The sequence below is a fragment of the Amblyomma americanum genome, chromosome 2 (assembly GCF_052857255.1).
Source record: "Amblyomma americanum isolate KBUSLIRL-KWMA chromosome 2, ASM5285725v1, whole genome shotgun sequence".
NCBI classification, from domain to species: domain Eukaryota; kingdom Metazoa; phylum Arthropoda; class Arachnida; order Ixodida; family Ixodidae; genus Amblyomma; species Amblyomma americanum.
Genome location: NC_135498.1, coordinates 200154842 through 200226930, shown reverse-complemented (window position 1 = coordinate 200226930; position 72089 = coordinate 200154842). Strand labels below are relative to the sequence as shown.

The 72089-nt window shown below is 46.5% G+C and overlaps 1 protein-coding gene across 1 annotated transcript; it reads right to left on the bottom strand.

The window, feature by feature from the left end:
* Nucleotides 1-27520: 27520 nt before the first annotated feature.
* Nucleotides 27521-70023, bottom strand: LOC144120329 (uncharacterized). The gene is made up of 4 exons (XM_077652705.1): nt 69811-70023; nt 69236-69403; nt 62350-62484; nt 27521-27895 (listed from the first exon to the last, which is right to left on the bottom strand). Exons 1-4 carry the CDS (start codon nt 70021-70023, stop codon nt 27737-27739), a joined length of 675 nt encoding a protein of 224 aa, XP_077508831.1. The 3' UTR covers nt 27521-27736.
* Between the last annotated feature and the right edge of the window lie 2066 nt (nt 70024-72089).

Genomic DNA, 72089 nt, shown 5'->3' with positions numbered 1-72089 from the left:
CTTTTCTCTGTAGATTCCGGGCGCCACCACGACAAACCCTCCTTCCTTGTCTGATTGCAGTAACCGCAGATGTCTATCCTTGAAAAAAGTGACGACGGTGTTGATTCCGGACCGGTCGCTTGGGGATTTCTTCGATACTGTTCTTGACAAAGCATCCACTCCGTCCAGCAAGCAGCGCTCACGATTCTCCGGGGACGCTTTTCCAGCGATACACCTATTCAGTGACAGGTGCTCGTGTGCCCTAACCGTGGGCTCAAGGCTGAACTTCGGTCCTTTCAAAAGAACCCTGTTGACTTCGTCTGTGACTTGAACATGCCCCAGCACCTTCACGAATCCGCTTCTCTGTTTCATGCTAGAAGCCCTAGGTGTGTGGTTCAAGATGTGGCACCACCGGAACTCCACAGCCTGAGCTGCACGCCGTTTATATTCGCGAAAATTCTTCTCGGCGACCCAATCAGGATGTTGGCAGTAGCAGGCGACACGCAAACAGTCATAAAAGAGCCGTACTTGCCTCCAGAGCTCAGATCGTAGAATTCTACATATCCTCTTGACGTGGCCAAAAGAAGGCCGGACTGCACCGAAGAGGACATTGAGGTAAAAGGGTACCAATCCCTTCTTCAAACAGAACGTGATGTACCTGGCCCGGCATGTTGACCATGTGATGTTGTTGACAAGGGCATCCAGTTGTGCCGTATGAGAAGAAACACATAACGAATGGCCCACTGTATAAGAAAGGTAATCTAGCAGAACTTTTTGCTGGGCTAGTTGGTCCATTTCGACAATAGTGAAAACAGCGCTAAAGAAGCCGGAAGGCGAAACGAGGAAGTGACAGGAAAGAGCGCTGACTGACAACTGAATTTATTGAGCGAAACTCGCGCAATATATAAGAAGGCAGTGGCAAAGATAGTCAGATGCAGTCAACGTCACATGATGCAAAGAGCCAAAAAGCGATAAAAAACAAAACAAGGTGATCAAGCCAACAGTGAACTGAATCTCAAAAGGGGTGGTAACAAAAAGGAAAATACACTCAATGACTATACACAGTTAATGTCACATGGCGTAAAGAGCCATAAAAGCGATAAAACCACAACAGGGTGAAAAGGCTAAATGTCCGCGGAAACTCAAAGGGATGGTAACAAATACTGCATGTTGACTTAAACAGTTAATGTCACAAGGTGTAAAGAGCCATAAAAACCGATAAAACATCCATAGAAGATAATAAGGGTAAAACCGATAAAAACTGATGAAATGGAATTGTGGAAAGAATAAAAATTGGCAGAATGTAGCAACGTAAGGCTAAAAAATTCACAGACCTTAACACCATGTGATATTAACTGTGTATAGTCATTGAGTGTAGTTTCCTTTTTGTTACCACCCCTTTTGAGATTCAGTTCACTGTTGGCTTTATCACCTTGTTTTGTTTTTTATCGCTTTTTGGCTCTTTGCATCATGTGACGTTGACTGCATCTGACTATCTTTGCCACTGCCTTCCTATATATTGCGCGAGTTTCGCTCAATAAATTCAGTTGTCAGTCAGCGCTCTTTCCTGTCACTTCCTCGTTTCGCCTTCCGGCTTCTTCTTTAGCGCTGTTTTCACTATTGTCGAAATGGACCAACTAGCCCAGCAAAAAGTTCTGCTAATTATGTGCAGTTATTGTTTTTGCCTGAGAGGCAAGTATGGTTATACGCCTACTTTACAGTCCGCTGCTTAATTTCTAAGGTATAATGCCTTGCAAAGAACGCACTGCACAACTGGGATCCTTCTTGAAGCGGCGATTTGAACTAGCTCATTTACCATTAGCCTATAGCATCGCATTGCGAGGGCCTTTGCTGTGTTTTAAATTCTGTTCACTTCACCAGCTGCCCTGTGGTCCGCATTTCATATTCTAGTTGAGTTTTCTGTTAACGACATGTTGAAACGTTTTTATTCTGTTTAGTAACTTAAAAAATGTTGACTGTATTTATGGTGATACCACAATCCTAGCCAAGTGCACGTTAGTCTGCATTTAATCATTTGCCATGGAATTGCGCCGCTATATTTCCGAAATATTGTGATGAAACTGCTTACTGTATTCTGTTTGCAGATCAAAGACAAAGTTTCTACAATTAATCCTTCAGTTTTTTAAGAAACCACTTTTACGGAATATATAACCTTTTCTGTAAAATCAACCTTCGTGTAATTATTTGTTTTTAAATATCTGGAAAAGTTAACTTCGAACACTGTGTACGTCTTGCATTATTCAGATTTTTGGGTATAGCAGGATGCTTCTGCCAGTTTGTATCAATTTTCATTATAGTATCTTAATAAAAATTGTTCTAAAATGTGCTTGCGTTCTCTTAATGCCAGCAACAGGCTTATGTACATTTTGAAGGTTCTCGGCAACAGTATAAGTCTAAATATTATTCCTGTGTTGACCTCAACATGAACTTTTAATGTTGAAAAACAACGTCTCTCTTATGTTCCATCAGCGTACCTGAGCTCCAGAACAAGATCCAAATCATGTTGCAAACATCCAGCTGCAACATCTAAAGTATATCTCTGTTACCCTATCTGGAGGGGCAATTTGCAGTTGTGAGGATGTTGATTCTAAGTCGACCAGATATATATGGACGTCTGATAGAGGTTCAATACGTCTGGGCAGTACGTATATCTGACGTGTAGTCAACGGAAGTGGTTTACTGGGAGGTGACTTATGAAAGTTCAGAAATTCATCAAGCAGCTGCCACTTTCGTTTAGAATTGTTAGTATGTCTGGATAACTGGTTTCCATAATAACATCGTTTAGCTTTCCTTAGAAGCGATGTTAGTATACTGGTATACCTTTTATATGTCAATTTAAAACGAAGATTGAAGGGCTGGCGTTTAATTTTCTTATACAAGTTTTCTTTTTTCCTCAGAGAGTTTAACAGAGCCGTAGTGATCCATGACGAAATGGGGGTATCATATTTTCTCGTGGATGATTGGAGCGGTGTGCATTTATTGATTGCTGACGTAATTATTTTTGGACAGTTCATGTATAGCAACTTCTGGGTCCAAGAGACCCAAAATGTATGAAAGATCAGTATTATACATGATTTCAATATATTTTTCGCTATCAAAACCTGACTTCTTAGCAGACTTGTAGTTACTACAACGAGATGATAGCCCGTAAAGAAATGCTGGAAAATGATCCGTGACATCACACTCTATCACACCAACCGGAGGAGCAGTAGGAAAGTTGGAGAGAATATGATCTAGTAATGAATGCGAGTCATGATCAGTATAACGTATCAGTAATGATCAGTATCAGTATAAGCATGATCAGTATAATTAAGTTTAACCATAGCTGTAGAAACAGGTCGTGTAGTCGACGCAGATGAGATTAGTCATGTCAAGCATATTGATATTAAAATCGCCCATAATGAAGACATTTTTCTTTTCGAGTGATAGTTTATTGAGTGCTAGTTCAAAAGCCCCGGCAGAATTCAGACGCATCATTTGAAGGGGACCTATAAATAGCGCCGCATATAACCTTCTGCGGGTCACCAGTATATCGGCAATCAATTTCTATCCAAACCGATTCGGATTTATTCACATTAAAGCACTAATCAAGGCGTCTTTTGTAGGCAATGTGCTTTGAAATGTAGATAGCCGAACCGCCATACGGATTATCAACAACTTGGTCGTATTCGCATAGATAGCCAGGAAAAGCATACAAATTTTTATCAAGAGATGATAGCCAGGTTTCAGAAAAAGACATGATGGAAAAGTGATGCTGAAGGGGAGTAAGAAAAGCGGTTATGCTATCGTAATTCTTCCGTAGACTACTGGCATGACGTGAATGGCGGACAGACCTTTAGATTCGGATAAGATCTAATGAACATCTTCCGGAGAAAATGACGCCATGATGGTGGTTAGAAAGATGTGGAACATCAGCACCAGTATGTCTATTCACGGAAAATGTCAAGGTCGTCTACATTATTTATCCGAAAGACTATGCTGCTCTGCTTCTTCCTTTCCAGAATAAGAAAGTTTGATGTCGACAAGAAGGCCCATTTGTGTTCCTTCTTGAGCTTCTGCGCCTTCGAAAAAAGATCTTTGTTATCAGGTGAAAGATGCTCATTGATATAAACAGGAGCCTACTGCCTTTGAGGGAAACCCATGCATGTCGTTGTAGGATGAGTTTTACTAGCTGTTGCAAGGAATTCCGCTTTATTGTTTCGTGAGAGGAAACAAACAATTATGTTGTTGTTTTTCATTCTTTTGCAAGTTGGAACCGTGTGCATGGTATATAGATCTGAATTTACGGGGCAGTCAATCTCGCTGCCGAGATCCCCAACGATGCTGGTCCAATCTTCTCCCTGAGTCACAGGGATACCTCTTATTTCAAGATTGTTCAGACGTGAATATTGTTCCAGGCGGGCAACCCTGCGCACGATTGCCTCATTGCTCTCCAGCAGTTTCTTGTTCTCGGCAGCAAGACTGGTGTTCTGATTCTTAATGTCTTAATGGTTTCAAACTCGCTGCTCATGAACTCGAGATTTTTTCAGCTCATCAACCTCATTTTGTAGTTCCTTGACATTATTATCACGGCGCAAGACAACGGAACTTTTCACAGTGTCATATACAGAAGCGAGATTTCGCAGTTTTGCTTCAAAGGATAATTTAAGTTTCTCGAGTTCCTTAGCCACAACAGCAACAGTGGGAGCCATAACCCAAAGAGCGATCTGAGACTAGCTGCCCAAAATAAGTATTTTAAGAAAAGTGGGTACAAAGATTTGCCTTTACCTGGGCAAAACATGGGTCGCTAGTTAGCTCGGAAAGGTAGCCGGACCGTAGTCACAGATCGCTCCCCAGTGATTGACCCGCCGCATCGATGGCAGCCAGATTATATAGCAGCTAGACAGTGCTAGAGGAGGCGCTTCGTGGCAGCGGTGGATTTGCGTGTGCTGCCGCTAGCAGTCCGAATGCATGTGCCTTCGTTGCGCGCGTGCCAGCAGTCACGAACTCAGTTGACGATGCGCAAGATGCGTAGCGGACTGCAGGACAATCTGGACAAAAGATAGGTTGCTGGTTAGCTCGGGGAGGTAGCTGGACAGTAGTCACAGATCGTTCCCAAGGGAATGAAGTGTTAAAATGTGCAACTAAAAAAAGTACAAAAAGAACAGCTATTAAAAAGTTTATTTCCATTTTTCATAAATTAAAATGCAGCTAATTGTCTTATTCAGGAAGCGAAACAACAAAATGCTACTAAAAGTAATACTCGGCAAGTGCGGCGACCTATGGCGAGAGAGATTGCTTTTTCTTCTCGGCTTTGTTTTTAGTTTTCGTGCCCCTGACTGGGATATTGCAGCTATGGCCCTGGAAAATAAATCGGTTTTGACTTTACTTATAAGACTGCGCTTATAACATAGAACTTCAATTTCGAGCCAAGCTATCTGCTGCGTGCGGGGACCTTCACTGCCACGCCTCTCTGAAACATTACGATCCACAACAGGAAGAGGTGGAAAGACAAGATTGCTAAACGCGTGAAATAAACAGGAGTCAGACAACAAGACCGAACTTAAACATTAACATTAGGAAGAGCACCTAAACTGTTTAGATGCTTTGTATGCAAAAGCATATATTATATCTTCTTGGGTTTCGTTTGTTTGCTTTGTTTAATTTTTATATATCTGGACTTGATTTTAATTATTTGATTTCCTTACTTTTATCTTTTATTGTTTTATGTTTTGACTTTTTTCTCGATCTCTAAAGATCCCAGTACTGACTGCATCGCGCATTCACTGCATCCACGAGCCTTCGTGCCCTCTGAGTAGCGTGCCCGTATCCAAATTTCCTTTTGCGCTCAAATAATTTCCTTTGCGTACACAGAGCTTCCTGAGATTGCAGTTTCGCACCAGTTACTGATGGTCTCAGGGGGGGGGGGGGGGGGGGGGGATAGCATGACAGTCCTGCTTAGGCAGTCTTATTTTTCTAGACTTACGCTGGTCGACATGCACGCCGGTTTCCTTTGCTAATGAGACATACGAGGCCTTCAACTGAAAAACTCACTTGTCGAAAAGTTGGCTAGCAGCCTGAGATATTCCTTCAGCTTCTTATTTAAGTTTAAACTAGTCAAGCACGCATAATAAATTCAGCTCACTTTAGAATGCTTTAAGCAGAAATTATGCACCTCATTGAGATTTCAAAAGACTATCACTTTAAAGTAGTTTCAGTGCGTGGATTCTCCGGCCAGTGTGCTGTCTCACCATGTCCCAAACCACTAGATGCTTTGGTTGAAATACAGGCTTTCATTGCGCGCTCAGCATGGCACTATTATGCGGTCGTTTTTCAAAATCGAATTTTTTTATAATTAAAGCGCTTGAACTGTAATTCATATTTTAGCCACAATTCAGGAAGGCGGCTCAGGTCAGCACGACACAGTTTTTCTTCAAACAAGCAATCCTTCGCAAATTGTCAGAGAAAAAACAAGATATTCCAATGCTAAAAAAATAAGGTTCTGCTCGAACTTTACTTGGCTGTTTGGCATACTGGAAATCATGTGGAATAAAATGTGTCACTCTTCTTCCGCAAGTCAAATAAAAACTAATTGCAATCAAATAACATCAGCCTGCGTTTGGCCCGCTACAAGAATATTGCTCTTAATGGCGCGCTCTTCTTCAGCTAAGTGAATTGTTCCTGGGCAGATGCACACTGCTCTACAAAATAGGTGCTTCAATTCAGCTAAAGAACCCCAAGAAAGCTGTTGGCAAAACATTAGTCTGCTCTTACCTTTGAATGAAGTCCACGGTCAGGCTCGTATAGGATCTGTACTCATTGTTGAAGGCAAAGTGAACATATCGAAGGCCTTCGCCGGAGAGGACGCCTCGAAAACTGGCTGCCCGTTGACTGTGACGGTGGACTCCGCAGAGAGTAAGCTGCATCCTGCACAAGTTTGGTACTATTATGACGTGATTGTCGTTTCACAAATTAACAGCACTACCTTTAGCACAGGTGAATGGTGAGCAAGGTACGTCTCCCAGGTCATCCTCGGCAGCCTACTCCTGGATGGTAAGGCCATAGTATTTGTTAACAGCAGTAGCCTGTATAACGCAGATATTTTAAATTTATGGTAAAGGCAGTTTTAATATGGAAGTTAATGTTTGGATAGTAGTACTGAGAAAGCCTATAAAACTGGAAAACATCACGCAGTTCCAATACATAATTTTAACCTCTTACCTTTCTAACTACTAAGGTTGCATAACAAAATCCACTGTCAATTAGAAAAAGCGGCTCAAAACGCGTATATATTTTTACCATGACGTACAGAAAAGTTGAGGGGCCTGGCTGAAAAACGTGGACGGCAGCTCCAAAAGAAGCGTCCTCACATGCAACTTTGTGGCTTTATTCTGAAATTAATAGAGGCTTCTTAATTCAAGCATGAGTTCGACGAATCATAACACTTACCTCTGATTCATTGTAGAAGGGATATTCTTCTTCGTCTGGTAAAGCAAGTAACAAAAGCGGGGTACCTTCATATTCAGCTGCAGCCGACATTCTCTCAGCCTTGAAAGCCTCCATTGCCTTCAAGCAATTCTTGATGTTCCCCCTTTTTATCTGGCCATGAGCATACCAAAAAGGCTCCTATCCAACAGTTTACATGTTCTTGTCAAAAGCATCTAACATATTAAAGCCCAGCAGGACGTTTACATAACAATTCAGATGCCGCTCTTCAAACAGAAATGGCCAATTTTGTTTGATATCCAATACATTGTACGAGTTGTTGATTAGCCGTTGCTGCGCAGCGTAGGCAACCGACACCAGCCGTGTGACTAGCATTTCAATGCGACATGAAAGCCTCAACTGCTCGATTAAGGAAGCTCGCTTTTCTTCTTGCATTTCAGCAGTTTCACCACCAAGTAACTTGGGCTCCCAAGCCACGCATCCATACGAGTATCTGCACGTTCGTTTTCGTTGGTTGTGCTCCTTCCAAGTCATCTGGACTTGCTGAACGAGTTCGCCTGCCGCTTGTTCTCTTTTTATTATTTATACAATTTTTCATTTTCCCACAGTAAGCTTTCAAATCCGCTTGCCATAACTTTTCCGTTACGCGAATTCTGAAAGCTAATCGGGTATGTCCCAATAATTTCGCTTGCGACATTTCTTAGCACTTTTCGTTTACGTCTGGGTGTGATCTCAAGTATCCTGTTGGTCATGATTCCCACCATTTGATTTAAATCTCGCTTTTGTGGCCTTTTAGCTTCTTCGCACGACTTTATGAGCTGGGCTGCAAACAGATTCTGTGAAAGTATTATTTTTTTTCCAAAACAGCATCACTTCGAGCTTCAGTGTACGTTGATGAACTTGGAGCTTGTGGGGCAGACACAATTGCCTTCACCTCTAGAGCAGAACTCTCCTATTCACAGGGTTGAGAAACATCGTCATTTTCTTCGATGTACTGAAGATTCTCAAAACAATGCGCACCACATTCCCGCAGTTTTGCAACCAGTTGATGGACGTGTTCTTCGCCCAAAGCTGGCAACCACTCAGCAATAAGACTTTCAAGGTCCACTGCCTTTGACCTGCCAGTAACAAACTAACAGAGATGTAAAGACCAATCAATGTGAAGTTACAGTAGAGGCTATAAAGTAAAGCACATCCAGAGGAGCGTGTTTGCAAACGAAAACGACATGCTTGCTGCGTGCGGGCTTGTACGGGACTAGTGGCGCATAACTCAGGAGAGAATTCACGTTGCTACATTTTTTTTACCGTCGGTGCTTATAATATTGTAATATTTTGTCTCCTAAGATGTCCAGAGCGTTCTCAAAAGCACAAAATGTTATTTGCATTAAGAAAGCATCAGCACAGATTCATCGCAGAAAAGTACACCTTCCCTTCAAAATATTGTGACAAGCATTTTTGTGCCAATGAAGATGCACTATATCGATCTTTCAGAAAACTCTGGTTTCCACAAAATAACGTGAATCTTTCAAAAAACACCAGCATCGCTGGCAAGGTATATGTTGTCAGAAACAGTCACATTGCTTCAAGACAGTCTATTGAAAAAAGTGAATGATCTTTGTGCATATCGCATCTGTAAACATGAAAGAAATCGTTTCTTAGACACATATGGATTTATGTTTACCAGCTGCGCCATTTCGGACTGCCAGCAATATAGAAAACTGATAATTTAAAAGTTTATTGGTGCCTTTGTCTATCAGGAATAATAGCCCGGCCGAGCTGGTAAGTCAGAACTGGATTTTCTCAGTCATTAATGGTTCCTAATTAGTCATAAAAAAACTCGACATAGGTCTTTTTATTGCAGTCAGAGTTTTGTGAGAGAAATTTATTGATCTCAGTGAATAATTTTGTTTTCTACGCCTCTCACATTCTGTGGAAACGATGCTTTTTTGAGAAGAATGCACTCCAAGTATTAGAAAACTCTTTACCGTTCGAAATGCCCATGAAAATCGACAAAGGAAAGCGTTATTTTTTGTTGCAAATACGCAAGCGTAATATGGGCTTTGAAAGCTGAAGAAATTACCTTGCAGAACGTTGCCAATCCTGAAAATTGAATTTTCAAAACCAAGAGAAATGCGAATAAATCCTCTGCAATCTCTTACTTTTCCCCTCGATGTCATCAAAAAAAAAAAACAAATCAAGAAAGCAATTTTAAAATTTTCAGTGCGGAACTCTAATATATTTTCCGAAAGCTAAAGAAGTGTTCGAATAGAGTCTTTCAAAATAAAAGTCAAATGTTTTTTATAAAAAGTCCCATCTCTCCCACTTTGCCGTTGATTAGTCTGCGAAAGTAACGGCTGTAAACGACAAACAATTAAGAAAATAGATGATAACATAAGTTGGTGTGAATGTCCCCACCTGCTCATGTATCAACCGCCTCATCATGAAAGCCAATCCGCCCTTTCGAATTGCGCCACCAGCTGCACAAGTCCGCAATATGAATACAATCGAAGTAAAAGCAACAAAAATTTCTTCACAGTAAAAAACACAACGCTACTTACCAGTGAGCCACGGGGTTTCCAAAGCAGGGATTTCTGCATACCGACACACTTCCCTACTGCAACGGCACTTTCATGGGTACGTTGAGTAGTAGTTGGTAGAAGATTCAGTGTGCGTGGTGTGGCAGAAGAACACTGCGGAATATGTGGGCCCCGATAAGTGGAGAAAGTTGAAAATGCGCTACAGCACAAGAAAGGGGGCACAGGAAAGGAGACAAAGCACAGCGTCATGTTTTGGTTCCTTTTCCGAATCTTGTTTGATGTCATGCAGCTATGGATTAACATGAACCAACTCGGCCATCGTTTAGATGGGACTTCGAAACTGCCAAAAGCATGGTGCAAAAAAAAATCAATAGTAGTTTATCTGCTGTTAAGCCGATTAATGTGCGAAAACACTTTTTACGCTGTTAGGACTTTTTAGGCTATTGTTCTGTTTTGCTTACTTGTTTCCGTATGCTTGTATTTTAGGTAGAGATTATTTAGATATCAGTTTTGGTCCAGTACGGGCGGGGTCAATTTTCAGGGGTTGTCCGGGCTAAAATATTGGGAGTAGGCATAGGTCAATTTCGAGGCGACTGGGTGTAGGCCATTCTACCCAGATATCAAGTTCGGTCCACTTCGGGTGTGGCTGATTTTCGCGGGAGGCCCAGACCAAATTTTCGTAGTGGGCCAAGCCTATTTAATTCCTCAACATACTACTACTATCACCATTAAGCAATTTAAGTCTTTGAAACGAGGATTCCCTGGGCGTCACCACACTGCTCGGAGGGCTGTTGGGCTCTTGTGTGCCCTTGACGCTGACACGGTGGAAGCGGAAGCGGAGACGGTTTGCAAGGGAGAACAAGTGAGCTGACCGCGGTTGTGCTGAGAGGAGAAAGGACAGCAAACCCATAAGCCAAGAATATAAACGCTCAACGAGACTAGCTGCAACTGGTTCCGCAGTGCAAACATATTGGAGGAGGTTGGAGGAAAAATCACGCTAGCAGCTCCATCGCATCACACCGTCTGACTCCACTCGTGAGCAGCACTCAGCTGACGGAGTGTAGGCCTCCTCCTCCAAACCGCGGAGCTAGAAACCTTTGTCACCCAATCCAAAGGCACCACTTGTCGGCGGCCCGACAGATCCAACCAGCTGCCGCGCTGGACACCTGCTTCAAATTTGCCGCGCGCAGTGACCTCCAGGGTCAAAGGAAACTGGCGCCTGGGTGTCTCGCAGCTCGCGGCACATTTGGAAACGTCACTCGCGGATGCGTCTCCACAGGGCGCCAGCAGGGTAGAACAAAGGCTTGTCAAGGGCCGGAGACACTTGGCGTCCGGCAAAATTGGAATCGGGCAGGTTGCCCGGGCATAGCAATATCCCGCCATGAGATAAGGCGCCGGATAGAAGAGCTGCTTCCACGTGGCTCAGATGCCAGGCGCGCACGTTCGCCAGGCTCTTCCAAGTTCACGCCCAGTGTCCGGACGCCAAGTTGCTTCATGTGCCCAGGTACCACTCGCCGGGCCAGGATCTCTGCTGAAAGCGTTGTTGCCAAGGCACCTCGACCAGCTACGCTCGGGTCGTTACGATGCCCCTGCTTCTCGCCACTGGTCCTGGTTGGTTCTGCAGCATGCAAAACCGACCGGAAGAAGGCAACACCCAAAACAAGCAAGTGCCCTCTGTCTCCCGCCAAACACCAGACAAAGCCATAATACAGGCAACCTAAATTCAATTCAATTTCAATTCAATGTTTATTTTTTTTCAGAAAGTGGCTGGAGGGTCTCCTTGGCTAAAAGCTGCTCATACAGCTTGACTAAGACCAAGAAGACCGTTACATAGCACTATCAGTAAGATCATATTATGTTTAAAACAGACATGTTACTTCTAATTTGCAACAGAAAATATGTTTTATACAATATTAGGAGCCCTAAAGTTGTAGCAGGTAAATAACATAAGTCAGACATCATACAAAACAAACAAAAAACATTTCAAGAAATGTGGCAAAAACATTGTGCAGTTGATTTGCTGAAATGAAGCACAAGAACTGAAAGAAAAAAAAAATAAGGTTAAACAAAACAAAGTATAACAAAAGAAATTATTACCAGAGGATAGCAATTACAAAAAACAAGACCTCAAACCGCTTCTATTGAATACTAAAGTTAGTGTATTTTTGTTTAGTATAAGTGGGAGGTTATGTGATAACGCTTGATATATATAAAATTTCAGAACCTTGGGATTTCCCACAAATCTTTATTTCTTGTGGGTACGTTAGTGTTAAGGCGCTGAAGAGATGCTAATGACATTACTTGATTGATTGTTGTAAGAGAGGAAAAGTAAAATGTTTTCAATAGTCTAAATTCATAAATACCCTCAATACGAAGTATTTCAAATAATCTGAAGGTACTTCTTTTAGTGGCCATTGGTTCCATACTCGCAATATGACGAATTAATCGCTTTTGTATTGTTAGAAGCCTGTTTAAATTTCTCTTAGTTGTTGTGGCTCATACTAAAGTACAAAAATAAATGGATCTACCCTTTTTGCTCTCACTGCAACAAGAGAAAGGTGTACAGGTGGCCACAAAAGTTTTCAGAACGCAGCAGTCATGAAAAATGTTAATTTCCTCGCAAGCCAGAAGCGCAGCCAGGCACTGAAGGGTGTATTGAGCAGGTTGCACTGGAAACTGTAAAGAACACCTTTGAATTTATGGCTGCATGCTTGCGCTGCGCAGTAATTAGAATTTGTGACAATTTTTGTCTTCTGAAAACTTTTGTGGGCGCCTGTACGATTCTGTGCACAAAGTTCAAACAAACATTTTTTTTTAAAATTAACGACACATAAAAGTAACACAGACAATTAATAATTAGCGATAATAATGGTGAATAGAATAGTCCCCATGAAACCTCATCGACCGATAACACAATACTGAGGAAACAAATAAGATCATTCATTTTTTCCCACAGGCTACTTCCTATTCGCAACAAGCACAGTTTACCATGCGTTCTTCCTTTTCGTTCTGCGCAGCAGGAGACACTACGAAACCTGCTGTAAATGGGCAAAACTTGCACCACAAATAGTGCAGAGGCAGCAGCTAACTGCAATATTTAATGCAGGCGAAAAGGTAGTATCTCTAGGAGCTTACGACAGCCACGTAAGATACATTGACCAACTGTGGTTTCACTCGTGGTTCTCTGTCTGCGGACACTAGCACCTAAGAAATACTGCAAGTAACTCCAATTGAAAAACCGCATAACAAAGCTCACATAAGTAAACCCAAAGAATAGACGAGGCTTCCATGCGAGAGACTCTGCTACAATGGCCCATCACGTCACACCATCTTACTCCACTCGTGAGCAGCACGCGGCTGACGGAGTGTCGCTCTTTATCTCCATGCGGCAGCGCTGGCGCTTATAAGCCCGAGAAACCGTTGTCACTCAAACACTATATCCAAAGGCAACACTTGTCGGCAGCCCGACAGATCCAACCAGCGACCACGCCTGGCCACCCGCTTCAAATCTGTCGCGCCCGGTGACTTCCATGGGTGAGAGTAACTGGCGCCCCGGTGTCTTGCAGCTCGCTGCACGTTTGGACACTCGCTCGCCGATGCTTTTCCACAGAGCACTGCAGCACCTTGCTTGTCAAGGGGGCTTTCGTCGAAGAAATTTGGCGTCCGGCAGATTTGGAATCCGGGCGGTTTGCCCGGGCATAACAGCATGCACTCACTCTTGATTTTTTTTGTTCGAATAATCATTTCTGATGTTCATTTTTTCCATATGTAGCCAGAGTTTGGAATCAGTTGCTCCCATCAATTGCAGGTCAGCCAACCGTGGAAAAATTTATGAAGCTGGCCGAGAGCTCGGTTGTCACATTAACTACAGCTTGAATCTGATTTTTTTTTACTGCTGTGCTTTCTCAAAACGTATTGATGATATGCAAGTACCATTCTTGTTTTATGACTTAATTGATTCCCTCTTTGTCTCTGCCACATGAGTTGCCTATGTAGAATCCTCTTGTTAAGCTTGAAACTTTAGTCAGTGAAACTGCATTTGTATACCGTATGTTCTCACTCCTGTAAAAATAAAGAAAGGATTTAAATTGTTCTGAAAAAAATAATAAATAGTGTGGGTCCGGTGGCAACATGGCAGGCGGTAGCTACAGCTCGTTCTCATTCATTTTGCCGATAGTCGCTTGTGCCGGCAACCACTATCTTCAGGAGACAACCTATCTGGACGCTGGCCCCTTCGCAATCAAAGACCAGTCACTACCGACTCGGAATGTATCGGCCTAAAAGCCACAGCACTCGCCCAAGTGCAAGTGGTTCCTGTGAGCATGGTCACTGCATGGCAGTACAAGTGGTCCCTGTGAACTGTACACCACAGTGGGCCTCTACGATTTACCGTGCCAGGGCAGCCCGCTGGCTGCCAGCAAGTTCGCCCCTGACAGGAAGGCGCATCATGGTCACATGGGATGGCGGCCACCGGAACCAGCCGGCCTGCAATCACGGCGGCAAGCTTTACAGAATGACGGAGGGCAGATGCTCTCCATAGCTTTTCGTTCTGCTGCGTCTCGTTGCTACTCATGCGTACGGCACAAATGGGCTGCTTGAGATCGAAAACAACGTCCTGAAATTATTGAGAGCTGCCGCAGACTGTATAACAAACAGCTGATCGTGCTCGCGCCCGTACACATCGGCGACGACAACGCTAGCGTGTGCCATCAGTGCACAGTGTGCTGTGCAAGCTTCGAGAAATCCTCAAAAGCATGCGATGAGCAATCGCAATCTAACGTCTGTCAGTTGACACCACATCGGAGGGAAAAACTGCCCGTGCGTTGTTAATCAGACGACACGCCGTATTCTCGGATCATCGCATTTGTTTACTCCGCAATAAGTATATGACTGGTATGACCGACCCTGCAGGCTGATTGACAGTGCGTTGTGGTCGTTTCGATTTCTACGTTCGTGAATACCTGAGGGCGGTGATCAGGAAATAATCGGGATACGTTCCGTTCAACTCTAGCCTGTCAACCGCCGGTTTTTGCTCCCGGCAAGGAATTCACGCGTAATACGAAAGCGATCATCTGATTGCACGTTCATCTCGAACAAGCGGGTGTAATGAATAAATTTAGCTGCTTATCATATCTGTAATGCTAGAGCTTTACCGCCGAGGACTGGCACTAGAATGAAAGGCGCTACAATCCGGACTTGCGTGTCGGCGCCTCACGTACCACGTGTGCATGCATGATGATCCGCGCTGGGAAATTATTTTTATCTCTTTAATAAGCCAAAAGTGAGGATATGCGTGCGTACGGTTCTTCTCAGATATTTTAGGCGTTTGTGGCAAAAGGCCCAAGCATCAATCTGTTCGGCCGCAAGCGACGACAGTATCAGCACTCGCCTAGATCGGCTCCCGTAAGTGATAACTGTGTGGCCATATATATGCGCACGCAGAGATGAACCGAGCATTGTGCTCATGGAGGCTTTTAATAAAGGACACGTTTCAATCAATCAAGCGCTTCTCAAACCATATCCGCCTTTCCATTGTGCAGAACACAATCAAGACCATACGCTCTTGTATCGCACTCATCTAACACCTCTCCAAACACGTTCAGCACATGCATCTATGCGCGCGTTTGAGCGCGTACTCGGAGCTGGAATCTGCAGCCGCTCTCGTGAAAGGCCTCGAACACCATCGCAATATCAGCCGGGCGCAAGGAAATGACGACCGAAATATGTTGGAATCATAACTATATGTGACCGCAATATGAAGCGAGCATTTGTGCTTGCGAGGTGGTGAGACGATGAAACTGCGATCACACACACGCACGCAAAACAAATAGCTAAACAGCGAGAACTATTGCAGGCGACGCAGACGATATGCACCGTCTTATAGACGATATAAGCGCCTGCATCACGAGAAACATTACATGAAGAACCGCGGTTCTTCTAGCCCATACAAAAGTTGCTGTTCGCGCTTCCCGCTGCGATACGACCTCTCCGTCGTCTGCTGGTTGCCCGAGCGCTGCCAGCACAAAATCGTCCTGGCGAGACTGGCTGCCAGCTGGCAGCCCGAAACCGGCCAGCTAGAGGAAAACTAACGCGTTCCGGGCAGCCACCGGCAGTGCGCGGAGCAGCCCAAGAAAATCGAGCGCCTGGCTCCGCGCTCTTGCGGCCCGCAGATAACCCGCGGGCAGGTAGAGGCGGCTAATCGAAGAGGTATATGTCCTTTATCATCCTTTTGGGGGTCTTTATTAAGTTCACAGAAAAGGTCATTAAACGGTGAAAAGGGCGATAAAGTACATATAGTAGCCCATAGGGAAAACTCGTTCATGTCAACCAGAATTCTAACAATGCAAAGTCATAGGAGGCCACACAGATCGAGTAACCAGAGAAATGATCGAAGCCTTTATTATAAAATTCAATAAATACATCTGTATCAGTGCGCGTTTCATTCTGCAAAATAAAGATGCCTTCAGGAGGACAAGAGTTCTTTCATTACCTCCTTCCCCTTTTGTGTTCATGATGTATGTTTACTTGTTTTTCTGTTTATTGTACTGTGATCTTTACAAGAGCGCATATCAAAATAAACCGACAGTTCTCGTGTTGTGTGTTTCCTTCTCCGTCCGTGCCCTGTTCGCGCTGTTTTAGAATGAGTACTTACCAACTGGCCCAGGCTTCCACTTCTCCACTGACCCCGATCCTGTGCCAACTGCGGCCGCCTTGTCCCAGCAATCTTCTTTATCTAAGCCACCCACCTAACGTTCTGCCTCCGCGATGCCCTTGACGACCATCAGTTATCTTGCCTTTGCATTACATGCCCTGCTAAGCCCATTTCTTCTTGATTAATGACTGCAATATTCTTAACCCGCGTTGGTTCTCTGACAGACACTGCCATCTACCTGTCTCTTAATTTTACACGTCCTATCATTTCCCTTTCCATAGTTCGCTGTGTTGTCATCAATTTTAGTTGAATCCTTTTCGTCGTTAGCCTACAAATGTAGGCTAACTGCCCCGTAGGCGAGTTCTGCCCCGTAGGCGAGTTCTGGTAAAATGCAGCTGTTATATACGTTTTTCTTGAGGGATATTGGTAAACTGCCATTCATGATCTGAGAGAACCTGCCAAATGCGCACCATCAAATTCATATTATTCGAGTTATTTCAACCTCGTGATCCGGATCAGCGCTCACTACCTGCCCTAAGTAGACGTATTGCCTTGCTACTTCCAGCGCCTCGCTACAAATAGCCAGCCGCTGTTCCATTGCGTGTCTTTGCCACATTACTTTGGTTTCCTGCATAGCATAGACACACCGTTGTTTTGTACCTGTCTAATCGTTGATCAGGCTTTGCGTTTCATCCCCTGCCTTAATTTACTTTTGAGACCAGAAAAACTTTCTTATGTACCTGACTGGCAACTCAGAAGAAAGGAAAGTTGCCAAATGGCACGCAGGTTACGAAAATCAGACGTTGAATGTTCGACTACCAACATTGTTGAATAAATTAGCGAAGAATTATAATACAGATATCGACTGTATTTCAGTGAACAGCCTGCTAACTAAATGTGCTTGCTTTCCGTAATCTTTGACACTATTCTGCGCAGTTCCTTTTTTGCTGTGTTGTTTATGGCCGATGGCGTTCAACCATGTTGCATTGAGGTAAATCTTGAGTGCAGTTCTAAATTTTAGGTAATATTTCATTTACTGCAAGATGTACATGATAATTTATGCAAACGTCGAACTTATGTGCGTTTCACTGGCTGTTTTTTACGCACATCTTTCATTACCAATGCAGCATGCAACTGCACTTTGAGTCCAGAAATAATTCTCATTATCATCATTTTGTTGTCATCACTTCATGCGCTGTCTTTGCCATGCATTAGTATACACGCCTGCTTATGCCTTTTTTCTGAATTTTTTCCCGTACTCTCAGCACCAATGAAATGTTGTGTGACATTCCTTGTGTGCTACGAGGTACATTCCTTGTGTGTGCATCGAGTTGGGGCTTAAGGCCGCCCCTCTTTTCCAGCTGCATACCTTTGCAGAAAGCAGGACGCCGGCACACGCGGAAACCGAGAGCCCCCGAGTACATACGGGGAACGAAAATTGTCGCTTGACGCACGGACCCCCTCCCCCCCCCCCCTTTGTCGTGGGCTATCGCCGGGAAGGCACCCACAGCTTCCCGCCGTGCCTCGTGAACAAAAGCGCATTCCCAGGAGGGCCGTGACGGACACCTGTCATGGCGGACAGGCAAGACTCGCCAAGAATGTGGGAAGACAGGGGCGACCCTTAATCTGGTTTCCCGGAGCGACAGACGAACCCCTTCATGCTTATTAGCTGTGTCCCGCCGTCGGTAGCCCGGCAGCATCGTGGGCCCTTTCGCCCCCTCCTCTGTTGCTGACGGGCGACGCGGACCGATGGTGGGTGGCGGTATGCATGCATGGGGCAAGGATTAGCTCCGAAGGGAGAGCCTGTGGATACTCTCACTTGAGAGAGAGTTGTGGCGTTTTTGTTTATTTAGTTTGTGTTGTTAACAAGACTCTGGGTTCGAGGCTAAGCCCAACCCAAGGGGTTGTCCCCATCTCGCATGTTATTTTTGATTGGAGAATTGATGCTTTGGGCGGGCCACTGAAAATGACCGCCCTTAGTCCTTTGTTAATCAAGTGCTTAAAAGCGCATGTAAACGGATGCAGTCCAGTCTGAGCTGGGGCTCCATGCTTAGCATGTAATGTGATGCTACTTAGGCACTAACCTGCCCGGTCGATGAGTAAAGTAGTGCAAAGTTTGTTCTTTTGTAAATTCAGTTCTGCTTTTTCCAGTTTAACTCTCTGTATATGTATGTTGTAAAATTATGCTCTGCTGTCATCATCTACAAGCTCGCCTCCTGTTCATCTTCCAAGCCGAACGACACTAGAGGAAGGGTTTGTGAACCATCCTCGAAGAAACGGATGACTATTGAAATTCTACTGCCTACACTCTCAGGACGACATCGTTCGCCAAGAGGGCCTTCAGCGCCGAAGCCCGACGGCGTGCAGCTTCTGCCAGCAACCGCTCGAGCCCAACTCCGGAGCCACTCCATCGCCCCCATGAAGTCGTCGGCACGTAAGCTCGGACGCCCCAGCCTCTGATGTATAATCTTAATCATGTGTAATTATTGAATATACCTGTTTGTTTAAACTGAGTCATACGGTGTCTCTTTTCCTCTCCGTCCCGTGTGGACCTGCGCATTATGGGGGTCATCACACTGGTGTCAGAAGTGGGGTCTCAAAAGCAAATGTCCTCTGAATGCTGCGACATTCATGACTTCAAAATTGTAATCAAAAGGGAATCACGGGACTGATTGTGGGACTTTTACCCCCATTTGAGAGGCTTGAGGCACCGGAGGGCTTGAAAAAAAAATGTCTTTATCTGAGGGAGCTCCCACTCCACAGCCGTCGCTCGGAGCAAGCATGCTGGCATTAGGAAGCGTCATTCCGACGTTTACGGGAGATAAGACAGGGGTTCCAATCTGCGATTTCTTTTCCATGCTAGAAGAGATTGGGAAAATGGGGGGATGGTCCGATGCTCAAATGCTGGGAATGGCGAGGTGTAAGATGGCAGGAGCTGCTCATGATTTTGCATGGCGAGACGAAAAAGTAAAATCCACAAAATCATTTGCGGAATTTAAGAAGCTCGCGTTTGAGCATTTCGACACTGAACCACGTCACGTGCGGGTACAGAGGTTCCGTGACGCCGGACAGATGGTAGGGGAGGACGTGCGAACATTTGCGTCGCGGCTTCAGCGCCTAGCACGCGATACGTTAAGCAGGGAGGAGGAAGGAGACCAGCTAAGGAAGAAATACGCGGAGGATCTACTTAAAGAGGAAATGACCGCTTTGTTCGTGGCTGGTCTGCAAGACCCCGTGCGCCGGTTCGTGCTCTCGCGCAAGCCGAGCAATTTCGACCAAGCCGTGGAGGCCGCATTGGATGACGAACAAAATGAGGCGTTAACGACAGCCGCAGCGAGAGTACGCGTCATAGAGAGAGCGGTGCTCAACCCTGAGGTTGCTCTCTTGACAGAGCGGTTAGATCGCTTAGAACAGCTGCTATCTCAGCAGGTAGAATGCCAGGTTGAAGCGCGCGCTCAACAGCGCCCATTCGCTGGAAACCGGAGACCGCCACAAAGCTACAGGCGCGGTATGCGAGATTTTGAAGAAATCGTATGCTTCGCTTGCCAGGGTCGCGGACACATCGCCAGGTTCTGCCAAAACGTGCGCCGTGGGGAGCCACAAAGAGAAGCAGGCGAGACACGCCCTAAGCAAGCCTACAGCGGGGCTCCAGATACCGAGACAAAAAACTAGTTAGTCCTCCCCAGCCTGAGGAGCGTGGGGAGGGAGCAGTAGATGATGAGGTGGTGGTAGTTTGTGTGGCCGACGAGGCATGCCCTGTTGTGCGTTGCAAGTTAAATGGTTGTTGTATGGAATTGTTGATAGATACGGGGTCAAAGGTGACATTGCTTAAGGAGAGCAGTTTTAACACGCTTCGAAGGAAGGGGGACCGCGAGGTGTTGGAAGCGTCTGGTGGTATGGCAACCAAATTTGTAGGCATAACGGGGGATCCTCTTGGCATAAGTGGACTCTACCGGTTACACTTCTCTCTCGGCGGAATTGCATTGGAGCACCCCTGCTACGTATGCCCGGACACGGTGTCTCTGCCAAACGGAGTGTCAGGTATATTAGGGCAGGATTTTTTGAGAAAAGGGAAGGTAGTAGTCTCATTCTCTGAGGAAGAGGTTAATGCGGGCGGCTCAAAAGTTCCGTTTTTGAACAGGAGAGGGGCTGAGATTCGCATTACCGATATTGACACCCGTCAAACAGTGGGATCATTGGAGAAGGTATATTCGCGGGTTGCCGTCCGGCTGGTCGAGGAGGCGGTCGTCCTTCCTTGGTCGGAGCACATTTTGTACGCGTTTGTGCCTTCAGATGTAGAGAGCGGCGCCGTGGGAGTGCTTGAGCCGGTCGACTCTCTCAGCAATGGCCTGAAGGCAGCCGCGTGCCTCGTGACAGTTAATGACGCCCACAGAGTGCCCCTACGGGTGGTTAACTGTAGCCAGCAGCCACTGAGCCTTCCCAAGAACAAAACATTGGCTTTCTTGCGATAGAGCAACGTGAGCCCACCGATACGGTACTCGCAACTGTAGAGCATGCTAGTCCTTCGGCTGCTCCAAAGGTGTCGTTCGATCTTTCTCACGTAAAATCCAGGGAGAGGGAGGCTCTGGCTGGTTTGCTGAACGACTACTCGGAGGTATTCGCCGCGTCCAACCTGGATTTGGGCTGCTGTGGCGTTATAAAGCACAGGATAGAAACCGGCACTTCATCGCCCGTTTACCAGCGTGCGTACAGGATTCCTTACTCCCAACGTGAGGAGATGGAGCGGCAGGTGCAGGACCTGATTGATCGCGGCATTGTCGAACACTCAAAGTCACCCTGGGGAGCACCAGCACTATTGGTGGAAAAGCCAGATGGCTCAAATCGATTGGTAGTGGACTACCGCAAACTAAATGCCGTAACTCGCATCGATCCATACCCCATCCCCAATATACAGGAGACGCTTTCTCAGCTGGGCTCTGCCAGGTACTTCACGGTAGTGGACATGGCGGCGGGATTCTGGCAGATAGCAATGGATCCGGCAGATGCCGAGAAAACGGCATTCAACACGCCCTCAGGGCACTATGAATGGAAAAGAATGCCGATGGGTCTGGCCAACAGCCCTGCTGTCTGGCAGAGAACCGCTGATGTTATCCTGGCAGGTCTTCTGGGGAGGCTGTGCTTCGTGTATATGGATGACATTATCATATACAGTGACAGTTTTGAGAACCATTTGCGCGATATTGAGCAGGTTTTGGTGCGACTAAGAGGAGCGGGTCTCAAGCTGAAGCCCTCTAAGTGCCAATTCCTCAAAAACGAGGTGAAATACCTCGGGCACGTTGTTTCAGCTGACGGCGTGCGACCGGACCCTGAGAAACTAAGGTGTGTCTCGGATTTTCCATCCCCGACTAGCGTCCGCCAGGTCCGGCAGTTTCTCGGCCTGATCGGTTACTACCGAAGGCACATAGAGGAGTTCGCCAAGCTCGCTAAGCCGCTCACCGCCTTAACAGCCAAAAATGTCGCCTTTCGCTGGGACGAAAACGCGGAGAATGCTTTTGGGGCCCTGAAAGGGAAGCTAATGAGTGCACCGCTGTTGCGCCACCCGGATTTTAATTTGCCCTTCGTTATGGCCACAGATGCGTCAAAGTTCGCAGTTGGTACCGTGCTATCTCAGATTATCGAGGACAAAGAACATCCCGTTGCTTTTGCTAGCCGACAGCTGAGCCCCACAGAGCAAAAGTACGGAGCTACGGAAAGGGAGTGCCTCGCCGTTGTCTGGGCAGTAAAGCACTTCAGATGCTACCTTTACGGCCGCAAATTCAAGCTAGTCACAGACTGCCATCCTCTGAAATGGATCTTCTGTTCCAATACAGCATATCTAACGTTCCTCTCGATCTTGTCCAATCATACAAATACCTTGGTGTTCATATTTGTCATGATCTTACATGGAATACGCATATTTCAAACATCATATCATCCGCCAACAGAACACTAGGATTCTTAAAGCGTCACCTACGCTCTGCACCTCAGCATGTCAAGCTCCTCGCATACAAATCATTAGTCCGATCAAAACTAGAATACGCATCTCCCATCTGGTCTCCAAAGCAAGCATATCTCTGTAATTCAATTGAAGCAGTTCAAAACCGAGCAACTAGATTCATTCATTAATCGTATTCTTTTGATATCAGCATATCATCCCTCAAATCACAGTCCAGCCTACCTACCCTTGCTCATCGCCGCTACATTGCTAGTTTATGTTTGTTTCACAAGTTTTTTTACTCTGAGCTACGACAGGAACCCTACATCTGCGCACCACCACCACGCATCTCCCTCCGCACCGGCCATCAGCAGCAAGTGTCACGACCTCGCGCCCGCACCACTACATTTTCTTCATCATTCTTCCCCCGGACCGCGAACGACTGGAACGGCCTTCCCCGTGAACTTGCTGCTATCACATGCCAATCATTGTTCATCGAAGAAATCACGCGTGTACTTGCTTAGTGATAACCTTATATTTGTATAACTTTCAACTTATCTGTTTAGTCTTTCTGTTCTTCATTTCTGTGTGCCCCACCCCTTATGTAATACCCTCTAACGAAGGTTTTTAAGGTATTAAAGTGAAGTGAAGTGAAGGGTGATGAGTGTCAGGGACCCTAGCTCGCGACTCGCTAGATGGAATCTACACCTGCAGGAATACTGCTTTGAAGTTGAGCACAAGTCAGGAAAGACACATCTGAATGCTGATGCACTCAGCCGCACAGCTGCCGTGGCAGCTATAGAAGAGTTTGTCCCCGTAGTCGACCCCGCCGAATTACGCACAGAGGAGTGCAAAGATCCTGACCTGAAGCGAATAATCGAAAGCTTAGAGGGCGCACCGTCTCACCCCGAACAGCTAGGTTATTTCATTGACAAAGACGGCACCCTGTGTCGGCGCACGAGGCCAACCAGGAAAGGGAGACCAGAGAAACCGCTTGGGAGAGAGTCGTCATACCTCGGTCGTGGACAGAAAGGGTTCTTCGCGCGTTTCACGATGCGCCATGCGCCGGTCATTTTGGCGTAGCGAAGACACGCAGGCGTGTGGAGCGTTTGTACTTTTGGAGTGGCATGCGACAGGATGTTAGAGACTACTGTGCGAAGTGTCATTCCTGTCTCGAAAGAAAAACACCCAAGGGACGAAGACCAGCTCCAATTCAGCCGTTCTCTGAGGTTTCGGCTCCCTTCGAGCGGACAGGTATGGACATAATGGGCCCATTGCCCACGACCACTTCCGGAAACAAGTACATTTTAGTATTTGTCGATCACCTTTCAAAATACGCGGAAGCGGTAGCACTCCCAGATCAGAAGGCAGACACGGTTGCAAGAGCATTTGTCGAACAGATCGTGCTCCGACATGGACCCCCGAGGCAACTCTTGACAGATCGGGGAACGAACTTCGTGTCGCAGCTAATGAGGAGAGTTTGCGAGCTGCTTAAGATCGCTAAGGAGCAGACAACACCGTACCATCCGGATTGCAACGGCGCGGTGGAGCGACTGAACCAAACCGTGGCCGGGTTCCTGTCGCATTTTGTTTCGCGCGACCAGCGGGACTGGGACTTGTGGCTCCCGTATGCAATGTTTGCCTACAATTCCGCAGCACACGAGAGCACGGGCGAATCGCCATTCTTTCTTCTCTACGGCCGAGACCCGGACCAGCCTAGTGAAGTGCCAGAGGGCCCCCGTCGTGTCCCATACGCTTCACTGGACGACTATAAGGTGGAGCTAGAATCGCGCTTGCAAGTGGCGAGGGACATCGCAAAGGAGGCCTTAAAGAAAGCGGCGAAGCGCAGGAAGGAGGTGCACGATCGCAGTGCTAGAGACGCACCGTTTGATGTGGGGGACAGCGTGTACATTGAAAACTGCCAAAGGCAGATTGGGCTAGCTCGTAAGTTCCAGACGAAGTGGAGAGGACCGTGCGAGGTTGTCGAGAAGCTTTCTCCGGTAAACTTCAGAGTCCGAGACGTGAACCGGCGCTTGATAAGGATACACGCAAATCGCCTCAAGTCGGCACCGGTTCAGTATTCACGAAATGAGGAAAGGGAAAGCGTGGATTTTGATGGGGACAGAAGTGAAGCGGAGCGCGCAGATAGTTCGCAAGAAACGCCCTCTCCTGCATTTGTTCGGCAGGCGCCAGAGGTGACGGCCGGAATGCCACCGGATTTACTTCATGCATTGCTACAAGAAGAAGCGCGCGAGGTTGCCGCGCAGATAACGCCAGGAGAGGCTCCTGCCACGAGCCCTCGCGAGTCCCAAAGCAGACAAAGGGTCACAGACTTACTTAGTATGACTCATGAAGGCCGATATCCGCTGCGAAATCGGAAAGCTAAGTCGGACTAATGGCGTAAACAGAGCGGAGTTGTGAACTGGTCAGAATTGTGTATTGCCGCAGCTCATAACATTGCTATATGCGTATGTGTTAAGTTATCGGAGTTAGTAGTTAAACCTTTCTGTCATTAAGTAACACCTTCACAGGAGAGCATGCGGAGCGCATGCAGAACCTGCCCTACTTCCTTTCGTTATCTATATTTTTGTCTGTGCCGTGATCGTGCTAGAAGTGGGAGCTCCTTTGTAACTGTGGTAAATTTATTTCGTCCAGTTTGGACTAGAAAGGAGAGGCTTGGGTGCTGAGTTTCATGTTTATCTGTAAAAGAAGATCAGTGCTGCCCCTGGAGACGCCAGTTATGACAGCGGAGGCATATGGTGTTGTGCAGTGGTGTTGAGTGCAGCGAAAAGTGTTTTGTCGGACGCACTGTGCGAGGCGATTCAGAAAGACAAGGGGAGCTGCAGGGACTCAAATGTTCGGAGAACTTTCTTCTGGAGGGTGAGCGAGTGTGACATTCCTTGTGTGCTACGAGGTACATTCCTTGTGTGTGCATCGAGTTGGGGCTTAAGGCCGCCCCTCTTTTCCAGCTGCATACCTTTGCAGAAAGCAGGACGCCGGCACACGCGGAAACCGAGAGCCCCCGAGTACATACGGGGAACGAAAATTGTCGCTTGACGCACGGACCCCCTCCCCCCCCCCCTTTGTCGTGGGCTATCGCCGGGAAGGCACCCACAGCTTCCCGCCTTGCCTCGTGAACAAAAGCGCATTCCCAGGAGGGCCGTGACGGACACCTGTCATGGCGGACAGGCAAGACTCGCCAAGAATGTGGGAAGACAGGGGCGACCCTTAATCTGGTTTCCCGGAGCGACAGACGAACCCCTTCTTGCTTATTAGCTGTGTCCCGCCGTCGGTAGCCCGGCAGCATCGTGGGCCCTTTCGCCCCCTCCTCTGTTGCTGACGGGCGACGCGGACCGATGGTGGGTGGCGGTATGCATGCATGGGGCAAGGATTAGCTCCGAAGGGAGAGCCTGTGGATACTCTCACTTGAGAGAGAGTTGTGGCGTTTTTGTTTATTTAGTTTGTGTTGTTAACAAGACTCTGGGTTCGAGGCTAAGCCCAACCCAAGGGGTTGTCCCCATCTCGAATGTTATTTTTGATTGGAGAATTGATGCTTTGGGCGGGTCACTGAAAATGACCGCCCTTAGTCCTTTGTTAATCAAGTGCTTAAAAGCGCATGTAAACGAATGCAGTCCAGTCTGAGCTGGGGCTCCATGCTTAGCATGTAATGTGATGCTACTTAGGCACTAACCTGCCCGGTCGATGAGTAAAGTAGTGCAAAGTTTGTTCTTTTGTAAATTCAGTTCTGCTTTTTCCAGTTTAACTCTCTGTTTATGTATGTTGTAAAATTATGCTCTGCTGTCATCATCTACAAGCTCGCGTCCTGTTCATCTTCCAAGCCGAACGACACTAGAGGAAGGGTTTGTGAACCATCCTCGAAGAAACGGACGACTATTGAAATTCTACTGCATACACGCTCAGGACGACATCGTTCGCCAAGAGGGCCTTCAGCGCCGAAGCCCGACGGCGTGCAGCTTCTGCCAGCAACCGCTCGAGCCCAACTCCGGAGCCACTCCATCGCCCCCATGAAGTCGTCGGCACGTAAGCTCGGACGCCCCAGCCTCTGATGTATAATCTTAATCATGTGTAATTATTGAATATACCTGTTTGTTTAAACTGAGTCATACGGTGTCTCTTTGCCTCTCCGTCCCGTGTGGACCTGCGCATTATGGGGGTCATCACAGTTGAATAAAGAGTGTACAAATATGCATGCATCAGAGTCAATAGAATATAAAGAAGCAAAGAAGAGAAAAAAATATGTCCTATGGCACTTGAGAAAATCATAGGTATTTCTTTAATGATGACTCAGCGTTTGTGCTCTCTCTTCTCGTCCTCGTCTGTGCGCGTTAGTTCACGGTCTGAGGAACTCCCAGTAGACGCCGCAGAATGTCCGAGTGCCAGTGCACAAGTTAGAAGATGCCGGTTTTCACACTTTGAGAATTCCTAAGTTTTTCAAGTGTGTTAGTATTGTGACCTGTGCGAACGAGATTTCTTTAAAAGAATTAAATTACAGCTCTTTTAAATCGTCCAGCGAACGCTAGCGGAACCGATTTAAGGTTATAAAATCTGACCCGCCAGTAGACAAAGAAAGTGTAGGGAAGTTCAGGAGTGCTTGAAAATATCTCGAAGTAGCGTTCATGAATACGAAAAAAAAAATATAGCAGTGAAAGAAAGGCGGCTAGAAGTCGGGGAAACTAGAAGTGTGTGCCTGTTCAGTTATTCTCCTTAGCGTAGAGAACAAGAAGATTGACTGGCGACGTCCACCGTTCATTCTAAGCCTTTAAGCTGGAGTCGAACGGGTGTTTTGCGAAGTTTCTGACATAATCTCAAAAAAGCGTCTGAAAAGGAAACAAAGAAGAGGAAAAAAGATTCCCTCTGGCACTTGAGAAAATCGTTGGTATTTCTTTAATGGTGAGAGCTGCATTTGACATTTAAGACGCGGTTTTCAGATCACTTTTCTTGCGACGAGTCGGCGCAATAAATCACACGCTTCAGCAATAAAGCCGATAGATCAAAATCGGGATGACGAGAAGGAGTTTCAGGATAATGGTTGCACGGTTTAACAGTTTGCGCATGCGCAAATAGGTGCAGTGCGGCTGGGTATCAAACTGCGCTGGTTTGCGCCGCGCGTGTGGTGCTGAGGACACACCAGCGACGACTTGGGCGCCATGCTGTTAGCCAGCCGCGTCACTCCAGCATGGTGAAGCTCGCGTTCGGCGTGCTGTTTACAGGAGGCAGAACCACCTCGTGCGCTCCTTCTGCGCGAAATATGAAGCGCCCCACGGTGTTGGTGGACAACACCACGGTCACCACCAGCACGGCCTTCAGCGCCAGACCAAGCGCCACCTGCGAGCAAGCATCGCGAACACTGCGAGAGATGCCGGCGAACGCAGGTCCTCCACCATACCGCTTTCGAAATGTTGCACTATGGCGGCTGAAATCCCGCGACCTCGCAAAGTGAATTCTCGAGGGCGGCCACCCACCTGCAAAGGTTGCTAGTCTGCTATGACATGCTATGCCGTACGCGGCGTCCTTTAGACGGAACGAAGTTGTGCCGTTGTGGTCACAGTGGGCAGCAGTAGAATTCAATTCATTTTCTATCATGGTACAAATGATGGCGGGGGTCCGGAGTAAAAGCTGTCGTTTGACAGCTATACAAGGCCACGGGCCCCCGCTGTGGCAGCAATGCCTGGCACGTGAAAAAGAAATGTTTGCCGCCGTTGAAAAGCATCCACTTTTAGAATCGACGTTTTTGTCTAGTGGGTACGGTCGCCTTTTGAGCGTTCTCCTTGTCAGAGGCCAGCGCAGATATGTTTTAAAATTGCAGTTGTAACAGTGAAACCAACGGAGAGAATCGGCCATTAGAGAGACGCCGGAGATTTCGGATTTTTTTTTTTTTGTATCGCCGTCTGCACGCTTAACGCGAACGCTCGACAGCGTGGCTCGAACTGACGCCAGCGCCGCGAAGCGTTGGCCGCCGACACAATGTTTGCTGCTGACGATAGATGAAACAGTTTGATTTGACTTGTCTTCGTGTGACCGACAAGGAAAGGGCGCGTTTTTGACGAGCCTATCAAGTCGCGTCTCGCTGCGTATGCGGTCTCTCTTGCGCAGAGATAACGTGTTGCAGTTTTCTTATCTCAGCAACACTACATGAGTGCGGCAACTCGCGCGCGCCTTTCGAGTTTGACCTTGGAGTTGCTGCTTGAATGATTCCCAAAGCAGAGCTAACGCAGTTTGCATTTTCTTGCTCAGGAGAGCAGGTTTGTTTGCCCCCCCCCCCCCCCCCCCCAAGTCAGAAACCATGCACTCCCGAGCAGAACCTCACCAACTCTAACCAGCATAACATATTATCCAGACTTATGAATACCATGTACAGCGTTTGCGCTGCTTTTCCTAATATGTCAGAATTGTGGCGGAACGGGCTAGTTGGTGCACGTTTGTAATTTTTCGAAAGCGCTAAAACAACTGGGAAAAAGAAGGGGCCGCCGTGGTGGCGGAGTGGTTATGGCGCTCAGCTGCTGGCCCGAAAGACGCGGGTTCGATCCCGGCCGCGGCGGTCGAATTTCGATGGAGGCGAAATTCTAGAGGCCCGTGTGCTGTGCGATGTCAGTGCACGTTAAAGAACCCCAGGTGGTCGAACTTTCCGGAGCCCTTCACTACGGTGTCTAATAGCCTGAGTAACTTTGAGACATTAAACCCCGTAAACCATACACGGACAAAGAAGGAAGAGACATGAACGAGCGCTACTTCCAACTATTTATTTCATGATACCGTAAGGGTTTTATACAGTGGTCAAAGGCTACTATGACACGGCAGGAGACTGTACGTGCGCGATAAAAAGTGCAGCTGCCGAGATCGACAGAAACCAGAAAACATGTGCAAGATTACGTTCATACACTGAGGAACGCCAGTTCTTTTTTGACAATGAAATGGAAGGAGCACTGACACAAGTGCTTCCCAGTGATACTATTTGCGTTGTTTCGATCATCTCACCGGCAAGTTGATCATGACTACGTCGGATAATATGACACTTATTTAACTCTGCTTCATTAAGCAGAGTTCCGGCACTTACTGAAGGGAATGGCCAGGTTGCTTCCGGACGAATTTCTAACATTATTGCTGTGCTGGCGTAGCCGGTCATTATTGTTGCGCTGGCGTAGCCAACAGCCTGTTTGTTCAACTTACTTTTTGCCACAATATAGGGGGTACAGTAAACGACAAAATCAATGCAGTTCACGTACGCAGTTTGGTCCTTGATGCCACATGTTTGTTTGACTGAGGGGTAGGGCTTTGTCACCTTGCAAAGCTTGTTGACCTTATGAGGGGCCGTAAACACAACTGTCACGTCTGCTTTCTGTGCGATGTTTTTCAAGTTCTCAAAGACACTGTATACGTAAGGAAGCATCCCAACCTTTTTCTTATCGCTAGACTTCTGTGCGACATGCTCACTAGCGTTAAGGTTCTGCTACCGAAACCTGAACAGGAAATGGGTAATCAGCGGCGGATAACTGGTTGACTTCTTTGTGGAAGCTGCGGGTCATGCAGTCGTGGCACGATTTTGTTAAGGCGTTTCTAAAACAAAGCGCACTGATTCCACGCTTTACAAATTTAAGTGGCCGTAGCGAAAAGCTAAGAGGGGCTTATTGCCGCGAGGTTCGCAGCTCCACCTAACAGGGTTATCGGTGAGAGAAAAGTGGCGGCGTAACGCGGCGGCGTAACGCGGCTAAACTGCATTACCTGGCAGTCGGCAAGCCTTGAGCCATCTCGTGGCTAGATGTTTTTTCGTCTTCATCTCTCGAGCTGCCTGCTGCCTTGCGCGTCCCACCAGTGTCTTGCGCGTATAAGTAAACCAAGTAAACCAGCCCTGCATACATCAACCATTTCTCGTTGGCATATTTGGTGGAGGTGCTGGGTGACAGCCCATGAACCCTGACCGCGAGTACATCCTTTACGTCAGTTCTCAACGCTTGGCTACAACACCGGTCCACAAGGCGAGCCGACGCCTGTGAGGCCTACAACCAGAGTTCGGCCAACTGTCAACGTTGGTAAGGGTCATGACGTACACTACGTCTAGCCAGATAAGTCAGCGTTCCGGGAATGCCCCGCCGTTCGTCCTTCACACAACTCGGTCGCCCCCATCATTCCACGGTGAGAGGTTTGAGGGCGTAGAAGACTGGTTGGCGAGCTTTGACCATGTGGCGGGCTTCAACGAGTGCGACGGCGAGTGCAAATTACGGAACGTCGACTTCGCACTACAGGACTCTGCCAAGACATGGTATGAGAACCACGAAGCTTCCTTCACTAACTGGGAGGTTTTTCGCCGAGAGCTCTTAGCCGCGTTCAACACCAGCGAAAGAAAGGAGAAGGCTGAAATCGCTTAGCAATCGAGGTCGCAGCAGCTGAACGACAGAGTCGCCATGTTCATCGAGAACATGATGCGGCTCTTCAATCGCGCCGACCCTGTTATGCCCGAGGCCAAGAAGGTACGCCACCTAATGCGCGACATAAAAGAGCAATTGTTTGCCGAACTGGTACGTGACCTGCCAAAAACGGTGGCCGACTTTGTCAAGGAGGCAACAAGCATGGAGCGTTCTCTGCAAGAACGGCGCGCGCACTACGGCCGTCAAGATAGTATAGCAGCCGCTCACCACTGCACGCCCACGTCGCTACCCACTGAGGAGCTTCGAGAGCTTGTGAGGAGCCTGCTGCGCGAATAACTCGAGAAACTTCGCTTCGAAGCTCCACATGCCAGCGTAGCTGCCATACCGGACGTGGTCCGAGATGAAGTCCGGCGAGTTGTTCAGTCGCCACCAGCTCCGCAGCCGCCACCCTTTTGTGATGACATTCAGTGAATCACTACAAAGCTGTCCTGGGCCAGTGATGCAAGCCTTTTTCCCCGTTGATCATGTGCCTTCACTGCGGTACCCAATTGCAGCTGTACCCGCCGAACCGCAGGAGTCCTGCTCCACCATGAGCAAAGCGCACGTTTGGCCTACTCCAAACAATAGAGCGCTATGCTACCACTGCCGGGAACCAGGCCACATCCTCCTCCACTGCCCCTACAGCCGAATAGGCTTAAGGGGGTTTTCACCTAACGCACCTCGACCGTGCTACGGAGAACGGCTGCGGGATATCGAGCAATACCTGTCCGATAACGTGCAGCTAACGACCTCGCAGCGACGCCAGTACCGGCCGCCATCCACAAGATGAATTTTCTTCGCCAAGCCGCCCGTCTTCTTCTGGCTAGTTCAGAGGCACGTCCTCACACCGAGAAAACTGAAGACGGCGTCCTCCGGGGGTAGGGCCGCCGCTATTGAACCATGTGAAGAGCCTCCTCCCGACGATCTGCGGCTACGATCCGACCGACGACTACTCGACCTCACGACCTCAACGACGACACGTTGTGACCGACTGGTTTCTGCCGCAATCCCAGTAAACGCTCATAATCGCGATGTGACCGCACTTGTGGATACCGGCGCTGATTTTTTCTCTAATGAGCAGTCGTTTAGCCACGGCCCTCAGAAGGATCTGACCGCTTGGTCTGGACCACAGATCCGCACATCCGACGATCATTTGGTTACGCCGATGGGTGTCTGCACGTCACGAATACAGATCCCGGTGCTTCTTTTCCTGGTTGCTTTGTTGTGCTGCCCGAGTGCTCCAAAGACCTGACACTCGGTTCGGATTTCCTTCCAGAGTACGGCGCCGTCATCAACCTTCAGGAGCTCGTCGTGTCATTTTCCACTCAACCCCCGCTAACGGCGATCCCGACCCACGCGGGACTAAGATACGCGTCTGTGACGACCACGTATTGATCCCGTAAAGAGCCAGCATGTTCGTTACTGTAGATTGCGATAACAGCACCTTAACTTGTGGCAATGCAGAAACCAACATATCGCTGCTCCTTGGTCGGCTAGTCTGTGTTGCTCTCGGAATTGAGCTGAACTATAGCCGAACCGAACTCTTGGTGACCAATTTTATCTGTGAACCTCAGTGTTTGCCTGGCAAAACAGCTGTTGCGTATTTCAAAGAACTCAGCGAATTCGCGGGACAGCACGCTTTGTCCGAAGCCCCGGCATCCGTGGAGGCACCGACCATTCCCATAAAAACTTACGTGAACCCGAACCTCTCGTCTAATCAGAAACGCTGCCTCGAAAGCGTTATCCAGTCTTTCTGCGAGTGTTTTGCCTCGACCTTTAGGGTTAGGCAGACACCGCTCACAAAGCACCGGCTTATAGTTGAGGCCAAACAGCGGCCGTTATGCCAGTCGCCTTACCGGATCTCTTCAAATGAGCGTGATGCCATTTGCCGCCAAGTTCAACAAATGCTCCAGGACGACGTGATACAGCCGTCGACAAGCCCGCTTGCGTCGCCTGTTGTTCTAGTAGCAAAGAAAGATGGAACCCTACGGTTCTGCGTTGATTACAGCCGTTTACACAAAGTGACAAAAATGATATTTATCCTCTGCCGCGCATTGATGACTCCCTGGATCGGCTGCGCCACGCCAAGTACTTCTCATCGCTAGATTTACGCAGCGGCTATTGGAAAATCGAGGTGGACGAACGCGACCTGGAAAGAATCGCCTTTATTACACCGGACGGTCTGTACGAATTCCTGGTGATCCCTTTCGGTATTTTCTCGGCTCCTGCAACCTTCCAGCGGATGATGGACACCGTTCTTGCCGATCTAAAATGGCAGTTCTGTCTCGTGTACTTGGATGACATTGTCATCTAATCTGATACGTTCAAAGAGCACCTGAGACGCCTGCGCGCTGTGTTCAAGGCAATCCGGTCGGGCGGTCTTTCCCTGAAGCCCGAAAAGTGTCACTTCGCTTTCGAAGAGTTGAAGTTTTTGGGCCGCATCGTGAGTGCTAAAGGGCTTAGCCCCGACCCCGATAAGACAGCCGCCGTGGCTGCTTTTCCTGTGCCCATTGATCAGCGAAGCGTGCGCCGCTTCCTGGGTCTCTGCGCCTATTATCGGTGTTTTGTGCACAAATTCTTCCAAATCGCTGAGCCCTCAACCGACTCACGAAAGATTCCAAACTTGGCAGTGCTGGCGACCACAGAGCACCATCAAAGCGCCTGCTGCCTTTTTTGCTGCAGATCACCGATCAGCGCAGCTGCATCTGGCGCCCCTAACCGGTTGGGCTCCTACGCGCCATAGCTGAGCACTGTCATCACCAGGAGGCGTATCTGTCAGCTGTGCATGTAATCTGCGGCATCTCGGCAAGCAGCTGGCTATAAAAGAAGACATCGTTCACTGTCCGGCTCACTTGGCAGTGGTGGCGACAACATAGCATCATATAAGCGCCTGCTGCCTTTTTTTGCTGCAGGTTAGTACGGTACACACGTAACTTTCTTTTTTTTGTGTCGGTCGCCGCTACTGCCAAGTTGTCAAGTTGTCGTGCTTTCTTTGTTGGTTGCCTCGCGAAGCATGTCGAAAGATGTGAATAAAATGAAAGATTTTGTTAGGCTAAAAGACGAGCTCAAACAAGAGCTAAAGACATTCAAAGAATCGATGGAAAGGGAACTTCGGAATGAAGTCAGGGACTCACGCCTTGAACAACATAATCTTACTCAGAGTCTTGAGTACGCTCATGCTGAAATCCTGATTTGAAAAAAGAACTGCAAGACGAAAAATCAAAAAGCGCAAAGCAGGCAAGTGAAAACGATGTGCTTAAGGATAAATGCTCTACTCTTGAAATGACTGCCTCAGAGCTAGAAAAACGAGTTGTTCATTCAGAGAAATACTTGCGGAAAGCAAATCTTGAGATTTGTGGGGTCATAGAGAAGGAAAGCGAAGATGTGGCCATTTTTTTCGAAATTGGTAACGCCATCAAAGAACCTATCATTGAATCTGACATCGAAACATGTCATCGAGTGCCCACCCGCAAGCCTGACATAACATAGTGGTTCAATTTAAGTCAAAAACAAAGCGTGACGCTGCCCTCAGGAAAGCAAAGAAGACACGGCTCACTAACGAAGACATAGGACTAGTGCACGAGACACCGGTATATGTGAACGAACACCTTTGTCCGGCACAGAAAAAACTGCTAGGAATGGCAGTGAAAATGAAGCATGACTGTAAATGGAAATCACTTTGGACAAGCAAAGGTAAGATTTTTGCAAGGCGGGCTGATGGCTCTGAAGTTGTACATATATCTTGTGAAGCGGACATTGCAAAGATAGGCCCCGTTCCTGAAGCTGCAGGCGCTCCTTTATCTGGTGAAGCGGACTCGGCCAAGGCAGGCCCTGAACCAAATTCCGGTATTGATAGGTCTTCATAAACGGTCAAAATAGAATATCACGAATTAATTTTAACTTCTTGCTCTCAGCTTCCACACCAGCCTCTTAGTTCAATTTTACATATCAACGCTCGCTCCGCTAACAATAAAAACCAGATAACAGAACTGCTGAGCTAATTCAGTTTTCATTTTAGTATTATTATGCTAACCGAAATATGTTTCAATAGCGATAACAGCGCACTACGCCTAAAAGGGTACAGAAATTATTTCATTAATCGGCTTAACAGGCGTGGTGGCGGTGTTGCCGCACACATTGAAACACAACGCCGTTGCGTTCCTGTTCCGTAGTTCTGCATTTCAAAGAGTGATTATGAGATGTTAACCTTGAAATGCAACTTGTAAATTATAACCGTATCATTCCGGCCTCCGAATGGCATTATTTCAAGCTTCATAGACTTCTTTGAAACATTGTTAGACTACGTTAGCGCAGACAATTTTCGCCTCATCTGCGGAGGTTATTTCAGTGTAGATATCGCAGGGGATAACCCTTAACCCAACGTTTTCTGATTACCCTTCAGTCGACTAGTTTATGAATTTAATCAACACACCTACACGTGTTACACAGACTACTTCATCCTGTATTGATCTGCTCATTACCAATATTTAAACTATCGTTAACCAAGCTGGTAGCATTACCTCAGATGTCAGTGATCACTGTCCTGTGTTTATGTTCTTTTACACAAATCTGGAAAGTTGCAGGAGCCCTGAAATGCCAATTTACGTCCAATACATATCTCTGGAAACATTCAAGCATGACATCAGTATTCACGATTGGTCCCATTTATACAAGATAAAAGGCGCAGATGTTACGTACACAAAGTTTATTTCCGAGTTTATACAAATATACACCTCACATTTTCCTCTCAAAGAAATTAAACACTCAAAAAATTAAGAAAACCGTGGGTCACACCCGCAAAGATTAAAATGATAAAAAAACAAGAATAAGTTTCACCACGCTTTTCTACGTACTCGGTCGCCAGAAATTTTGATTACATTCAAAAGCGCACGAAACAAACTAAACGCTGAGCTTAGACACGCCAAGCGAACATATTATCAGCAACTATTTTCTGAACTTACAAGGAAACAGTCCAACGTAGTTTGGAAGCTGACAAATGACGTTATGGGCCGTGGCAGTAAGAACGCGTCAGTCGGAAGAATAAAGCATAAAGGAAGTGAGCTGTTAGGGAACGCGCTTGCTGAACAGTTCAATAGTCATTTCACGAATGTTGGAATACCTGTGAATCATATACCCAATTCAGAAACGCCGATAAAGACATGCGCCGACAGTCTTTTTTCATAAGCCTACCGACGAATTAGAGGTTTACAGGACATTCCTGAACTTAAACAATAGCAAGGCCTTAGACACAGGTAACCTTCAAATAAAACCAGCTAAGTATCTGATGGAATTCATAGCTCCTGTGTTTGCTCATATTTTTAACCTGATTCTAGAAACAGGCGTCTATCCTGTTGAAATGAAGAAAAGTAGGGTGAGCGTCATATTCAAGGGCGTTGACAGAAACGACACAAGCAATTATAGGACAGTCTCTGTCATTCCTGTCTTTTCTAAAGGATTAGAGAAGGTGATATTCACTCGCATGTCTAAATTTTTTCATTGTAAGAATATTATATGTGACGCCCAATTCGGCTTCCGGAAAGGGCGATCAACAGAAATCGCCCTGCTAACGCTTAAGGAAATTATTGTGCAAAATATTCAAGAAAACCTTTTCTCTCTCAGCCTGTTTATCCATTTTAGTAAGGCGTTTGACTGTCTCAATCATAATATTTTAATTTACAAGCTTTCACTTAGTCGAATCTGGGGAACACCTCTTGCTTTAATAAAGTCGTACTTAGAAAACAGGAAGCAGGCAGCGTACATAGATAATCAGAAATCCCGTTTTTTACCAGTGCAAACCGGTGTACCACAAGACAGTGTATTAGGGCCTTTGCTTTTTAATATATATATAAATGATATCGTGAACATTGATTCAAACGTAAAATTTATCATATATGCAGACGACAGCAGCATAATAATTTCGGGTCCTAATGTAGATAATTTAAATATCAAATGTAATCAAATACTTGACATATTACACCTCTGGTCCAATTTAAATTGCATTAGGATAAATCCTAAGAAGACGAAAGTAGTAATATTTAGAGCTACCAATAAGATAGTCAAAACATGCCATGCTGTCAGATGCCAGGGCCAAGAACTTCAAGTAGTGAATGAACATAGAATTCTCGGGGTTACGATTTCTTCAAGCTTAAGTTGGGATAAACACATAGAAGGTGTTTGTAGAAAACTGGCCGCAGAGACGGGAACCTTATCTCGCCGCCGACATCTTCTTCCAACACATCCGCTTCTTTGGTGTGTTCTGCAATCTTGGTCTTCAGCTTGCGATTTAACTTTAACCACAGGTCGGTCTCCTTTGCACCTAAGGCGGATCCACCGGCACAGGAGACGCCACGCCCCCGAGAACGCGGACCGTCTTTTGAGAAACAAGAAGACTCAAGACACATCGTAAAGGTGGGCTATGCTGGGCTGCCTCCATCCCTCCCCGGAAACGCGATATCTAAGGAGTTTAACGACGAGAAAGCAGAAATTATTCAGCTAAAAAAACAGAACGAGGCGTTGCGAGCTGAACTTAAATTGGTCAGGCTGCAGTCACAAACAACTCCCGACAAAACACCCGAAGCCCGGCCAAACTCACAGTCAGTTTATGAGCGCGTCATTGCAGAGTTGAGGGCTGACAGAGAGGAGCAGGATAAAAAGTTCCTACAAGTTATTCAGATGGTGAAAAACGAGCTCGCAAACGAGTCCGCCAACACTAGGAAATACATAAAACCGCAATTGCCACAGCCCGAGACGAATTCAAATCTAAACTCAACGAGTGCAACTTCCGAAATAGGAAATCCAAATATGCCGACAGGCACCCCCTTCCAGAAGAGGACGAATAAGGACCACGGCACATAGAGGACAGGAAACAATAATTTTCCAATGGAATTGTCGGGGATTCAAAAAGAAAAAAGCAAGCCTTCAATTTTTCATAGACACGTCGGAGACGCCACCTGCTGTAATAGTACTTCAGGAAGCAAATACGGTCATCAGCATGAAGGGGTACAAAACTTTCCAAGACGATCATAGCCTAGGAATACTTGTTCACAACGAGTTTACCGCAACGCTGCAAGAACCGCTAGGCGAAAATATCGAACATGCTTACATGGAAATTCTTCCCAAACACAGGGGAAAACGCAGTTTGCATATACTGAACGTGTACAGTCGGCCAAGGGACTCATGTCGTCAGATAGCCACGCTATTTAATAATTTTATCAAGAGGGCAGGTAAGGACCCTCTCGTTATATCCGGTGATTTAAATGCGCCCCATCAAGCATGGGGATATCACTTTAACAGCCCGAAAGGTAGGAGGATCCTTATGATTGCTAACAGAGAAGGGCTCACATTCTTAACGGATCCCCTGCAACCCACCAGAGCGGGTAATAGCGTCAGCAGAGACACCTGTCCAGATCTCACGCTGGTGAAAACTGCCGGCAGGCCACATGGTCTAACACTGGCGAGTCCCTGTGCAGTGATCACTTCATCGTCTCCTGCACTGTTCAGGGAGTTAAATGTCGGAAACCATTTGGCAAAGCTAAGATTGTGAACTGGGACAATTGGAGAGAGGAATCGCACGTCTCCCGGACGAAGATATCACAGATATTGAGGCATAGACAGCGCTGCAGATGAAAATCGTCGCCAGGCACTCTACGACCGCGAACACCACGGAGGAAACTCCGGCAGTTGACCCGCACCTGTTACATCTGTGGGAAGCCAGGAGATCTCTGACAAGGAGGTGGAAAAGGCAAAAGTTAAATCGCAAGCTGAAGACCAAGATTGCAGAACTCACCAAAGAAGCGGATGACTACGCACATAACCTCGCTAACCAAAACTGGCTCAAGCTGTGCGATGAGCTAAATGGTAGAATGGGCACGGCTAGAGCATGGGGACTCCTCAGATCCCTTATTGAGCCGAACTCAAACCGGAAAGAGCAAACAGACACGCTCTGTAACGCCTTCCACAGCTATAAAGGGGACAACGAAGCCCTCATTGCAAAACATGCACGGAAATTCCTCTATATGGGATCCTCGTACCCTCTCCCTGCGTACACCGGTGCACCCCATGAAGAGATGGACCAAGACGTAACAGTTGAGGAATTGAGGGCGGAGCTCGACGTCATGCGAAAGAACACAGCTCCTGGACCAGACCAGATAAACACCAAGATGTTCTTTAATATAGATGACATCTCCTCAAGAAAAAATGAAATACTTCAACACGCAGTGCTGGAACAAGGGCCAGATCCCCGACTCCTGGAAAATGGCTTTAGTGCGATTTATTCGCAAACCCAAAGAGCCATGCGATATTGATCATTTACGACCAATCTCCCTGACATCGTGTGTGGGTAAACTGTTCGAGAAGGTCGTGAACGCCCGACTGAAGCGACTCCTGAGGAAGACTGATATCCTCCCTGACACGCTGTACAGGTTTAGGGAAAAGCTGTCTACACAGGATATTCTCCTCCGTATCAGCGAGGATATTCTGGACAACCCCGGCAGATGTCAGGTCAAGGCCATCTTTGCGCTCGATTCAAAAGGGGCATTTGACAATGTCAATCACCAGGGAATACTGGATGAGCTTAACAGCATCAACTGTGGTGACCGCACATATAATTACGTGAGGGACTTTCTCTCCAATAGAAAAGCGTCAATAAGTATTGGTGATCGGACCTCCTTTCCGTTCAATCAAGGTTCCAAGGGCACCCCACAGCGAGCGGTCTTTTCTCCGCTTCTCTTCAACCTGGCCATGCGTGGGCTACCAGAGAAGCTAGATCGCATCCAAGGCAATGAGCACGCTATATACGCCGAACGACATTACGATCTGGTGTTGCAGCGGTAATGAAGGGGAAATTCAAGACCGGCTTCAGGAAGCAGTGATTTTCGTGTGCCAGCATGCGGCCAGGCTTGGGTTAACGTGCTCTCCCGAGAATTCAGAGTTACTCCTGATCGACCGCGGCAAGAAGCAGAATACAGGGCTTTTGCCGTCCACTCCCTCTGTCGCCATTACGGTCCAGGGTATGAGCATTCCGATCAAAAAAGAGATCAAGATCCTGGGACCCATCATACCCAGTAGCAACACTAACATCACTACAATCAGACAGCTCCAAGCCTATTCCGAGCAAGTCTCTAGAATGCTACGCCGGGTAATCAAGAAAAGAAATGGGCTAAGAGAGAAGGAGGCCCTAAGATTAGTTCAGGCTTTCATTCTCTCTGAACTAACATACGCCACCCCGTACTTACGGCTTAGCAAAAAGGAGAAAGACCAACTAGATGTTATTATTCGAAAGGCAGTTAAGACGGCACTGGGACTCCCTTTATGCACATCCACTAAGCGCTTACTACAGCTGGGGATCCATAACACCATCGACGAACTAATAGAGGCCCACTGTGTAAATCAAACTGTCAGGCTCTCAACATCTAAGCCTGGCAGAAAAATATTACAGAAGCTGAGAATCAGTCCACCCCGGGAAGTCGCTGACAAGATCGACATGCCCATGCAGATGAGATCACACATCACGACTCACCCCATACCAAAACGCATGGATGAGAACTACAACAGAGGACGGAGGCTAGCCAGAGCTAGACACCTCTCTAAGCGCTGGGCTGAAAACAAGGACACGATCTACGTCGATGCGGCTGGACCCGTTAACGGAGTCGCGGCAATTGCAGCAGTTTCACCCCGGGGGGATATCATTGCAAGCAGCCTTATCCAAGCGGTGGATACCACATCGGCTGAAGCAGCAGCTATCGCACTAGCGATATCAAAGAACAGCGAGGCAACGGTTATGTCCGACTCACAAGCAGCGGTACGAAATTACCTCAGAGGCCGCGTTGGCGCTCCGTGTTGGAAAATTTTGGAAAGGTCTAATCCTTCTAACATCCAGATCTTCTGGACGCCAGGGCACCTCTCAACGACGGGCAATGAGGCGGCCAACACAGCTGCTCGAGCTCTTCTCCTCCGAGCATCTGGCACGCAGCCTCTCTCTGACACAGTTGACAACCCCTCACCCTTACTAAGCTACGCAGAAATTACGGAGTACTATAAGATCACAAGAAGGAAATATCCTCTTCCTCACAAAACCCTAAGTAAATATGAGGAGCACATAATCAGGCGACTGCAAACTAATACTCTGCCCAATCCTTACCTAATGAGTAAATGGTACCCAGACACTTACGATTCGTCCTGCCCCTTCTGTGGAGCAGTTGGTGTACTCTTTCACGCGGGTCGAGAATGTCAAGAAAACCCAGACTTGGACAGCAATCCCGATCCGACTTATGAGCGCTGGGAAGCAACCCTTCATAGCCACAGCCCCCTCGACCAGAAATTGCTGATTGAGAGGGGCCGGAATATGATGGCGACCAATGGGTTCTCGTACTGAACCCACCCAGTTTTTATGCTCTGAATAAATGTTTTTCCTCCTCCTCCTCTTCCGACACAGGCCAAAATCCAAATTTATCACGCACTGTTTGCTTCACATATCGACTACTGTGGTCTAGTATGGGCTACAACGACAAAAGGAAACGTTGCAAAGATAGTTGTACTTCAAAAGAGGATCATGCGACATATTGCAAACCTTGACTACCTGTCTCCCACGCGAAGTGCTTTTATAAGCTAAAACATCATTAGTGCTGAATATATGTATCCGTATCGCCTGCTCCACTGTTTTTACTTTTCCACTGTAGCTTTCCAAGATTTTTAATGAATCTAGGATCTCTAGAAAGAAGACATGTGACACTATCCACACGTATTGATGATGTCTGGGTCCGCCCGAAATTTCGAAATATTTATAAATTTCAGTCACTACTGCATAATGTGCCATTTATTCTAAATGAGCATAAATGTGTGATGTGTTGCCGCGTAAAAGAACTGAGAATGTATTTTCTAATCAAGGAATGAATGGCTATGCGTGTTTACCTTTTCATTTCCAAGTGCTGTTTTTCATGAACATGTATGTGTTCTATTTTTCTTTATATTTCTGTCTGCTTAACTTCTCTTGTTGTTATTGCGCTGTGTTGCAATCTATAAGTACAATTATTGTAGACACATTTTGAAATCATATGCTGTTTAGTTAATAATTTAATTGCATATCTGCTATTGTATAATTCAATTTTCTTTGCATTTCTTGATGTCAATTAATATGGACACTACCTGTTGCTATAAACTACTACTGCCTTGTAGAAGGGTTCATGGGCCTAGTCAAGCCGTCGAGACAGCTTTTAGCTCTTGACCCTTTCCAGGATCCATTATTTCTGGAAAAATAAAGAATTGAATTGAATTGAATTCTTCTGGGGCCTGGAGCAACAGCAAGCCTTTGAAGGCCTCCGAACTCGTCTCCAATGTACGCCCATCCATGGACACGTCGACGAGTCAGTTGACAATGAACCGCACACAGACGCCAGCAACATCGGCCTCGGTGCGGGCTTTGTGCAGTGGCAGGGTGGTCTAGGAAGCGTATTTCTCCGTCAGATGGTAGTTGATTGGTTAGTTTTAGAAGGCTGAGATTATTCTGGAAGGCTGCTAAAGTTTTGCTAGCTTCGTGCTGAAGGCAGTTCCTGTCACAGTCCATAAATACTAAAAAATCATCAACAAATCTAAAAACCTTAAAAACTTTTGAACCCTTAATGTGGCTCTGAAGGATTCTGTCATGGTAGCTTAGAAACAGATCACTGAGCACCGGTGCTATACAGGAGCCAATGCAGATACCTTCTTTTCGTAGGAAGGGTTCGTTATTCCACGATATAAGGGCATTTTAGATAAAACAGCAAAAGTTCCAGAAAGTGGCCGCACGAAACGCCGGCATCATTTTGAAAGGAGACAACACCGAAGCGATCGATGCAGTTTTGAACATAATCTAACAGAGCGGCGTGCGGAAATGAGTAGTAAAAGTTTTTGTAGTAAAAGGCTCTTGTGATGATGGGACGAAATAAAGACCAGCACTTCTGAGTTTTTAACTACAAAGGGGTTGCCAATGCTGAGCACATTCAGCCTTTCCTGAATGAACAAGGCAACGCACTTCTGCCAAGCCCGATTCTTTGAAATAATCACCCTTATGGGAACGTCAATCTTGTGGGTTTTAGCACTGAAAAATCCTTCCAGGTGGTTCTGCACCATAGGAATTGAAGGTGGCGGATATAGCCTCTAGCGCTGTGGCGTTGAAACTATTGGGGGAGAAGACAGCAAAGTCGCCTTTTTTTTCTACCGGTATAACACACTAGCAATGTTCTAACAGAAAGGCTAAAACGCGTTTCAGGGGAAGTTTGGACGGATTCGGTCTGCACCGTTTGAAGACGTCGACGCCGCAGTAAGTGCCGGAACTGTGCTCCATTGTTAAATTAGTGTCACATTATCGGAAGTAGCTGTGATCAACTCACCCGAGAGGTTATTGAAGCACAGAAAACAGTATCACTGGGAAGCACTTGTGTCAACGCTGCTTGCATTTTATTGTTAAAAAAGAAACTCGCATTTTTCAGTGTATATGAACGTAATCTTGCACATGTTTTCTGATTCTGTCAATCTCGGCAGCTGGGATTTTTATCGCGCACGTACAGTGTTCTGCAATGCCATAGTAGCCTTTGACTACTGTAGCCTTTGACTACTGAACGTTACGGTTCCAGGAAATAAATAGTTGGAAGTAGCACTCGTCCATGTCGGTTTCGTCTTTGTCTGTGTTGTTTTAACGCTTTAGAAAAATTACAAACGTGCACCAACAAGTCCGGTCCGCCAATCTTCTGAACTTCATTTCTAATTCAACGGGCCCAAGCGCGATGCTCTTGTTTCAGTAGATAAGTTTCACAGTCCATTTACTTTGTCATTCCTTTTGTTTTTTCGTCAAGGGCGTGAACTGAAACCGTTGAGCTATTAACATGAGTTGTACAGGGAACAATGAAAAAATTTATTCCGCGGTTTCGTCCGAGAGGGTCTAGATTCCCTTACTGGTTTTCGTGTGGTGTGAAACATTATTCAAAGAAAAAGCAGCGGTATCAGAAACGGTGCGTTAAATTAGAAAGTAAGTATTGTTACTAAAGATATTCACTGCGCAGAAAAATTGTGAAAAGCTTATTGCACGCAATGAAGCTCAATACCACAAGCATCTTGAAGCGATCTGTAAGAAAGAACAAACCTCTTTTTGGCTTTTGTGCGGAAGCAAAGTAAAGAGTAACTTACTGCTGTTGTGGTAAAGATACGTGACAGTATCTGTTTCAAGGTGCAAGATGTATGCCAAGCTTACGCTGAGCACTTTAGCTCTTGCTTTTCGCGCCCTGACAATACAACCAGTTTTATCACCCTCGACGACAGCCCTGACTGCTTAGCGCTTGAAAGTGTCGCGGAGTATGAAGTTTTATCGGCGATTCTGAAGCTGAAGCCGAAACGTTCTACAGGAGTCGACGAAATTTTATAATCAAATTATGCAGTTACATTTTTGGTCCTGCTCTTACGTATTTTTTCAACTTATCTTTGCGCACTGGTGTTTTTCCTTGTCTTTGGAAACTGTCAGTAGCTGTTCCTGTATAAAACCCTGGCGATGCTTGTGATGTGAAAAATTTTCGACCAGTGTCACTTATTCCTTGTCTTCCAATGGTTTTGAATGGTAATGTACGAACGCATGAGTTCATATATCAAACAAAAGAGAACATATCTGCAGCACGGTTTTTTAAAAGAACGATCCGTTGAATCGAATCCATGCAACTTTCTCGGGTATAGTGGGCCTCACGTGTTTAATCGCAGTCAAATGAACACAGTCTACTTTGACATGACTAAAGCTTTCGACACTGTTTCCCATGAAATATTTCTGACGAAGATGGAAAAATACGGAGTCTGTCCCATATACTCCAAATTGATCAAAAGCTACCTTGGAAGCCGCCGTAATGTGGTCAGATTTTCCGGCTGTGTGTCTGACGAGTTCGTTTCAACGTCAGCAGTGCCTCAGGGTTCCAACTTGGGACCAGTGTTGTTTTTAAAATTTTTTTATTGATTTTCCACTATACGTAAACTCAAGGGTTTTGTTATTTGCTGATTATTAACATTATTCCGAAAGATTGAGACCTTGGAAGACTGTCGTCGTTTGCAAGCTGACATTAGCAACATCGAGAAATGGTGCTTGATGAATAGGCTTAAGCTGAACATTAAGAAAACTTTCGTTTTGTCTCTTACACCAAAACGCGAAACAAATATATTTAATTATAGTCTTCTTTGCAGACAAATATATAGTGCTGCCCATGTACGAGACCTCGATGTTATTGTTTACTCAAGGCTCGATTTACGGTTACATGTCTCGTCGATTGTCTCTCAGGCACTGAGACATATTGGTGTTATTTCTCGTTTGACAAGAAAATTTCGTAGATACGAATGTCTGCGCACTCTTTACTGTGCTCTCGTGAGGCCACGCCTTGAGTTCGCATCAGTACCTTGCAATAGTTTCTCCGTTACATCTGGCAATGAAATCGAAAATGTTCAGTGGAAGTTAGTGCGCAGTCTTTATGATAGATATATTGGGAGCCGTCGTTTCTACGAATACGATTCTCTTCTAGCAGACCTTGGTATGTCTACTCTTCATGACAGGTGACTCGCGCGTGACATGCACTTTCTACATAAAGTTGGGCTCGGCTCTATTAACTGATCAGTTATTGATGTCACTGCGATTTCATGTGCCTCAGGGAAAAACCACGAAATGCCGCGATACATTTTATCCTGACATGAAAGCCATTTCACCAATGACTCCTTTGCAACTTTCTGTGACACAAATGTATTTGCCTGATTTGTTTTTTTTTTCAGTTTTCAATTTATTATGCTTATTTTTCTTTATTATTATTATTATGATTATTATTATTGCATTTGTGATCATTGTTCTGTATTATGTCTGTTCACGTCATGGTGTTTGTATTGACTTAGAGTGCGCTCGTTTAGGCCAATTGGCCGTTGAGGCCCACTTAAAATTATTTATCTATCAATAGTATAAGGAAGGAAAGCAAGTATGACACTCTCGGCAGTGATCAACTAAATTAGTGGAGTGGGTAGAATCTAATGAGTTAAGATGTTCTCCGAGTCGTGTGGTAATACACTGTCCGGTTTGAAATATGTAAATTTGAAAACAGGACAGAGGTATTTTCTACACTACGCCCTCAGAGCACGGAAAAATTTCCTATCATCCTTAATGCCACAAGACGCTACAGAATTATTAGGAGAGCGAGCCTTATTTTCACCATCGAACAAATTTTATTGAGCCTATTTGGTGCCGAAAAAGCATCAACTTCATGCCTATGGGCCACATTTTAAGACCATGTGACAAGCGCTGTACATAGGGAAGTACTGCGAAATTTTTTCCGTTTCTGTTCATTCTATGAAGAAGGCGGCAAAGCCGAGGTTTTCTGCTTTTTAACTATTTTATTGCAACACAAAGTGATGAGCTCATCTAGATAACCTGGATCCCTAAGCCTCTTAGCCTGATCGTCGAAGCATTGTTTCATAGCATGGTGACAGGATTTTGACAATCCTGTCAATAGGATTTTGATTTTGACCCCGTTTTTCGCGTTGTTATTTTTAGAAATCCTAGCATTATGGTTACGTGCCAACAGTTTAGAATTAAACATCACGACGACGGAGTATGTAATATTAAGAAAAAAATAAAGTGACAGAAGATGACCTGATCATGATATACAACTCAAAAATTATACAAAGCTTACTGTCAATAACATTCCTTGGAGATATATGTAATGAATGCCTGTTGTGGACCAACCAGCTATATCAAGTAAAAATATTTCACGATCACTGGATCTCATAAGAAAATTTAGACTATTATTATCAGTATGACTTAAAAACACTTCATTTCAGTTTAATTCAATCGCGGTGGTGCTGTAAATATACAGGTGGGATTAGCATTAAGAGGCCTGTCAGCAATTGCTCCGCCTGAGTCACTGTTTTAAGAGATTAAGCCCCTACCACTGACACATAAGGCCAATGTCCTCAAAAACTTCAGTATTGATCGTGACACTAACCATCACTCAGTTCCGGAGCGCTCAGGATACACGATGCGTGAGACGACTTCCATGGGAACGTTCAGCCTCGTTAGGCTTAACAAGAGTGTCTCACGCTCGTCACAAAAACGCGGGCACACTAAAACGAAATGGTTCACATCACCGACAAGATCACAGTGCACACACATAGGTGAGGCGGCGCGGTGGATGTTGTGCAACCATACCGGCTTATAGGCAGATTTTAAAGAATCCCATTGTGCATTCAAAATAGACAAACGCAGGAAAAGGCCAAGGAGACCGAAAGAGCGCATATTATCAACTGAGTTTATTTGTGGGAAGGTGCCTTATATATGTAGAATCACAGCAAAATGACAAGGGGAATGAGAGAGGGGGTAAAGCCGGTCATCTCCTGATCAACAACGGGTGCGCAGAAAATTCTTCTCCTCCATGTACAAGTTTACAGAAGTGTCGCTTATACATTTATCGCCGTTTTCTTTTATGTGGTAGGCCCCCAAAAGCTCACGTGCGGTATTGTTTTTACTTTTTTTCAGGAATTTTTGTCTTCTTAAGCAGAGGCTCGCATCCACTGCAAGCAAAGCAATGAGCGGGCAGATTCGCTCCTTCCTTATTTCTAATTTATCGGGCATGTTCCCCTCGGCGTTCATTCACGCAACAGCCTGTTCGTCCCGCGTAGGTGCCTCAACACTTGAGCGGGATTTCATAAACCACGCCCGTGGCATACTTCACAAACGTTTCAGCATGTTTTATGCCGCATCCAGTGCCTCTAGCTCCTTGGTTACCGATTCTCGGGCACAAGCCTGTGAGTTTCTGTGGGGCGGAAAATACGACAGGGACACCATGCCTCTTGGCCACTTTTTTTACATTCTGTGCCACATTTTGTATATATGGCAGCACCACTATCTTCTTTTTTGGCAGCGTCTCAATCGCGCTACCTTGATTTCTTCTTATTATCTTCCTAAGAACATTCTCGGCCACAGCTCTTATGACGTCAGAGGGGAAGCCGGCAGAAAGCAACCTTTCAATTTGATTATTAAAGCTTATATGCATTGCATGCGGGCATGACTTGGGTAAGAGCAAATTCCAGGTACGAGTTTGCAACTGCTCTCTTCACTACCTTCAAATGCGCGGAATCATAAGGCAGTAGCTCTTTGGTCGTGGAGCGTAGTGCCTCTAGGCATGTTGTAAGCCGCAGTTCAGATTAATATCTAAAAACTGCCACGACCCATTAGAAGGAAGTTCACGCCTAAATTCAAGCCTCACCCATACTGTCTAAAGACAGTTAAAATTCTACTCACTGAATCAATGTGGGTCAATGTTATTTTTTTGGATAAAAGAATAAAAATCGTCAACATATCTAAAGCACTTCAGTACCCCCAGATTAGCAAACTCGTCATTTAGTGAGCGCTCAATGGCGGCTAAAGATATGTTTCTAAGAACAGGGGCGACGCAAGGACCAATACAAATTCCTTGTCTTTGAAGTAAAAGTTGTCTTTAAAAGATATGAAGGTGACTTTCAAATAAAATTCGTGCAAAGACATGAAGCCATCTGCTGATACCCATGGTGAGTTTTGAAAGCCTATTAACCCACTTCTTTCAATGCAATCTCGAACAGCTACAAACAACCCTTGATGCGGCAATGAATAAAACAAATCAACATCTACAGAAGAGCCGCAGCCGATGTGGTCATTGGAATTGAAGAAGGTTACAACATCAGTCGAGTTCTTAGTATAAAAAGGGTCTTCAAGTTGTAAAGCATTGAGGTGCTTCAGTAAATACTGGCTTAATAGGAGCTGCCATGATCCCTTCTCACTAACGATTGTTCTAAACCGCATTGAGTGCTTGTGCGTTTTTGCAGCGAAGAATACAAACAGCGCTTTCGTTTTACATGCAGTTATTGAGCTTGCGAGTCTGTACAATTCAAGGTCGCTGCACAAAGCAGCAGCTCTGCTCTTGATCCTTGTAGTTCTTTACGATGGCTTGGCCCGCCTTCTCGTTGAAAACTTTATCATGTAGTACGACAATTTTTACTGCTTTTTACTGATTTTAGAAAAGCCGACGTCCTTCACCTGCCCCCCTACACTAGGTGAAGTTTTAAATGCTTTTGACAAACAAGGTCTCGGGCTAACTTTTACGCATGAACTACCGGACACTAATGTTTTATAGTTTTTAGACTTGAAACTTACATTCCGGAAAGGACGCGTCTGCTGGGGCTATTACCCGCATGCAAAAAAAAACATCTTTTATTTTACGAATCCAAGCATTCCAAGACTATAAACAGAGCAATAGCGTCGCATTGCCTGAGTCTTCTCTCAAGAAATCTTGCCCGCATCAGTTGCAGTTGCAAGATAGTTTTCACAATCAGATGAGCCGACTTTCGGTGGCTGGGTTCCCCTGCTCTGTGTTGTTGCTATTTGCGAGACCCTCCTTCAAAAACTTAAGCACGGAAACCGTAGAAATAGCGGAGAAGATCGTTTCAGGACACAGAAGCCGCTATTTGTGCCTTACGTGCACAATACCTCGCACAACTTGAGGGAAGTGGCCAACAGGTATGGCGTGAGTGTCGTTTTTTCGGCTCCTAACAAGCTAGAAAAGTTGTGCCCCCAAATCTGCAACTCTAGGTAGCGGGGTTGCCAGATAAAGCACGACGCTCCGTTTATAAAGTGTTCTGCGCTATCCCCTTAACTTGAGGGAAGTTTTGTGTCGGTCAGACAGGCTGCTGCATAAACGAGCGTTTGGAGGACAGTGCCCGAAATTTGTCAGATTGAAAAGATAAGTACGCACATTTGGTTGCGCATGTAATGAGCAGCGACGGGTGCGAGGCGCGTTTGAATGGGTCGAAGATTCTTGGCAAGAGCATAGATAAGACAGCGCGTGTTAGCCTGAAGGCTTTCTGCATAAAGAAATTTGGCTTCAAGTGCATCAGTGCTCTTTCTTTATCCCTTTTTGCCTCAGAGTTTAACTTTGTAGATTCAGTTATCATCTAATTTTTCTTTTTTCTTGTGTGATTTTTGGCTGCCTGCCCGTTTCTGCGAAGCGATGCTGCCTTTGTTCACCTTTTCATCCATGTCACCCTTCGCTCCCCTTGAAGCTTCACCCTATATAAGCTTCATCCTGGCTTCAATAAAGCTCTGTTGTGAGTATAGCGCTTGTGTCTCGTCGTCGTTCGTCCTTGTGGCTTGCATGGTTTAGGCGCTAGGTTTTCTCTAATTCAAACACTAGCAGCCAAGCGAAGTTCTCGTCTTTTGGGACAGCCACTAATAACGAATACGACCGGGATTCTTGAAGCACAAGGTCTACCGCCGTGTTACCAGCGACTCCAGCGTGAGGTGGTAGCTACTAGAAGCAAACTTGAAATATTTTGAACTGTAACTTCTTCAGCCACGTGAGAACACACAGGCTAAATTTATCATCGGCTTTCCCTCGTAGCAGGCAATGCAATGCAGACTTTGGGTCAGACAGAATGACGACTCTCTGTGGTCTGCAGAAATAGAGACGTTTAAGCAACCTTGCAATGACCAATGATTCAGCCGAAGTGGACGACACTACCCTTTCTAAGCGCCCAGCCCAAGATAGTACCGTCAGGCACCACAAATGCGGCTGAGCAGGACTGTTCATGCCTGCTCACAGAGCCATCAGTGTAAACTTGTAGGTGGGCATCGTAGACGCTGTTCAGATATTAAGAACCAAGGGTACTACCACCAGAGGTGGCGACCTTTTTGCGCGTAAGCCTGGGATGTCGAGGCGGCAGTGGGTGTCATCATAAAACAAGGGGGGGTTCTGATGATACCTGTGTCACCTGGGTGAAAAGCCCACTGTGGTTAGAGGGCGAAAGGCTGCAGAGAAGTTACTTTGGATCCTAGCTCGTAGATGACGAAGCGGCACCTGACCTGTCCGGGTCTCTCCAAGGCAAACTAAATGTAGAAGCAGCTTTTTGGAGACCTGCAAGCACAACGGAAGTCAACGGGCTGAAGAAGCCCGTTGCCTTCCGTTACGTTGTGAGGTGTCAGCACCGCCCATTTCGCCAGCGTCACGACAGATGGCGAAACCTTGCCAGCATCGCCTCCCTCGTGGTTTCCGCTGTTCCAGCTTTGCGTCAGTGGCTTGACGGAGCAGTTGTGAGCCTTCCGCCATGCCGCGAACTTGTAGAAACCTTTTCGAGCCGTGCTGTCGCGCTCTAGCCCAGTGTTTTTGTGTTGACCATGTGTCGAGAGCAATAAAAGCTGTCGTTAAACGCATGAAGTCTCGCCTTCAGTCTTCTCGGCCCCTAACACCCTCACATAGGCGCAGTCGACCGAGAACCTAGCCTCGCCGTTCGAACACGCCGTGCCGCCGTACCCGCCATGCCCGCCTAGCCGCCGCTTTCGTCTACTTCGTTGCTCCCACCAAGTAAGCGCCATGCCGGCAATCAACTGGGCCGAAGTTGACGCCGCCACCGCAGCGTGCTTCAGCTCCAGAGTTCATTCAGACAGAGCTCATTTGCCGCAGCGTCGACGCTACCGGGTCAAGAGAAAAATTAATTCAGTGCTTCACAGCATGCCTGGAAGATGCTCGCCCATCCTTGCCCATGCAAGCACCCAGACCTGCCTAGGCGCCAGTTGCTTCAAACAGTTTGACTTCTGAACATTTCATGTGCGCTTCGACTGGAGTGCAGTTCCGTGGCTCGCCTGCTACTGCGAAAGTTCAAGCAGACGCAGATGCAGCCTCGTGCGTCCTAACTCAGCCATTGGACTTTCCCGCGCAGCCGCTCGTTGGCAGCGCCACATCCATGCCAGCGCACGAACTTTTCTCGCCGCCACGGCAACCGCAGCCTTTTGTAACAACACCTGGCCTTGTAACGGGGCCACAATACTCCCAAGACGCCATTTGGAGTGCAATTTTCTCCAACGTCATCGCCGCAATTCCAGGTCCCTTACATGCCGCAGATACACATGACAACCATGCCTGACGTGTCGGCTGCCTTGCCATTGTTCGAGAACTGCCAAACAAAAACGCGCGTATGATGATTGAAGAAATTCAACGAACGCAGCAGCTAGCTTCATGGCCGCTAGAAACAACCCGCGTCATCGCCGCAAGAAAGTTGAGAGGGACTGCAAGAAACGGGCACCTGACTCTTGGCCCGCATTTTCCGACTTGGGATGCGTGGCGTAAAACTTTTATCGACGCATCTGCAGGCGAGCTGACGTTACTCCAATAGCAGCAGTAAATCACGTCTCTGATGCACCCCAGCCCTCAGTTTCTCAGCGACTATGCCTACGCAAAGCTTCGCGCCATCGAGAAATGTCCAGCGCCACTGACTGAGGCCCCAAAAAATTGAATATCTCTTGCAAGGCCGTTTGTGCCCAGGCACAGCGACAAGCATTGCAGCGCAACGTCCGTCGTCAGTAGCGAACTTGATTGATATATGCACACAGCTTGACAGGGCAATACAACATATGGCGACTGCAAGGAACCCGGCTCATCGTCCCGAGTGGAAGTGTTGCTTGTTGGGCGAGTTGGTGATCCATGAAAATAGAGCAGCGCGTAACAAAACAGGTCACAAAGGAGAGACACAGAACGACACGAGCGCTAACTGTCAACTGTTTATTTAGTCCTGTCGCTACGTATAAATACATGAGCCACAAGGAGAAACGAAAAACAAAAAAGACTGATAAGTCAGCCTTTCGCTGTTTGCCATCGATCTAGATAGGAGAGCTCTTTCGCTGACAGTGCCACTGATGCCACGCTCACATGTTACCTGCACGCGAAGTACCACGAGCCTCAATAATCTCTCGACCAATCTTACCATTGTGGTGGTTTATGATTTGGCTCTTCTTAAAAAGTGGCATGCACGAATTTGTACAGTCCCATTTCTCAGACTCGACCTTGCAGTGGCGACAGTGTTGGCTTAAGGACAGTGTTGGCTAAGGCGGAAGCAAGGAAGTTACGCAAACGGTTAGGTTTACAGAGCCTTGTCAAGCAAATTCAGGACAGCCATAAACCTTCCTTAGACATGTTCTTTTCTGCTAAAACGCACGAAGAACAGTGCCCACTTCGTGTAGTGATCTCGGAAAAAGAGGCATGGCGCCCTTCCCTTACGGCGCGGTTCAAGTGCCCAAAAAGATATATGAGAGATACTCCGCCATTTCCTTTCCCCCAAAACCAATTATTATATATAGAAATGTGTAGCTAGATTCCAGCAAAAAAACTTGGTGCTACTCGAAATTGATGACCCCTACCTTGTAAAAAATTCTGAAGAGGTTGTCGACTATCTGTGCCAGAATAAAAACAAAAATGTATAGGCTTTTTCGATAGATATCAAAGATCTATTTTACTCCTTGCCACAGGATGAATTGCTGTTGTGTGTTGAACAGGGTAATGACGCGCTTGGGGCTGTTTCCGTTCAGAACAGTTCTGGAGTGAGTATGAGTGGGTTTTTAGAATTGCTGGATGTATACCTGCGCTCAACCATGGCTACCTGGGAAAAAGCTGATTACCTGCAAAAGTGTGGAATTTGTATTAATTCATGTATTGCGCCTGTTCTCAGCGACCTCTTTCTTGCAAAGCATGATAGGATCCTAGGGAAAAGCTTAAGTAGCTCCAAAGTTGTAAAAATTTTTAGATTTGTGGATGATTTTTTGATCATCATTGACAACTCTAAGGCAGATTTTTATACTGACGCTGCAAATGTGCTCGACTCCTATATAAAACATTTAAACCCATTAATTCTGACGCATGAGCTTCCTGATAAAAACTCTATCAAGTTCTTAGATCTCAGACTTGACTTTCACACTAACCGCATCTGTTGGTGTTATGAACCTCGTGCAAAAAAAGGCCTACTGCCAGCGGTATCGGCGCATTCGAAACTGGTAAAGAGAGGCAGTATCAAGTACTGACTGACAAATGCGCTCAATAGCTCATGTGAGCACATGATGCAAGAATGCTTGGCATCACAGATTAGGCGACTGTCTGATTCTGGGTATCCTGGGAAACTAATTGTTTCTGTGGCTGAAGGCCTGCTCCAAAAAATGAAAAAAAGCACGATTGTTCAGCAAGCAGGAAGGTTCCAATGAACAGCAGGATCGCAAGAAAGTAGCTGTCATCCCTTACATTCATCATACATCCGACAACCTAAAGAAAATAGGAAAGCAAGCAGGCGTTGAAGTTGTATTTTCAGCACCCGTAAAACTTTCTATGTTTTGCAAAAAGACCAATCCGTGCGGTATCCAGGAGAAAAAAAGATGTGTAATAGACCATCAGAAACAATTTGTCACTTGTGAGGAGGGTGTTGTCTGTCGCGTACCGTTGTCGTGTGGCCATGAGTATATTGGGCAAACAGGGAAATGTGTGAATAGCAAGTTAAAGTAACATGACTACAATGTTAATGAAAACAAATCGGACCACCTAAGCCAACACTGCCGCCACTGCAAGGCCGAGTCTGAGAAACGGGAGTGTCCAAATTCGTGCATGCCACTTTTTAAGAAGATCCAAATCATAAACCGCCACAATGATAAGATTGTTCGAGAGATTATTGAGGCTCGTGGTACTTCGCGTGCAGGTAACAAGTATGTGAGCGTGGCATCAGTGGCACTGTCAGCGAAAGAGCTCTCCTATCTAGATCGATGGCAAGCAGCGAAAGGCTGACTTATCAATCTTTTTCGTTTTTCGTGTCTCGTTGTGGCTCATATATTTATACGTAGCGACAACAAGAAATAAACAGTTGATAGTCAGCGCTCGAATCGTTCTGTGTCTCTCCTTTGTGTCCTGTTTTGTTACGCGCTGCTCTATTGTCATGTCCCGAGCAGATCCTTCACATTAACAATAACTGCAGTCCGCCTTCCAGACTAGTCTCTACGGCGCCATTGATACCTGAAGTGGCACCTCCAGCTCTCTCCAATCCCAAGCCCAGCCGTGCGCCTCCATCTCGCGTTTCCAGCCCTCTACATCGTCCTCGTATATCGGATCTGTCGCCTTCTGAAAAGGAAGCTCGGTACTCAGCTCTGTCAGAGCGTTATGGAGTTCCTGCCTTTCGTCCAGGACAGTCATTGAGTGAAGCTCTTTGCTTCAAGTGTCGTGAAAAGGAGCACCTAGCATCAAAGTGCCCAGCAAAACAGAAGACTGTCACAAAAAAGCCAGCCATAGCGGACACAACTTCATGCAGCAGCTCCTGCATTGCACGCTAGCCCTTCCGAAGACATCTATGGCTCCCATCTGGAGTGTTCATTATTTACAGCTAGCATCGCACTCTAGGGCTCCTACGATGCATTTCCGGATACAGAGTCCAAGATAACTATAGTTACCAAGTCTGCAATCAAAGATCTTCCACTGATGCCTTGGACACACGAGCCCTTAGCAGTTGTTTGTGGATCTAGTGTGTATCCCAAAGGCACAGTCTGCCTGAAGATTACAGTGGGCTCCATCACAGCTGTAGTGGAAGCCGCTGTCATCAGCAATAATGTGTTGCTTGTAATACTGGGTGAAGATTGGTTTCGTGCCAGCAACACACGACTGGTGTTCGAGCCTCCCAATCTAGCCGAACTTCACCATCCTGCCCCTGGTACTGTCATGAAGGCGCAGCAGAAGCTCTATCCGCGTGCCTCATGTGCACTAAATCTTAGTCAGTCCTCTCTGGCTCAGTGCACTGAAGTGCCATCATCACTAGCTCTCCAGGCCGTGCCTCTCCCAGGAATGGAGCCAGTTGGGAAAACTTTGTGCAAAAGTCTGCCAGAAAAAGCTCCTGCTGCACTGGAAAGTACAAGTTCTTCGAATGCCTCGGCTAGGATGGCCACAGAGAATCGACACCTCTACAGAGGAGAGTGGCACAGTTTCGTGTGGAAAATCAGTTTCAAGGCAAACGTAAAGGACCGTGAGGAAGACTATACTCGCAAGTCAAGACAGCATGACAAGGTCACTCAAGCAGCCGAGAACATGGGTGGCTTGACGCAAAAGCGTGTGTGGGGCTTGAAACGCAGCTGAATGAAAAAGAAGACGAAATGAAGAAAATCGAGGCTGCACAAAGGCAATAACCAGAGATTGCCACATCAGAAATGCTTTATCCTTCTAAGTCCCGACTGACCAGATGTCCGCCCAGAGATTCCAGTGCGGAGCTTCCGAAATCTTTTAAGCAGATTGAACGTCTCGGCCAGGAGAATTGCCGCCTGAGCTGCCAGCTGAAGGAGAAGGACCAAGAGATCCGTCGACTCATGCCTCAGCTGCAGCCGCCGACAGCCAAGGCAGCCGCAAATACAAAGACGCCTGTTAAGACGCCTCGTAGAACATTGCCGCTGACAAACTGCAATTGTCAGCGACCAGCCGCTTCAAGACAAGCTGTGTTGGCAACCTCTGCTACGGAACAGCGGAAAAGCATTACCACAGGCCAGCGGTCAAACGCAGCAACCTGTCAGGCAGTGCACATGGCCAACCTATCTCCAGAACTAGGAAATTGACCTGTGAAAGTGTTGTGCTTGTTCCTTTTTCGCTATATGTAGAGGATTTCAAGCTTGTCTTTGCCTTTATTTATGTAGTTATTTTGTGAATCTTACAGGCCTGTTGCTAGTTGCCATTGCCATTTGCCACCTTGTCTATTGCCCATGCCTAGCGTTGCCTTGTTTTTTGCACTCATCAAAAGGGACTTTGATCAGAAAAGTGAGGCCGGATGTGAGGTGTCAGCACCGCCCAAGCGCCCAGTTCCATTTCGCCAGCTGCACGACAGGTGGCGAAACCTTGCCAGCATCGCCTCCCTCGTGGTTCCCGCCGTTCCAGCTCTGCGCCAGTGGGTCGACGGAGCAGTTGTGAGCCTTCCGCCATGCCGCGAACTTGTGGAAACCTTTTCGAGCCGTGCTGTCGCTCTCTCACCCAGTGTTTTTATGCGTTGACAATGTGTTGACAGCAATAAAAGTTGTCGTTAAACTCATCAAACCTCGCCTTCAGTCATCTCGCCCCATCAACGCCCTCACAACATCTTTGCTAGAAGAAGCTTGGAGTGTAACTCTCAGCACAGTTTTTAGGCATTTCCTGTTTGTGATCTCAAGGTGCTTATACTGGCTGTCTGATGGCGACAGAAAAGGCAGATAGTAAAGAGGTCGACTGGTGCCAATAGCGGAGTGCAGCTTTAATGGGACACTGAGAAATTGATGTTGGCTAGTACCGATAGAATACCAGCTCCTAATCACAAAACGCCACTCTTACTGAAAACAAAGCTCTTGCAAGGTTGAAAAGAGCCAGAACCAAAGTACAGGTATCGCCGCCACAAACCAATCTCGCAAGTACAAGCGTGCTGACTTCATAGTACAAGAGACGCCATGAATCGCTGAGGGTGACAAAGCAAGGTGGCGGGGTTGGATATTGAAGTAAATTTTGTTTTGAAACCGAAGGTGCACTTTATCACGCAAGGAATTTGATAGACAAAAGACAACCTGAATGTTAGGAGCAAAAAAAAAACCGATAGTTGGCGGTGCCAAAGGCGGCCAAGTGAGTTTCGGTATGTTATGGCGTTTTGCGTCTATAAACGCTGTGCGTGCTAGCCTCGTTTAGTTTTTGACGCGTCTCGAATTACAAGCGCAGAACAGCAGGGGAACTCAAGTGCCGCTCCAAGTTCTAGTTAACCTTTGAAGGAGCCTGTTAAGGCTAGTCAGATGATCGCCACAGTCGACGAAAAACAATGATGGCACGATGGCCGGTGATTCTACAAGGTAGCAGTATAAAGAGGACCTTGTGTCTTTGTACGCTTGCCCGGCGAAACGTTCTTGGTTTTGCCAGTATACTTCGAACTACTTAACAGAAATCGTTTATTAGGGTCGGGAGACAAGATACAAGGCAGTTAAGAAATAGATTTGGAAGCTGCCGAGATCGAGACTCGGCGCGCTCCTGCAACTCGTTTGTTTGCGGCTCCCTTCGACATCTTCGGCAGTTGAGCGGAGCTCTTCTATTCGTGCTCCCATCCAATTTAATCCATTCACAGTACACATCTGAAGGTACATGCAAGTGGGCACCAGAGCCAGATCCAGTGGACTCCGTATCTCTGGGAACGCGCAGAGCGCACAGTTTCGTGTACACTGCTTTAACGCTAAGCATAGAACCCGTTAAAGCTTCCTGCGTCGGCTTTGCTTTCGAGTCGCTGACTTTAATTGCGACCGCCCTTCAGCACCCATCCATTTTTTGTGGCAAGAACCTCTGCCCCTTTGCAACCGTGAAATACCTCCTCGACGCCACCTGCTGTGCCGTGCAACGACACCGTTCAAAGAATCAAAATACAAAGACTCAACAGCCTAGGACAGCATCCGATGCGCGCGACGCGCCGACCTTGTCCTCGGCCCTCGAGACTCCCCGCACTGGGGTTACGATATTTAATTTGCAACGGTTGCTCAAGCGGAAGGAAGAAACGACCTGCCAGCGCAAAACCTAACCGAGCTCCCCAGACAAAGCGGATACATCGGGAACAATTTATGTGCCTGTACCGCATTTTACCCTGCGCCGGAGCAGTGCACGCTACTAAGTGCCTCCGTGCGCGCGGCGCTCACAGCCAGCGTACTTGGACGTACTGTGCCGTCGGTCTCTTTTTGATCAACAGTTAAGCGCCGTACTAGCGCCGCAGATTGATGCCGGTGCACAACCTAAAATCAGGCAATGCGACGTCGTAGGTTGTCCTAAAAGGCATGCCAAATCAGAGCAGGGCAGAGCAGTGCCGGTGGGGTGGTGTACCATGAAGTGTCGAGAGATGAGCCACGGTGGACCACTTGGTTGCGTGCTGTGCCGGTATGAAAGGTGAAAGGCAGAGTATCGCTCTATGCGCTCGTGCGTTCGCTGCATTTCCGTCCCGAAGACTACACGACAGGCCCAACCTTGGGTGCGCCCTTCGGGATTCTAGCGCCGCAAACAATCCCAAAGCGCGGTTCCATCTATACTTCAGTCAAATAGTGGACAACAGCCCTCGCTTCAGCGCGACGACAGCAGTTCTGCGAGTATTCCACTTCTATGCCCGAAAGTAAATAATGAGCGTCAAAACACCAGCACCTCGATGACTTGCCTTACCGGCTAGGTTTCCTCTAGCTGCTATGCACTTTGGCGCCCACTTATAACCGACGGTGAAGGGGCTCGCGTTCGCTGTATACGAAGTTCATAGTAAGTGGGATTCTTCAATCGCAGCGAAAAATGGAAAGTCAGGCAAAGGTGGCGTTTTCTTCTTGAAAATATCCGTTGTGCACGCCTGCTTAAGCGCTTTCTGAGATCTTTACTGTGACCAAGTGCTACTCATAGAAATTATTTCTGCCAACGAGCTACTTCAGGGACGCCCCTAAATCAACCACATTTACATATGAAGGCATGAGGGCTCGGTGAGTCTGCATAAAGATACATGCAGAATATTATGCATCATATCAGAGCAGTGCAGCACATAAAGAAAAATGAAATTTTTTTTGAACATGGCAAATATGTCTAAATATCTCGGGTCATATTTCTTGACTTTGCGACTCCTGGTGGCTTTTCGTTTTAACAAAAATGGCGACAGAGATGAGGAAGTAACATGCGATGGCACACTCATGTGGCATGTGAAGATTTAAAAAGCGAGGCACGATGCCAAATTCGTTACCCCACAGAAGACAGCGCCAGCTTTTGGCTAGTCGCTGTGATCTGCATATTATATTCCCGTGTAGATTGTGGTTGCGTGTAAAAGTGCAGACGAAGCAACCGTTGCTGGTTCAAAGTCTTTAATAAAATTACTAGCAGTTTTCACCTTGCAGAATTGCACTGTTTTCATCAAAACAAAGGTGAGCATTTGGTGAAGAGTCCCTTTAATTGGCATTGGCTACAAAGCAAGACATCAGCATTCACGACTCGTTCACGAAATTTGTTCGGTCCCACACGGCTTAGCTAGTCGGGCTCTAGTCCCCGCAGAGTGCGGGAAAAAAAAGCACGTGCTGTGTCAATGACTTTGAGACCAATGCCTTTGTCTATTGCAGGGTACGCAGTGGACCTACAATTAAAGGTCATCGAGCTGTGTTTTTTGTATCCTAGCTTCAGAGATGCTTGCAACACACTGAACTGAGAGTTGGACCAGCATACGCTGGCTCTTTTCGAAAATCGCCCCTATATAGCTATATCCCCGTCCTTCGCTTCATTGTGATCAAGGCACCTGGACGTGCATCAAAACATCAATCCAATTTGTTTTTTGTTTTCTACATCTTTGTACGCGAATGTGCTGCACGCGATAGACTGTCCGTGTTGGCTCCACCACTCACAGCGTTTTAAGGCGAAAGCCTTTAATGGCTCATCGTTGCCCGTCCGTCCGTCAGCGAAATCTGTCATACATTGACGTCGTCAATGACCCATATACTCTTAGCAATTGCTAAGTAATGGGTGATCAGTACTTAGTGAATTAGTCATTAATTGGTCATTATTGAAAAATAAAACAGGAAAACATAATAAGGAAAATGAAACAACAAACTGAACAAAATAAACATAAATCACATGAAAATAAAAAATTAGGAATTAAAAATGAAAAAGAAGCAAAAAGATATAAAACAAAACTGTAAAAAAAATTGAAGGAATAAATAAAGAGAATAAGAAGTTTAAAAGGAGAATAAAGCAAATAAATAAAAATGAAACGGAAAACGAAAACAAAGACAGAAAGAAATAAACGAAAAATTAAAAATTAAAAACGAGAAAAATGCTATGTCTACAGGCACCGTGCAAAAAAAAAACCCCGAAATCTAGAAAGTTCCATGCTTTCGTAATCCTGCACGTACGCAGACTTACCTGCGCTCAGAATTTTTCGTCCCCAGTATAAACCATCTGCTTATGAACGAAGCATTGGTTCAGCAGGCTGAACATATCGCCATTCATTTCTAGGGCCACAAAGCCATCTTCATGATAATCAAAGACTGGGAGAGGAGTGTTACTTGAAGAAAGAGTGTGTGTGTGGAAAATAAAGAGTGCTGTCTAAATGCACATAACGTCTCAAATTCTTTGCCTCAATTCATAGCAAGATGAAAACAGATATAGAGCAGCGCGGAAATTTCGACCCAGGTGGTATATAGTAATTGGCCTTGGAATTTTTTTTAACAATGCTTGTGATTTGTTTACTGCCGAACTATAGCAGCTAAAAAGTTTTGTCTGCGCTTGTTCTGGTAGCGACATTTGTGTGCAATTACAGGAAATAATATTCATGTTCCACAAAAATTTATTTATTTTTTGATGTGAGGGTTCGAAGTAGGGATTATGCTAAATCGCAAAAGCGATGACTTCCACCTCTTGTGACCTTAGGCATAGTAGCAGTGCAAAAAACACACACACAAAATAACTAGACACTGACACGCGAAGACGCAAAGGCGCACAGCGTCTGTGCGTGTCGGTGTCTAGTTCTTCATTTGTGTGTGTTTTTTTTTTTGCACTGCTAGTATGCCTGAGACAAGCAACCAACTCGCCCAAGACTTCGTTTTATTGGACCTCTTGTGATGTATGCTTTTTCTATAAAAAAAAAGCTATAGCGTTTCTTGCGAACCAAAGTGCCATTCTTTTGTGTGGGTGCGTTTTCCCACGGCGTACAAAATTTCACTGAAAAAAAGGTAATTCGGTTCGATTACTGTTTTTATCTGAATAGACCTATTCAGAGACATATACAGGATGTTTCATCTAAGATTTTACACAATTTTCAAAATATAGGCTTTTTGAGTTAGAAGAGCACTTTTTTCGCCATAACAGTGTCACTGGTGTAGTACATTAGATAAAAGATAAAGGGTGCTAACTAGCAGATTGGTTAACAATATGGAACAGTTCATTTTTAAACCTAAGCTAGGCTTCTTAATTTATAGTCTTCAAAGGCCTGTAGCCCACCGCAAGTAATATCCACATCGGTTTTTAGAATGTCGAAAACGTGGTAACCCTGGGCGCTGTGGTCCAACAAATTTTGAATATTTTGGAGAGTTATGTGCACTGGAAGGGTTGCCTTGCCTGCGAGCATCTCGAAAGCACATTTATACTGGCGCGGTGGAGCCAGAATTTGTTGAGGCATAGCGCCGTAGGTAACCGCGTTTTCGAAATTCTAACTGATATGGACATTACTAAGCAGTGAACCGCTATAGTTAAAAGTTGTGTATTCAATATTAGTTACCTACCATGCTAATTAGCATGTCTTAGTTGTATTCTGATGTACTACACCGCTGACAACGCCATGCCAAAAAAAAGCGCTCTTCTGTTCAGAACGCCTATATTTAAAAGAGTGTAAAATTTTAGGTGACACACCATGTATATATCGTCATAGAACAACTATCATAAACGTGGTGTTTATTACATGTTTCGGCTGTGGGACCAGCCTTTTATGAGCGCCAGCCGAAATGCCTTGAAGTGTTTTTGTTGTTTGGTGATTTATATTTATTAACCAGTCGCCAAGAACCGGAATGAGAGGTCACTATCAGCTCACCGCTTCACTGGTGGGCATCTCCAGAGAATTCCTCAGGATGACGACTGGGATGCTCGACGGGAAGATGAGGTTGGACGAGGCGGCGGCCGCGACCGGAATCGCATACAGTACCGGGTTGGTGGTGGACACCGACGCCTGGCTCCAGAGAAATGAGTCATGCGTATGTCCGCAGTAAACACGTTGTGTAGTGCCAATGACAGTACAGGATATGAACTAACTTTCGAATCTTTTACGAGTATTGAGACTTCCTTAGGCCCTTCGTGAAGCGTCGCCGGAGCAACTTCATGGGCTTTGATGGTGGAACAATCCGACAACGAATTCCCGCCTTTTAGCTGCACCTCGTGCGCAACCTGAAACACTCTGGCTGTTTTTGGTTCATATGTTGAAAGCTCAGCCATTCAACACAGTGCAGCGTTGAGGGCACTCGAGTAGACCCGTCTTTTGGCCTGCTGCAGCAAGTTACGAGTCTTCTGTTTACTCCACCAACAACCGTTAGGGAAAATGTCAAGTCTCTCATTGCATCCGACAGCTTCAGAAGAGATCACCCAGTGGGCAGGCAAGCACCATTCACAGCCGTATACCTGACAGCGGTCAAGCATTATGCTCAAATATATTGGGTTTTCCGTTTTTGTTAATTTACAACAATGACCTGTCTCCCTCTGGGGCTTCATCTATTCGCATGCCGCAATTTGCAATGAAATAAATAGCCGTAGCAAGGTATCAGTGTAACAGGCTAGCGTTAACTATTGTTAACGCCAGCCTAAATGGGGTCACACACAGCCAATGAATTAAACAATATACAAAAGCCTATGCTACTGTCCCGGACTAAATCCACTAGTGCTAGCTGTCCAGTAAACATTTTCTCAGACCAGAGCACTTCACAAAAATCCTCGCCTGCGCCAAAAGTAGCCACACCGTATGGTTTTCTTCCGAATCGTATAGAGGAGCACTTCTGCCGCTCCCTGTAAGGTAAGGCGGACACCTTTCCTATCCTGTTAGCTTTAGAGGAATCGGGAGGCCTACAATGTACGAATCAGAAGCAAACCATTGAGCCTGGTTACTTTTGGCAGTCTGTACATGTAGCACACGATCATCACCGGAGAGTTTGGATGATTGCATTATCAACAGTGTGTGTCACAAGCATAGCTACCTGCGGAGAAATTTTGCAAAAACACCTATGCCTGTTAAATTAAGGTATGCATGTGGAAGACACAAGTATATTAACACATCTTTCTACTGTTAGGGCTCATAGTATTTGACCTTGAAATCTGCAGTGGAAGTGGTCCAGAAAAAAAAATTAACGGACGCCTCGGCAAGGCCCAGTCTGCTTTAAAGGGACACAAAGGAGAACCCTATCAATTTTTTTTGTTAGCAAAATCCTATTGTTTGGCATTTCATGGCTTTGTTGCCGCTTGTCCGGCAGCGAAAGGTGCATTTATTTCAAAGAAATTTGGATTCGAAGCTGAAAAAGTTTTTCCCGCCGCTTCGATTCAAACTCGAGAACTCTTATGACGACCCGGAGAACTCTTATGACGTCATAGGACGGAGTGACGTGAAACGTGACGTAAACGGAGACTCCGTGATTTCTGGCCGCTAGCGGTGCGGTCTAGCAGCTGCCGAAATGAAATTTACCGCCGCCGCAAGTTGAAGGCATCCATCGTGGGTCGCTACCGTCGCTCTGTTTACGTTTGCACCGGCGTCTTGCCAGCGTTGAGATGGATCCCGAACCCGACGACGTAGTTCTCGCAAAATCTCCGGCCTGCATTTCAGCGACCTCAGCCCCACAGAGCGTGCGATGCTTTTGAAGGAGCACGGTTAGGTTAGGCGCCGGCGGGTCGTTTCCCCCTTCCTCAGTGAGCAGCCGTTGCAAACTAAATATCATAACCCCAGTGCGGGGAGTCGCGAGGCGCCAGGACAAGGTCGGCGCGTTGCGCCCATCGGAGGCTGGCCGGGGCTTTGGGGCGAACGGATTGGGATTCCTTGAACGGCGTGGTTGCACGGGGCAGCAGGCGGCGTCGAGGTCTCCCACGGTTGCAAGGGCCAAGTTATTTATTTATTTTATTGCCACAAAAAATGGATAGGTGCTCAAGGGCGGTCGGGTTTAAAGTGGCCGCCTTGAAACTAAAGCCGAAGCACGACGCTTCAACGGCTTCCGCTAGATTCAACGGGTCCACTGGATCGGGCTCTCTCGCCCACTTGCATGTACCTTCAGATGTGTACCGTGAATGGATCAAATTAGCCGAGAGCTCGAAAAGAACAGCTCCGCCCAACTGCCGAAGTTATTGAATTACGTCACAACGCGCACCTCGCCGCGGAGCCGAATCAGTCTGGCCGTGTCGCCGGCGGCTGGCGCGCTCGGCGCGAAATAGAGACATGCTCCAAGTCTCCCCGCCAGTGCGGTCAGAGTGCGCCGAAGCCGCCGAACGCGTCGGCGGTGAAGCGTAGTTGGGAGTATAGAGGGTCTCGCTTTGGCCGACGTGACGTCGCCGTGCAGCGCGCGCGCGCGCGCGTGTTACGCCGGAGCATAAAAACCCTTAACAGAGCCTGCGCTTAACCGCTAACCAACGTATTCAGTGGCGGAATCTATGGGAGCCACTGAAACACCCCGCCCACTCACTGAATAAAAAAAAATAAGAAAACCTGTGCCGAGGTTCGGAATCAAACGAGGGCCTTTGGCGTTTGAGGCGGAGACGCTACCAAACCGCCACGATGGCTCCGTAGCAATTATCAATGAATGCACTCTTCCGATGCAGAAATCTCCGCGCTTTCACTACGTATATCCTGGCCTAACAGAGCTAGGCCATCAGCAATATTTCTGAGCTGCCTTGTACCTTGTCTCCCGTCCCTAATAAACGATTTCCGTTAAGTAGTTTGAAGTTGACTGGCACAGCCGGGAATGTTTCGCCGGGCGAGCGTGAGAAGACAAGTTGACTGGCACAGCCGGGAATGTTTCGCCGGGCGAGCGAGCGAAGACACAAGTGCTGCCCTATACGATTACCGACCATTGTGCCATCATAATTTTTCATCGACCGTGGCGACCATCTGACGAGCCTTAACAGGCTCCTTTAAAGGTTAACTAGCAGTTGAAGCGGCACTTAGAGCTCCTCTGCTGTTCGGCGCTTGTAAATCGAGGCGCGTCAAAAACAAAACCACGGGGCACGCAAAGCTCATACACGCGAAGCGCCTTAAAAAATCGAAACTCCTGGCCGCCTGTGGCGCCGCCAAGCGTCGGTTTTCTTTGCTTCCAACATTCAGGTTGCCTTTTGTCTGCCTTCTTTGTGTGATAAAAGTGCACTGTCGGTTTTAAAACAAAACTTACTTCAATATTGAACCGCGCAATCTTCCTCTGTCAGCCTCAGAGATTCGCGCACCATGTAGGAAGGAAAATTCCTCCAAGGTGGCGTCTCTTGTCCTACGACGTCACTACGCTTGTACTTGCGAGTTTGGCCTGTGGCGGCGATACCTGTATTTTGGTTCTTACTATTTTCTACATTACAAGAGCTTTGTTTTCAGTAAGAGCGGCGTTTTTGTTATCAGGAGCTGGTATTCTATCGATACAAGCCAACTTCAATTTCTCCTCAGTGTCCCTTTAACAGCGCGGCTAGTTTGCGGTGCGCGAACGAGGCCTCCGAATGCGGCACCGCGCATGCTAAATTTTTCGGTTAAGCTGGCTTGAAATCGTTGGGGACACCCTTTGTATCACCCCAAAGTACCACCCCAAAGTGTTCATACTTTCTCAAGTGCTTTCCTCAGAGGCTTGTTCAGGAACGAAATCATGCAGGTGATCCAGGTTGCTTATGAACGGTGTTGACTACTACGAAGCGGCAACGTTTTGCTGATTAGTAGTTCCTATGTAGCCGTATAAAAGGACAACTTTAACTAAATCGTTAATTAAGAAAAACACGAAGGAAAAACTATGAAAAGCGACTGACTCACAGAGAAAACTCTCAAGATAACCTCCTGGTAACCACTTATTTAGAATCCCTGCCATGCTAAAGGAACAAACGAGAGTCGCAGCAACGCAGGCTGCTTTCCAGGCTTCCGCGGAACCGTCTGCTCCAGGGTGTTATAATATTAACATTCCCCAAACGATTGCATGCCGTTTTTGAATTTGCCCCCTTCATCATTAGCTGTAGTGACGCTCGCCCCACGTTCACTCCTGGTTACTCACTGAAGCCTAGGACGTGACGTCACTTCAGCCAATGGTAGAGGGCGGGAAATTCAAAACTGGAATCGATTATGGAAGGGGTCGTTATATTATAGTTTCCAAGACACGGCAGCTTGCCGCTTCACTCGATAGTCTTCGGGCATCGCAATAGGTCTCTCATTAAGGTGGGTGTCTGGGCTGGTTCGAAATCCACGAGAAAGACACGGACGACTGGGCACGTCAGATAAGCTCTCAACGCCGCTTCTGCTGCCAAGAGAGGAACACGCATGTGGAATTTTAGTGATATGGCTCCGTGACGCCAACGAAAGGAGCCTTCTCTCCCCACTAATGGAGAAAAAAAGGCTGCCTTCATGGCGTCGTGCATCCACGACTTCTTTGCTTACTCTCGCAATGTGGAGAGGAGGTCGAGCGATTGAATATTTTCGTTGCATAAGGATAAAATATATAATCTAAAAAAATACAGCAATGAAAGCTGCACATACTCGCTTACCAGCGCGAGCACATAAATAATGTGGCTGCCTTGGTGGGAAACGTCTTTGTCGTCAAGTTCTCAAGAAAGCGCTCGGCAACTTTTTATGTGGCCTGGAAGGCTTTAACCCTCGCCTTTCTGTCGTGCAGTCAACTGCGGGACGATTACAAGTCTACTGACCTACGTCATTTGCGCACGTGCTTCGGGTCTGGTGGACAAAACATGGTTCTGACATCGTGCCGCAGAAGGTGCGATGTGTACTGAGGCTGCTTTAATCGGGAGAAGAATTTGGCGGGGAACGTTCGAAACATGCAAAACAAGCCACGCCTCACTGCCTGAAGTTCGCCCGTGTTGTGTGCGTGATGCAGCAATCGGAGATCAAGCTATGAGGGACTGTTGTGTTCCTAGTGTTCTGCCCACTCTAGAAAAGGACAGCGGCTGTTCTGCTGTGGTCGGGAGAGCGCGAACAGAAAACATGTGAGAATCGCAGGTTAAGCGAGACGGCTAAAAAGCAACAAACTCCACAGTATGCGAAATAAGGCATGTGAAACGCTTGCATTATGGAAAATTTTTGCTTGACATTGAGGTATAACAAACAACTTCGCTTCCTGATAGTTACTCATTTTAGTATCCATCAAAGGCGACTTTTCGCACTTCAATTCATGGCGACCTGTCTGAATGGCAGTATTCGGCGAATGTGCAAATGCAGCTCAAAATAAGTTATCCTTTTAGTTGTAAAAATAATTAAATGTAGAGTATCCCGGTCAACAGATAGCACTGGAGAATGCTGCGCCCATTCTGAGAATGTAACGACATGCTGACAAGGCGCCAAGTTTCTCGGCAGATTAGCTGCAAAAGATGACATGCTTAAGTGTAACTGCCAAGGCTCTTAATTGGGCTAGTTGGTTGCTAGAATCCGATATAGTGGCTAGCGCAGAAAGAAGATGCACGCCTTCTGTCTACCTACCTTTTGTGTGCGTCGTCTGTGCGCGAACCACTATGTCGGATTAGGCGTAACTAACCCCGACTCACTGTTAAGCAATGTCTGGCACCACCCCATCTTAGCAGAAAACCAAATTTTCGGAATTCCATGCGGTAGCGACCGTTTTCGTTTCGAAACGGACCGCCACCACATTGCGCTCAGTGCCGCCGAACGGGAGTGTGGGGCACAACAAGCTGCCGTCGAGAGCAGTGTCTTCACCCTGAAAGCGGCGCTGGCCGTCTGGCCACCCTATTTGCGGCGGAACTTAGGTGGCACTCTGTGTATGGGTCCAACCAGCGGCACCGGCGCCCATCAGTTAGCGAGCAGACGTGCTCCTTAAGTTATCTCTAGGGGGCGCCACGGCGCCCGCTAAATTTAGCGGCAGAGTTTTGGCACCGCTGTACGTGCTGCGAGACTAGGCGTCACTGCGTACATCAACCTGGCGGCCTGACGAGGACCTTAACCTATTGCTCATAACTAGCACGTTTCATGCCTTTTGCAACCCACATTACTTCCATGGAACTAAATCATTCTTCGCAACCTCTTCACATCTATCAGAAAATTTTTCACCTTGGCATTTCGGATAAAAATATCATTGTGATCACATTATGCATGTATTACACTGCTGAGTGAGCGTCGAATACATTGGTAAGTTCCGCTGCGCATTGAGGGCATAACACTGGCACCACATCCACGGGCCAGGCTCGCTTCGAGCTTATTTTTGCAGGTGCTTCTGAAGCTCATGAAAAGCGATTGCATGATGTAGTGCTACATTTTCCCTCATAATTTCGCGTAGATTTCAAGTGTGTCATCGTCGAGTAAGGAAGGACACGTTCTGGACGCGCTGTTCACGAGATCATGGAGGTTTTGCAATGCCGCGCTATATCAGGTTATTGGCTCACTATTCCGATACTACACGCTCCCGCAAGTTTAGCATCATGGAGACGATAGCTACATTGATTGTGCAGAAGAAAGATATTGGGTGCTTTCTACAGCGCGGTATTTGGAAGTTGTCCCACCGAGAAAAATTCCAGAGGACCACATAATTGTCGAAGTAGACGCACTCCAGAACATTGGTTGAGGTGGATTAATGGATCGGATTAGGATATTCAAATATGATAACCCAATGGAACGTACTCGGATATTCTAGTCCTCAGATTTTCAAATTTGGCGGTGCTAATGACGGACCACAACCTAATGCAGTCGCATTAACCTGCGTTGTTCTTGAAACATTGACCTAAGAATAGGCGAGACTGAACAGACGTACAATCTCAAAGACAACCGGCATGATGAGGTCGCAGAGCGCCAGGCTGTTGATGAGCTCCGCGAAGCCAGCCGCCGTGAACGCCATCAGGAGCTGGATGGTGACGGGTGAACGCGCCTTCCAGAAGGCCGTGTCCACGTTGTCGAACACCACCTTCACCAGGTTGTGCCGCTGCAGGTGGTAAAAGCAAGAAACCACCGTCATTCTAAACGCCCAGAGCCATGCCACTTACAGGAGCACTACATAAGGCTATATATTTCCCTCATTATTCCCAACAATTCTTTATTGACGTATGGAAGCGTCGTCAGTTGTCTCTTTGCGGCCAATCACAAATATTGAACACAGGTCGCCCGCCGGTGAGTGTTAAACTTTGCGAACGTTTTGATTCACCAAAAGGTCCTCAAAAAATATTGGTCAGAATATTTACAAATGGGGTTCCAAAGTATAAGTTAGGTTTACTCAACAGGTATACGACTCAAGTTTTCTTCAAGGCCATGCTTCAGTCCTTTCAGTTTTGCCACTGCCTGACGTAATTTCAGATGCGATGCACTGTGTGCACTGGCACCTGTGCTACGCACCACGGCCATCTGCGACAGCATGGAGGTGGACCCGCACACGAGAAGCAGCGTCCACGACATGTGGCCGCGCAGCGACTCCCAGTCCAGAAGGCGGCGGCCGGCGCCCCAGAAGCGCTGTCCCTCTTCGCCGGACAGCGCGCTGAGTAGCACCACCGTGCCGCACAGAGCCGGAAGCGTCGCGTACCTGTGGCGAGAGAGCGGCTCAGCGTGCATCGTCTCAGCGGGTAACATTTCAGTGTTTAGCCGATTATTTCCTGACACCACGGGATAATATTTTGGCTCAAGCAGAAGTGACGTTGTGTCTTTCCACATCGCCAACACAAGAGGAGCAAATTTATGCTGCGGAATGCTAGCGAGTTCAAACCGAAACCTGGTTTGAGAGTCCAAAATACGTTACAAGAATATACAGGGAGAGGTCCCATGGTACAAGACCGCAGCTGGAACCACCCAGGAGAATAAATTTATATAGGCAAGTAATGAGTAAAATAGGATACAAAACCTAAAAGAACATCATTGTGTACACAAATTATACTGCGGCGCCACGCAGAGAATAAATAACTAGCGTAATGTAAAACAAAAAACAGACCGATTCAAATACATGAAACAAAACACCTTGTCGGGCTGGTTGCTAAATCATTGTTTCTTGAAGATTTTGACAGCGCTGCAAAAACGAGGACACAAAAAGAAAGAAGCACACAGAACTGTGTACTTCTGTGTACTACTTTCTTTCTGTGTCCTCTTTTTGTAGCGCTGTCAAAAACTTCTTCAAGAAACGACACAAAATACAGGAGAAAGTACAATAACAAACCCTAGGATGCCGTGACAGGTAGAATAACATAATTTTAATGCGAATTGCATATTATGCTGGGAAATTCGTACTAAAACAAAGAAGCGCGGAAAGTTGGGCAAGTTGGTATAAGTGCATAGCTGAAAAAAGCGCGAAGGCAACACGGACGAAACAAAGAACTACAGCGACAGGCACTAACTGCCAGCTGAACCTTATTCGAGAAAAGCACCCGTAGAAATAAGAACACAAACGGCACAAAAATTCCAAAATACAAAAATTTGACACCACGCGTTCAAACCAGAGCACTAAGATTATTCATGACCATCAAAAGCCTGACTGCGCCCTCTGCAGGGCAAAGGCCTCTCCCATGTCTCTACAATTAACCCTGTACTTTGCCAGCTGCGCCCGCCCTATGCCTGCGAACTTCTTAATCTCATCCGCCCACCTAATCTAATTCGAGTGATGAAGCTTAAAAATGCAAAAACTTCTGAGGGCACTGATGTCAGCTTACGTGCAGGAGTGCAAAAAAGCATAAAACTTTCTAGAACGCGGATTTTTTCCACGATGGTAGTACGCATTGTATTTTTTTATTGTGTTGTTATTTTTATTTTCTCATTTTTATTCTTAGTTTCATTATTTTTATTATCATTCAGTTTTAAAGTTGTTGCTTTTTATTTTGTATTTTCTTTATTTCACTTTTTATGAGATCATTTGATTGACAGGTAAGGCGGACACTTCCTGCGAACGGACACTCCCGGCGGACTTATGAGGCAAGTAAGGCTTTTGCCTTAAAACCTTCCATCAGTCCTTCTATCCGCAGTTATTTCTGAAATTAGATAGCAGAAAGTTATTACGCAGCGCGAATCGTGTAACATTGTTTATGATCGTGTTGGTAGGAAAGATGCATAGCGGGAGTTGAAGACGCAGAATCTTGAAAAATAAAAGAGCGATATTATATATACAACTCGCATGTTTAGATATTTTTGTAGTTTCTGTCATTTTTTTTAGCCTGCTCAACATGGTTTGCTCAAAAGTTTAATTATCGTGCGACACCTAATAAGCATTGTTCATTAACGACTTCAGCTTCAGCCTCGACCTTAATATTTCTGTTTACGCCCTGTTCCTGGATATTGAAAAGGCCTTCGGCAGAGTTCCTCATAAGCGGCTTTTTCTAAACCTTTTACACCTAAATCATAATTCCTTTGTTTCAGAATGAATCCGGAACTTTTTTACTAACCAACAGTAGTCTGTTTTGGCTAATCAGTGTACATCCTTTTATGCCTGCGTTGTGTCTGGTGTACCCCAAGGCACTTTAGTAAGGGTTTCCCTTCTTTGTCTCGTGCTGCGCTGTTCCTGCCACAAGATACCCCAAGGCACCGGCCTAGAGCCCCTTTTCTCTTCTTTATTTATATAAATGACTTTCCAGCTAACATATGCTGTAATGTGCGCATGTTTCTTGATGACTGCGTTATTTGTCACCCAGTAAGCAAGA

What these genes read in the sequence shown, in the direction of transcription:
- LOC144120329 (XM_077652705.1), bottom strand. Translation starts at nt 70,023, where the DNA reads ATGCACGCTGAGCCGCTCTCTCGCCACAGGTACGCGACGCTTCCGGCT. An exon ending in TGCTGTCGCAGATGGCCGTG is followed by an intron (nt 69,404 to 69,810) that starts GTGCGTAGCACA and finishes TACCACCTGCAG; the next exon opens with CGGCACAACCTGGTGAAGGT. An exon ending in TGCCGGTTGTCTTTGAGATT is followed by an intron (nt 62,485 to 69,235) that starts GTACGTCTGTTC and finishes CTCTGGAGCCAG; the next exon opens with GCGTCGGTGTCCACCACCAA.